The 60,948-nt window shown below is 44.1% G+C and overlaps 1 protein-coding gene across 2 annotated transcripts; it reads left to right on the top strand.

The window, feature by feature from the left end:
* Positions 1–331: 331 nt before the first annotated feature.
* Positions 332–37,175, top strand: LOC137425073 (pro-neuregulin-4, membrane-bound isoform). Of its 2 annotated transcripts, none has more exons than XM_068113088.2 (5): positions 332–407; positions 18,430–18,531; positions 21,894–22,011; positions 24,588–24,731; positions 36,131–37,175. In XM_068113088.2, the coding sequence occupies exons 2-5, from the start codon at positions 18,432–18,434 to the stop codon at positions 36,180–36,182; spliced, it is 414 nt and encodes a 137-aa protein (XP_067969189.1). In that variant the 5' UTR covers positions 332–407; positions 18,430–18,431; the 3' UTR covers positions 36,183–37,175. The 2 variants fall into 2 exon arrangements, with proteins under 2 accessions (XP_067969189.1, XP_067969188.1); XM_068113087.2 differs by lacking the exon at positions 332–407 and adding an exon at positions 17,706–17,979.
* Positions 37,176–60,948: the final 23,773 nt, after the last annotated feature.

Genomic DNA, 60,948 nt, shown 5'->3' with positions numbered 1-60,948 from the left:
CTACTTCCTCAGTTTTGGGGCGAACCCTGTCAAAACTTCTGTGGAACGTTTTGGGGGTACCAGCAAATGTTGTAATTGTAAGGAAAGGAGGTTTCATAAGTTCCTCAATAAAATTGTGATTTTGAAATTGGCTTGACACCGAGCTGCTCCTAAATCCGGAAGTGAACAGATGACGACAATGAGCTGGTTTGATAATATCTCAATGCAATCACGATTTAACACCGTATTTTGTTATAGTATGAATGTAAGTTATGAATGGAATGATGCTGTTTGAAATGAAAATAGAAATATTGAGTTTAAATATGAATGAGGAAATGACGTGAGGGTTTCCACTCTCTAACAGCGACATTTTCGGATTCCCCATATGCATATTGGCCATTGACTGGGGATAGAATCACTCATATGGGGTACGTGTTTTGCCCAAGTCCTTCACGAATCTGCTGTCCATGTCTGACGTTCAACTGAATATGGCACAGGAATGTGGTATTTATTGGGACCAGGGTTTATCATTCACCGTTTCCGCATTGTTTGTTTGCTTCACGGCTTTCCACCCGTGCATACCTCGCTAGTGTATATATATATATATATATATATATATATATATATATATATATATATATATATATATATATATATACATATATATATATATACATACATATATATATATATATATATATACATATATATATATATATATATATATATATATATATATATATATACATACATATATATATATATATATACATACATATATATATATATATATATATATATATATATATACATATATATATATATATATATATATATATATATATATATATATATATATATATATATATATATATATATATATATATATATATATATATACATACATACATACATATATACATACATACATATATATATATATATATATATATATATATATATATGTATATATATACAGTCACGTGAAAAAGTAAGTTCACCCCATGTAAAGTTTTGACTTTTTCAACATATTTCAACATACAGCTATTTGATCTTCATTTCAACAATATTGATAGATAAAGGTGATATAATGTAACAAATATCATGAAACATTTACATTTTGTAGTCCATTGTATCATTTAAATAAACATAAATGCAAATTTCGCATGTGGAAAAAGTAAGTACACCCTTGGCTCCAATAGAGGTGGTATTGCCCCCTTTGGCAGAAACAACCTCAAGTCAGCGTTTCTTATAACTGTCTACCAGTCTCTGACATCGACTGGGAGAAATTTATGCCCACTCCATGCAGAATTATTTCAGCTGTGCGATGTTTGAGGGGTTTCTTGCATGCACAGCTCGTTTCAAATCCCCCCACAACATCTCGATGGGATTTAGATCCGGGCTTTGACAGGGCCATTCCAGAACCCACCATTTCTTTCTTTTCAGCCATTCCTTGGTGGATTTTCTGGTATGTTTAGGGTCATTGTCATGTTGCAAGGTCCACCCTCGGTTGAGCTTCAACTTTCCGACAGATGGCCTCACATTATCCTCAAGCACCCTCTGGTACAATGAAGAATTCATCGTGGATTCTATGATGGTGAGCTGCCCAGGTCCTGTTGCAGCAAAGCTGCCCCAAACCATAATATTTCCACCACCATGCTTTACAGTTGGTATCAGGTTCTTGTGGTCAAATGCTGTGTTTGGTTTTCGCCAAACATGTCTTCTGTTACTGTGGCCAAATAGCTCTACCTTTGACTCATCTGTCCAGAGCACATTGTTCCAGAAGTGCTGGGCTTTGCATAGGTGTTCGTTGGCAAACTTTAGTCTTGCCCTGATGTTCTTTCTGGAGAGCAAAGGTTTCCTCCTGGCACACCTCCCATGTAGATCAAATTTGTGCAGCCTCTTTCTAATGGTAGACTCGTGCACTTTGACATCCACAGTGGCAAGAGCTACCTGTTGGTCCCGTGATGACATTCTGGGTTTCTTAGAGACTTCTTTCAGCATCTTGCGGTCTGCTCTCGGGCTGAACTTGCGAGGGCAGCCTGGCCTCAACAAGTTGGCAGTTGTTGGCAGCCTGGCCTCAACAAGTTGGCAGTTGTTTGGAATCTACTCCACTTGTGGATGATGTTCCGGACAGTAGAATGATTGATTTCAAATTGTTTGGAGATCTTTTTAAATCCCTTCCCAGACTCGTAGGCATCTATAACCTTCTTTCTGAAGGCCTCAGAGACCTATTTTGATCTAGGCATGGTGGCGCCACACACTTCAACAACAAAGAGCAAACCAAACGAAATGTCTGAGGTTTAAATAAGACAGTTTCCTCCAAGATCCTCTCTAACGATGTTCTAATCATTTGCACCTGAGCTGGTGCACCTGATTCTAATTTTAGGTATTTGAAGTAGTGATAAATGTCGGGGTGTACTTACTTTTTCCACATGCGAAATTTGTATTTATGTTTATTTAAATTATATAATGGACGACAAAATGTAAATGTTTCATGATATTTGTTATATTATATCACCTTTATCTTTCAATATTCTTGAAATGAAGATCAAATAGCTGTATGTTGAAATATGTTGAAAAAGTCAAAACTTTACATGGGGTGTACTTACGTTTTCATGTGACTGTATATATATTGTTGCGGTTTTGAGAATAAAGAATGACCCCCCTCGTAGGTAGTTGCACCACAACATGTAGCCTCGCTTTAGTTCAGTTATTTCTTGTTAAATGTAAGCGTAGTCTCCTTTCTTGTGTTAGTATGCATTGAGCAGGCCAGTGAGTTAGGTGTTCTTTGGGCTGGAATGCCACGTGCTAGGCCTGGAGCAAGTCTGGCTGGCCGAAGGGAGGAGCTGCAGGCGAGTGGCCGGTAGGCGGCGACCAGCCAATCGGAGCTCAAGGGGAGTGGCTCACAATGGCAGTGAGAGGAGGGGCTTGGAACATTCGGGTAAGACTCTGTGGCGGGGCCATAAAACCCTGCCCCGGGCTCCCCGGTGACAGTCGGAGAGGGAGTGCCCCAGTGAATGAGTCAGTGATAGCGAGAGAGAGTTGGTTCGTGGTTCGTGAGCATTGTGAGAGAGTGCAACAGTGACCAAGTCCCAGTGAGAAAGAGAAGTCGTAGCCACGAGTGAATTCGGTTGCTTGTTATAAGCCCTCTCTGTACACGAACTCTCCCTGTGCCCTGCACTCTGCGGCTGTGAATAACGCGCTTGCGAAGACGATCCATTCCGGGGCCACGCAGGATCTCCCTGCCTGTACTCCCTGCACACGTGCCGCGAACATCCGAGGGCCACACCCGGCGAGCTGTCCGGAGTGAACGGCGCCAAGGCGTGTTTGGAGCGCGAACTTGTCCTTCCTTCTTTTCCCTGCGTGCGTGAGTGGGCCCTTGTCCGGGGATAAGTTAAGACTGAATAAGTATCAGCTCTGTGTCCCTTCTCTTTATCCTGATCCTTGTATAGTTGTAAATAAACCTGTGTTCTTCCTTCTATTTGATCGTTCCCGTCATTTCACTATTGGCCTAGCATCGCACGAATAAAGCCGCTCAATCTGGTTCAATAAAAGTAACGGCACAAGTCACGTGACATGCAAACTTTCCGGCGTATCCGATTAGCGTGGCTTGTGTGAGGTCCAGTCCCCGGTCTCGTGGCGGCGTGGGTACCGAAGGTACGTGTGGACTCGACCCGATACCCATCCGCACGCTCGCTACGGGAGTGGCGACTCGGCCTCGTGGACTCAAAGACCCGAGGGGGAAAAGGGAATAACCCCCCCTCTGTACGTCGACGGGCTTCGAGAGATCCGCAACAAATTGGTGTCAGGAGTGGGATAATTGGACCTAGAGTGCGCTTCCTGCACTCAAAATTACGAGCGCACGGAATTTAGTTTTTAAAAACCAAATTATATTCGTACGATGGCTGGCCAAGACGGTCAAATGCCGGTGGGAATAATAGAGGAAGAATTAATGGCCCAGGACCAGCAGGAAGGGTTGGTAGAAGAAGGGGAAGCAGATGAGGGTGCGGCAGTAGATGAGGAAAATGGCGGTGCCTCGCATGTGGTGGCGGAAGCCGAGCCCGCGGTGCCAGCGGGTTTGGACATGCCGCTACTCGTGGTGCAAATGATGGCATACATGGACAAGATGAATGACAAATCCACCAGGGAAATGAACAAATTGGGTGGTCAAATGACTAATCAAATGAAAGAATTGGGGGACAAATCCACCCGGGACATGGAAAAATTGAGGGAGGAATCCAGGTGCGATATGCAGAATATGAGGGCAGAGTCGAGAAAGGACATAAAAAATGGGGGAGGACATTGGGCACAGGTTGAGCGGGAAGGTCGCGGTGGTACGTGACGAGGTGAAGCGATACGGGGAATGCGTGGGGAGCGAGCTAGAGCAGAGGACAGCCAAATTGACTGGGGCTATGGGAGTAGCGACGCGAGAGGAAATTGTAGAGCCGACGATCGTCAAATTGGAAAAGAAACTTTTAGGGGCACCGACGATCGTCGTGGTAGAAAAAGAAATGATTGGAATTGAAAAGACGGGAGAGACAGGGAGCAAATCACGGGAGGTGGAAATGGAACACGCGCAAGGTCCGTGTTTGCACCGTGATGCCGTGCTTGCTGACAAAATAAAAAGTTTGCAGGTGCTGGCGGAGAAGGAGAGCCCCGAGGTGAGAAATAATGGCGCGAATGTGTTTGGCGCGAACGGGTGCACGGCGCGCTTGGGAGAGAAGTGAGACCCAGTTGTTCACGGAAGGCTCATTGTGCGGTGTGCGAGGGGTGAGACTGGTATGGAGTGTGAGCGAGAGTGTGCACCAGAGTGTACAACGGAGTGTGTGAGAGACGAGTGTGCACCGGAGTGTGCGAGAACTGAGTGTGTGGAAGAAGAATGCACACCGGAGTGTGTGTGGGAGGAGTGTGCACCGGAGTGTGCGAGAACGAAGTGTGTGAGGGGCGCGTGTGCACCTGGATGTGCGAGTGTGGAGTGGGTCGCGCTTGGTGAGGACACGGCTCATGCATCGACACCGACCGGGGTAGCGCCTAGCGGGACGGGTAGCGTACGCGAGCCCCCGGTGAGTTGTGTGCAGCAGAGACCGGAGGGAATCCGTGCTGCGTCGGTCTCACAAGGACTGGCGTGCATGATTCGTGCCTCGGACCCCCACACTGTATGGTTGGTGCCATATGGCGGCAAGGCCGATTGGCCGGGTTCAAGGGGAGGTAGGAGTTTTCGGAGCCACGCACCCTATCGGGTGCGGTGCTCCGACCGTGGCCGGCTGGGTCATCGTGCGTGGGACCGCGAGGCCCCGCACAGGGATGGAGCCTGGCACCTGGGCCCATCCATCCCTCCCCCCTTGGATCGATAATGCCGGACGGACATCCCATATAGGTGACCAACCACCCGCATGGATCGCTCGGCCCTTCGAGGCCGAGCCGTGACAAAGCACCTCCATAGATGGGGGGCTCGTAGTTTAGAGGACTGCTGAGAGTAGTGTACCCCATGTGGGGGAATGGTAGTGTCACCATTCCTCACACGGCGGGGGGCCCATGAGCATTCGTTTAGGGGGATGGCAGTGTTAGGCCCATGGAGGGGCCAGCAATGGTTGCCTCCATGGGGCATCGAAGCTAGCCGAGGGAGGGCTAGGATAATTGTTAGGGAATTAGAAGACAGTAGAGACTGAGAGTTAAGTAGTGACACCTGAACTATAGAGGGGACGTAGAGAGTTTAGGTGGATGTTAAAGAACAGGGTGTGCTTAGTTTAAAGGGACGACGACGGAAGCACGTGTTTTAGGGGAAATTAGGTAGATAGATGATGCTGAGTGTGTTTGAGGTATTGTGTGGTAGTGTGAATCGAAATAAATGGTGTGCAAAATAAATGGTGTGGAAGTAATTGGTGTGGAATGATTGGTGTGGAGTGCATGGTGCGAAGGAGTGAATGGGGGGAAGTGGAACCCATTCAAGAAAGCCCGGGGTGGGTAGTGTAAATCCAGGTAGAGGGCTTAGGTAAATTGCATGGATATTGACACCTGTGGTGTGGGTAGTGGAAAGCAGTGCTTTGTAGGGTGCATGAGACTGTGGAATGGCTGGGCGTGTGGCTTGATGGGTGAGTGTGGTTATTGGGGCACTCCACCACTGGTAGTTTGTCGGCCAGGTGAGGCCGCAGGTAGGCTCTGGGAGCCGGTTAGGATGGACCATGGAATCTCGGTCCGACAAAACCTCCTCCCCAGAATCGTAAATGCCGGACGGACCCAACCACAGGAGACAGACCAACCATCCTCACGGATAGCCGGCTTTTCGAAGCCGAGCTGGGAAAATGTATTCGCACCGAGAGGCTCAGAATAATGGACTGGATTTGCGGTAGTGATGGCGAATGGTATACGGTGTAGAGGGATGGGAGATCTACCATCCCTCACATCGTATCCTTTGGGCAAAGGAGCTATAGCTTATGGGGTTTGGCGGCGAGAGCTAGCCAGGGAGGGCTAGGTTATTGATAGAAACTAGAGATGACTATAGGTGACCAAGATTTAAGTAGTGACATTTGTACCTGTAGTGGGGACGTAGAGAAGATTAGGTGGTTGATAACGACGTGGGATGTGCAGTAGTATAAGGGATGACGGGAAGCATGAGTCTTAGAAGGGCAATAGATAGCCATATGATGCTGTTTGTGTGTGTATGAGCTTGAAGTTTTGGATGAAATGAGGCATTGTGTATGAATGAGATTCCCAGTAGTGCTGGTGAAATGAGGAATTGAGAGGAATTGCTCGTGAATGATGTGTGTGTGTGTAGAAAGGGTATGAGCAGAGTATTCTGGATGTGTGTCATTGCATATTGAGTGAATGACTTGCATGATGTGCAAGTGAAGTACTGGTGTGTGGAATGAATGGTGTGGAGTGAGTAGTGTGGAATACGTGGAAAGGAGTGTATGGTGCGAAGGAGTGGATGGGGGAAGGATGGACCCCTTCACGAGTACCCAGGGAGGGTAGTTTAAAAGTAGGTAGAGGGAGTAGGTAAATTGTGGTAAGATATTGACATCTGTGGTGCGAGAGTAGCAGAGTACTGCTTGGATTGGTGCATGAGTGAAGTGGAATGGCTGGGCGTGTGGCCTGTTAGTGAGAATGATTAAATGGGCACTTCGCCACTGGTAGTCTGTCGGCCAGGTGAGGCCACAGGTAGGCTCTGGGAGCCGGTTAGTTGTAGTTGTGAGTGGGGCCCGAGGATCCAGAGGAAGGACCCGGGTAGCCCAGTGCCAGAGAGGGCACCGAGGGGGTAAGCACCAGGGAGGGCCTTCCCCAGGTAGGTTAGCGTGAGGAGCAGGTAAGCTCGGGTGGCAACTGCAGTGGCGGAGGTGTGCAGGTGAGCGGACCTGCTGGTGAGCCACACGACCCAGCCCTGAAATTGTGCGAGGGCACAGGTTGAAAAATCGGAGGAGTGAGACCCCAAATTGGTGAGCGCCACAGTATGTTCAATGGGAATTGGTTTTTAGAACCGCATAGTGTAATGATGGCCAATGGATTGGCAGGGTAAGACCCCGGGTAGTTTAACTGTGTTAATGTCATTTAGAGAATAGATAGGAGAAAATCTCTTCGCACCATCCGCATCCACTCACCTGAGGTGATAAAACTCCACACCACATTTTTTGCAAATGTTTGGAGAATGTAAGACGCATCATGATGTGGGGTTGATGCCAAAGCCAAACAGTTCTATCTTGGTTTCATCAGATCACAGAATCTTGTTTCTCACAGTCTGAGAGTTCTTTAGGTGTTTTTTGCAAACTCCAAGCGGGCGGATTGCTCAGTTCATGTGTTTCAGTTCATGTGTCTTTCACTGAGGAGAGGCTTCTGTCTGGCCACTCTGCCATAAAGCCCAGATCGGTGGAGTGTTGCAGTGATGGTTGTCCGTCTGGAAGTTTCTCCCATCTCCACACAGGATCTCTGGAGCTCAGCCAGAATGACCATCGGGTTCTTGGTCACCTTTCTTACCAAGACCCTTCTCCCCCGATTGCTCAGTTTGGCCGGGCGGCCAGCTCTAGGAAGAGTCCTGGTTGCTCCAAACTTCTTCCATTTAAGAATTATGGAGGCCACTGTGCTCTTGGGAACCTTCAATGCAACAGAAATTTTTTTGTGGGCTTCTCCAGATCTGTGCCTCGACACAATCCTGTCTCTGAGCTCTGCAGGCAGTTCCTTCGACCTCATGGCTTGGTTTTTGCTCTGATATGCATTGTCAGCTGTGAGACCTTATATAGACAGGTGTGTGCCTTTCCAAATCATGTTCAATGAATTGAATTTATCACAGGTGGACTCCACTCAAGGTGTAGAAACATCTCAAAGATGATCAACAGAAATGGGAGGCACCTGAGCTAAATTTCAAGTGTCATAGCAAAGGGTCTGAATACTTATGTCAATGTGATATTTCAGTTTTTTCTTTTTAATAAATTTGTAAAACTTTCTAAAATCCTGTTTTCTCTCTGTTATTATGGGGTATTGAGTGTAGATTGATGAGGGGAAAAATGAATTTCAACGATTTCAGCATAAGGCTGCAACATAACAAAATGTGAAAAAAGTGAAGGGGTCTGAATACTTTCTGCACACGTATAAAAATACAATGGCAAACCACCCAGTATAATCCTTGCCAAGAAACTGCTTCTGTAGTACCTACACTCTGTAACAGTGTATGATATATCAAAATCAGTATGTACAATCTATATATATATATATATATATACAGTATATATAAAATTTGTGTAACTATACGCTTGAATATAAATAGATAAATATGCAGTATATATTACGGCTTGTATACTAAACTATACATTATGAGTTTATGAATCAGGACTGTCCCACTTCCGCTCTGAAGGAGAGCATCTAACGTGTTGTAACATGGACCCTGCAACACATCACAAAGTGTCCGGTCATATATATCTGAACCGTCATTCAGGAGCAGTTTGCCTATTTGCTCCAGAGATGGCGTTAGCTGAGCACTATCTGGCTATCGCTTCAACACATCCCTCAACAGAGAATAATGCAATATTTTACAATAAAGGTCCCATTGTTGAATACGTGAACAATGATTTTATTTTTGGGGAAAATAGGAGAAAGTGCTTGAGACCCAGTCGACCCACTCACCGCCACGGAGGTATCTATCTATAATTCCAGTAATCTCTGTGTGTATGTTTGTATGTTTGTATGTTTGTATGTTTGTATGTCTGTATGTCTGTGACCGCTGTTTCTCAACAACCACGGGTCCGATATACTTTAAACTTGCCAGGTATATTGCTGGGGACCCGAGGATGTGCCTTTTCAAGGTTTCATATTAATCGGACAAGTAGTTACCGAGCTATGTCCAAAAAACGATTCAACCAATCAGAGAGCAGCGAGCTATCACGTGTGCCGAACGTGGCGAACAGACTCTGCCTCGGACGGCACATTTGAGAGCGTATTCATTTATTTCCCGTTGGCAAACTATGTTGGCGTTCAACTATGTTTTAAAACTAATTAAAACTAATTTGCGATTCTTTCGCTTTCCTGCGCGTTTGTGCACGCTATGGCGATTTCTTTACCAAACTCCGCAAGCCGTTCGCTTTGGACCAAACCATTTCATGTAAATAGAGGGGGGGGATTGTCACCGTACTCGCAAGCCGTTCGCTTTGGACCAAACCATTTCATGTAAATAGAGGGGGGGGGGGGATTGTCACCGTACTCGCAAGCCGTTCACTTTGGACCAAACCATTTCATGTAAATAGAGGGGGGGATATAATTTTAGATATATATATAGTACGGGCATGCCCTAGTATAATAAACCTGGAGAGCCAATTGGCCACCTCGCAGCATTAGCCGCCGTGAAGCCACCGGAAATAGTCTGGCGGCCATATTGGGAAGCCGATCGTTTTGTAAACAAAGCCTGTCAAAGCAAAGGCGTGGCGCACTGATGATGCAGCTGGAGCGAATTTTAGGATCGCCGACTATTTAATTAATATAGAATACTAATATTTGAACTGATATTCGGGCTCAGAATCCCATTCTTTAAGGAAATGGTGTTCATTAAGTTTGAAGTTGATTCTAGACGCATTTTTCCTGGGGAATCCAATGGTTTAGAGCTTGTTTGAAAAAAAAGTGCCCAAAATTACCGCTCGGTGTTCTTTATCGTTCTTCTCATGACCCAATCACCCACTAGTAGGAATAAGAATCCTGACATGTTACACCCCTGTTTAACTCCTGTCTTCACCTTGAACCATTCTGTTGTTTCACCTTGGTCGACGACCGCACATTGAAAGTCTTGGTAAAGGGCTTTTACAAGGTTCACTAATTTTCCAGGTATGCTGTATTTCTTCATTATGACCCAGACATTCTCTGGGCAAGGAGTCGAAAGCTTTCTAGAAATCTATAAAATTGAGGTACATTGTCGTTTGCCATTCTTTGGCTTGTTCAATAATATTCCTCAATATAAAGATCTGATGTGTTGTCATGTTATATGATGTTACTTAATTCAGTCATTATATTGTAACTAAGATGTGTATGTTTCTATTACCGAGATGTTAGAAACCACGCAGATATAATGATAACCAGAGTTTATTCTACACTGACATGGGTCAGCAACACATCAACAGTGAGTCAGTCACATAAATGACATGAAACGCTGTCATGTAGTTAACCCACACAATTCTTGGGTTTCGGAAGTTTTTGCTATTCATAACATACAAGACTTACATGTTGCAATGGAACGTTCAGCAGGACATGGTAATTGTTACATGAATAATGGAGCGGAGATATAGACATCTCATGCAACACATCTTTTACAGTTTAAATATTTACATGAAGTGTTGGTGAACTCGCCATATCAGACAAAGGGCAACTATCCATTAACCATGGAAAATTAAAGATTTGTGTTCACAGATATACCATCAGATCAGATCTGCTTGCCACTGTTCTATGAACTATCTGTGAACACAAATCTTTAATTTTCCATGGTTAATGGTTGACCAAAGTTCACGAATTTTTGAAAACAATGCAGGACAGTTAATACATGTTTGATCAGTTGTTCTACACAGGCAATTTTGCAGTGAACATAACACCCACAACTTATTCCACATACCTCAAAGCAATTCATCCCATATCAAACAATGATATAAACATGGACATAATGAAAAAGTAATGCCAATTGTACTTAAATACATTGAAAATGCACTTGCATGAACATCATAAATTGCAACCAAAAGTAGGCCTACTGGACCAGGTACTTCATTGCTTTTCAAACAAACGTATCGGTACTCAAGTCACCAAACAAAGTAGAAATACATATTTCTCGAGCTTCCAGCCCGACTTACTCTTCCAGTATTAAAACATAAATCAATAGATATACAGGACTACATCTTCCACAACTAAACACCGATATATATTTATGCACAATTCTGCACAATTCACGCGACTACCATGTAGAGATGAGGTCGCTCTTATATTTCAGCTTGCTCTGGTGTTGCCTCACTGGTGAGCAAACAGGACCAGTTTGCAATATTTTTTCCTGATGCACTCTTCCTTCATGTCATCATCGAGTGTTCTCACAACATGATGGAAACGTATCTTGCTGTATGATTGTGATACAGAATGTATTAAAGCAAACACATGGTTGCTGTCTGCCTCACAGTCAAACATGTGCCGATCCAAGGAAGCAAATGTAGACGGACCGACCTCAGAAAGGACAGAAGTGGAAATTGCCACTCTTATCCCACTTTCACGAGGCATTTTGCCATTGGTTACAGCCAGGAGCCTCTTGACACAGCGTTCAGTCACCTCACAGACACGAACAACACTGTGCGAGGGAACTATGAGGCCACCCCTGTTCTTGGTAACAATCAGGCTGTACATTGGTGTGGTTTGCCGTTCTTCGTTGTTACTGGTCAATGCAGAAAGACATTGGCTACACTTCAGAGTCTTCCTCACCATCCTCACCACATAGCCGGCAATATAGCCAACACATGACTCTGTAAAGATGGAAAGTTGCTCAAAATTTGGAATATCCGCATAGTCGTGGTCCTCTTTTGCCGGCGATCTCAACTCCAGGTCGTATCGTCTGGCCACCAACATGTCGTGACTCTCGTCAGGCACAGCCTGCTTTGCAACGCACTTGAAGGAAGCCGCATTCAGGATTCTGGTTGAGTCCTGTGCAGAACAGTTCCCACTTGCAGACTTGATGTCATGTCGCATCAAGAGGCGCTTATATGCGGCAACAAACTGCCGGCCCGTTGGGTTATTCCCACTTCCACATGCAATGCGGACCGCTCCAAAGAAAAGTTCAATGTGGTATTGGCTCATTTTGTACGTGAGCAGGTATCGCAGGGGAGATGAGGCAGGTTTGACATATGTGAAATACAAAATTGTGACACTCTCTATGCAGATCATGAAACCAATGAAGGGGGTTTTCAAACGCGTATTGGTCATAACTTGACCATTCATGTTTTTGATGTTGGACAAGTAACTGTAGGCAGTATCCAGGAATGGCAGGAAAAGTCCTTCTCGTGATGTCATGAGTGGTGCCTTGTAGTTTCGTGCCAATGGATTGCGAGAATTTAGAATGTCAAACAGTTTGTCCAATGTTTCAATGTATTGGCAGGTAGCCTCACTGCCCTGAAATTCTGATAGTTGCAAAGTGTCCCTGCAAAACCGAATTGCATCTGCCACACTAGTGCTCAATGTCTGAGCGGCTGTGTCCACCTTCATGACATTGCTCTTCCACTCGATGTGTTTCCGGGAGAGCTTATTTCCCAGACGCAAGCCTTCCCTCTTCTGCAGATCAAAGAGTGCCTGGATGTATTTCCACGCGATGACTTTTTTGTTGCCATCCTCCATCATTTTCATGGATCCAAGACAGTTTCTTGCAAGTTTAAGCATGTGACATGCATCGAGTACAACACAAATTTTCTTTTCGGGATTTGCTGGGTGGGGAAATGTTGGTTTCACATTCTGCGGCGTGATGTCGGCACCTAGCTCACGTAACATTGTCAAATGAGCGGACGGTCCATCGCAAGTTAAGGAAACCACCTCTGCACCGATATCATGCAATTTTAGTAGACATTGTGTCACCAAATTCGCCTGTTCCTTCCCCGACAATCCATTTATCATAAAGTATGCTACAGGCACTTTCCAACTGTCATTCAGTGCAACCAGCATGAAAACCAGTGCGTTGCTGGCCTGGGGAGCACTGTCATCTTGGACTCCGTTTCCGATGTCGACGTACCCCAATACCTTGTCCCCTAAAAAGTCAATTGCCTTCATGATGGCCATCTCGTCTAACATCAGGCTACACAGTGTTCTCTTGCCAGTCTCCTTCTCTGCTTTAAACCGGCTCTCTAGTGCTTGGAATACAACTGCACTAAAACCAGGTGAACCATCAATTGCACTGTACCATTTCCGGATTGTGGATGGACTTGGCAGTGCCAAGTCGAATGTCTCTCGAACATAGTCGTATCCTTTAGCAGAATAAAATTGAAGAGTGAGTGCGAAAGCTTTGATGACTGGATCGTATTCATCTCTCGAGCGTTTGCCGCTGCCTTTGTTCTTCAGCATTCTGCTCACAATAGCTTTTGACACACCAGAGAATGTTGTGTTGAGCATTTCAATACAATTGTCGGTGACCATCCCATTCTCCCTCAGGTCTTCCACGATGGTATTCAGGGACTCCACTTTTCTGGCTAACCTTCTGTTGTGTTGCTGACTCACTTTTAATTTTTTTCGAAAGTTGTCCAGCTTGTGGACTGCTTCATCGAGCTTGTGCTTCAATACCAGTGGACTTGTGACGGAGTAGGAGTGATCTGTGGTCTGAAATGAGGGTCCCACCTCAGGTTCAGGATCTTGAGTAGTGGCTTGAGGTTCTGGTGTATCTTCTTGGATGACAGACCTGGCCACTGGCGCTTTCCTCAAAACTGTAACCTATTTGGAAAGAAAAGAAAAGGTGAACCATTAATACTCATTAAGTTGTTTTTAGGGCTGAGCCGAATGCTTAGAAGCTTCGTTCATTAGATTGGGGTTATAATTAGAAATAGATGTGACTGCGTTGGACGTATTGTAACATTGTTTCAAAGACTAAACATTTTGTTAAATATTATTACAACAAAGCTTCGGGGGGGAAATGCCAAGAAAGTGTACAAAATGGGATTCGGCTCAGCTCTAATTCTTTTAAAAAGCAACTGAGTTGTTCTCCATAAAACTATGTCTTAGGAGCTGCATATGAAGCAGCAGACATGGCATGTGATGGGTTACTATCATAACATAGGTGGAATACCAACATAATACAGTGGAGCCCACTTATTATCATACTCCCTGTGCAGGATGAAATTATGGCAATATCCGGGATATTCCAATGGGCAGGATTCAAAATGGCGGCGGCCCTGAGAATGGAAACGATGTTTTCTGTGGGATCAATGTATGCAGAGAATGAATTCAGTGTCTTGTGACTTGTAGGTGTGATAATCAGCCATGCATGACTGCCGCCTAGCCAGATGGCAGAGTTAATGAGCGAGGCCACAGGAAGGTATGATAATAATTGGGAAATAACTATGCTTGGAATCAATTGTGAGCAATTTGACTATGAAATTAAGTGGGATATGACATTATTCTATGACATTACATGGGAAGATTCACTATCGTTTATATAGGAACTGGTTTTGGATTTCACTATTCTAGGACTATAGACGGGATATTCAAATAAGCGGTATGACTTTAAGTGGGCACCACTGTATGGGGAATACCAACCTAACATAGGTGGAATACCAACATAGCATAGTTTACCTTCTTTAAATGTGCTGGGAAGTTGAAACAGCTGGGGACGGACTTCGGCTTCAGTCGGACGGTTTGACCAGTCCTGTCGAAGTCACTCTCATTGAAGTGATCACTGCACAGAACTGTGGTGCCTGGGGTGGGGTAGAAGGACTCCCTTCTCAGGGCAGATGTCCATCGAGAGCACAAGTCCTTATCCTTTGGAAACCTTGAAACAAAATACATTGTGCTCACAAAATGTGGTTGCGGGTCAAAACCTCAGAGGGCAGTCAAAACATCCGAGTCAAAACGACTCCATATCAAAATAATATTTTGAGTTTCATATGTATAGTTAAATACAACTTCATCTGCTAATGTTTGCCATGTGTCAGACTTTCGTACCTTCCACAAGTAACCCCCATTTGCTCTTTCTGCTCACGAGTGACACAGGAGGGCATGGAAACCCTGACAGTAGTAGACTGGACAATTAAGTTAAGCTCATCACAAATTAAATCACTTGACAATGATCACAAGCTGACGAGTCAATCTCGATACTTCAATCTGAATCAATGAATGAGTCAATCAGACATCAGTCTGACATACTCACATAGCCCTAGTGAATACACAATACAGTTATATTTGAGATCTGTGTCGTATTGCACACCCTGCGCGTGGTCTAACATCATCAAATTCAAACACAGTGTTCAAACTTCATTGAAACTTAATTACCTAGCCCCACCACCGTGACCACGCCAAAAACTGAAAAAGCAGAACACCCGCGATCGCGGTTTGTCACTTACTTGTGAAATGTGCATGTGGAGGCCTTCCCTGAGGTATTTGTGCAGTCAAATGCAACACACTGTGGCATTTTGAAACAGCGCGTTCACAAATAAGACTCCTTACAGTCGGTAAGCATCCAAAATGAATCAGAAATTGTGAGATCAGCTGATTGTGAGATCAAACACGGACGCAGACACAATCGGCTTCCCAATATGGCCGCCAAGCAACTTCCGCTAGCTTCAGCCGACAGCCGTCATTGGCTCTCCAGGTTTATTATATACCTCCGTGCTCACCGCCCTTCCTTTCTTTATCGAGAATGTGCACAAATTGCTCAGTCTATATATTACGTCTTGTCGGCTGTACAATTATTATCAGGTGCATGGTTTATAAACTTTTCTCAATTACTTTGTGGCTAATCTATTCACTATTGATTTTTTGCTACTTATCTGCTATCAATTAGTTATTATGCCTCCAGCGACTTTGTCTCCGTTGCTTCTTTTCTTTAAAATTCTTTTTCTCTGCAACCATTGGTCCGATTGACACGAAAGTTTTACCATAGGAGCATAGTTGTAATAACTTGCAATATTCAGTTGCTAAAAGTAAAATATTCGATATAAAATATTTGACAAAGTCGCCGGAGGCATTATGTTTTTGGGTTGTCCGTCTGTCTGTACGTCCGTCCGGGCTAAACCTTGTTTTTCTCAGCAACCATATGTCCGATTGAAACGAAACTTTCAGGGTAGGTGTGACACCCATGCAGAATGTTTTTATGATAATTGTGACGTCATAGGTCACGTGGTATGGCAGCCATCTTGGATTAAAAGCAAATAATGAAAAAATTATTTCTCGGAAACCGCTGAATGGAAAAATTTGAAACTTGGCACATTGTCAAGTACTCCCAATGGGGAAAAAAGGCATGATAATGGTTTCATCATAGGTGAAGTGGTATACCAGCAAAAAATGTTTTAATCGAATTCCTTATCCTAAAAATCTGAAATTGCATGCACATGATCTATGACCCATTTGTATTGAAATATTAAATTCATGACATCATAGGTCACATGGTTTGGCAGCCATATTGGATTGAAGGAAAATATTAAATAATTATATCTCTGAAACTGCTCACTGTATCGATGTGAAATTTTACAAATATCATATAACATCATTGTCGCATATAGTTTGGAAATTATGATGTCATCGGTCACGTGGTTTGGCAGCCATCTTGGATAGAAAAACGAATCCTATCCGATCAACACGAAACTTCACAAACGTGATCCCCTACCCTTGCATAATGCAGAGTGATGGCGTCTACCCGTTGTGGGACTATGCGGAGGCATATTGGCGACACAGTCACATTGTTCTAGTTTTGTAATTAATTTTCATCTTTTTGAAGTATGTAACTATTTATAATCTGATCGGATTATTTTCAAACGATCCTGCTGAAATATTCTCCAATCACAGATTTATCAGGTTGTTCATTCATTTTTTTGCCATGACCTTTTTTGCCACCTTTCTTTTTCAAGAGTGGAATTGTATAAAGTCGATCTGCCCTCCAACAGATAAATCAAATTCCAGAGGGCATGTCTGTCCTGTGAAAGGGCTTGGCGAATAGGGATTCCAGAAGGTATATGGAATTTCCATTGTAAAGAAATAAAATACGTTATTTCACTTTGATTCAACAACTTCCTTTAATACCTGTCCCGTTTAACATACTTTACTCCAAGAATTATGATCTGCTGAATCTGTGCTGCTGCCATGTACTGTATTTAATGATGCTTTTCAGGACCTCCATCCATATTGTTTTACTGAAAACCTATGATTGGGTACTGGGCCTGTTTTTTTTTCCGATGCCTTAAGTACCTTGCGATCATCGGCGACCGCAAAGTATCCCGAGCAAGTTTTTGTGGTTTGCATTCTTTCGTAGAAATAAATAAATAAATAACATTGCGGCAAGCAGATCACAAGTTCGCAAGCATACATGATCGAATGATAACTTATTTGGATTAACCTGTGAAAGTACACCTGCATGGTTTACATCATCGGTCGTTCTATAATAACAATAATGAACCCGATCGGACGTGCCCACATTTTTGCGCATTTGATTGAGCTCGAGATTTGGACGCTTTTTTGGCGTTTAAACACCGAGCACGTGACCTAGGACTCGGCGACCCAAAATAGGTCAAGATGTGGAGGTTGGACTTGGTCCTTCCGGAGTTGGTCCGTCGTCGGTTTGTGGACGCTCCCCGGAAAATTTCCACGTAATTGTCGCGGCAATCCCGGAAGGGTAGGAAAGATAAACGATCGGAGGACACCATGTTAATGTCACACGGTCCGCCCACACGGTGTACCTGTAGCCTATTAAAGCCGAGCTTTGACACGAAGGAAGCTGGTGAGACAAGCTGACAAGTGGGACTCGAGGTAGAGACGCAGTCACAAGCGACTTCAGAACTGCGAGAATATTCCCTCCATCAATGGCTCTTCTCGGTAAGACACCTTTTGTTCTTCCGCAGACCAGGTGCCCGATTTACCTGGACTGTAAATGATCAGAGAATGGGCGAATTACTACTCTTCGTCTAGGTCATTGTGTGTCAGGCATTTATAATGTGACGAGCGACTTGACTCGTCACAAAGGTTCTTGGTGGCGGATTTTATCTCCTCTGCGAATGTGGATATTTGAATTGTGACGGCATTTGTCCCAATGATCAATGTCTTCGATGAGGTTTACAGATTGGCGATATTTACTTATTCATGTCCCAGAGTGTAAGAGTGTCTCCTTTCGCAATATTACTTGTGTCAAAAATGAACTTTATTACTGAGCAGATCGAGGCGGTGCCCACGTGTCCCGAGGTTATGGCGCTCTCCTTATCGGTATCTAGACTATAACACCACGGACAAACAACAAACTGTTTTCTCCTCTCCTTTCTTCCACTGTAGTTATGCGTCTGGTCTGTGCGGTCATGGCTGTGACTGTAACTCTCTGCACCGAAGATCCCCCAGTGACTAACTGCAAACCCGGCACCCCCTGCACATCAACACGTGAGTGTATTGCACCTGTTTACCCACGAGGGTTCAGCAGTAAATGCATGCCTGAAAGAAGCAATGACTGACACTAATAAGGCCTAATGGTGACGCTAGAGCGTCCATTCTGATTCAAACATACCAAACACCTTTAAAAATATGGTACGTGCTCCTAAAAATATGCAATAGTTCTTCAATGCCTCGACCCACCCACCCCCCATTCCGCCCAATTCCTCAACACAACCCACCTCCAAACCCCAAGTCCTCAACCCACCCACCCCCCTTCCAACCCCAATTCCTCAACCCACCCACTCCCCTTCCAACCCCAAGTCCTCAACCCACCACACCTCCAAACCACAAGTCCTCAAACCACCCACCCCCCTTCCAACCCCACGTCCTCAACCCACCCACCCCCCTTCCAACCCAAATTCTTCAACCCACCCCACCTCCAAACCCCAATTCCTCAACCCACCCACCCCCCTTCCAACCCCAAGTCCTCAACCCACCCACCCCCCTTCCAACCACAATTCTTCAACCCACCCCACCTCCCAACTCCAAGTCCTCAAGCCACCCACCCCCCTTCCAACCCCAATTCGTCAACCCACCACACCTCCCAACCCCGAGTCCTCAACCCACCCACCCCTTTCCAACCCAAATTCCTCAACCCACCCCACCTCCCAACTCCAAGTCCTCAACCCACCCACCCCCCTTCCAACCCCAATTCTTCAACCCACCCCACCTCCCAACTCCAAGTCCTCAAGCCACCCACCCTTCTTCCAACCCCAATTCGTCAACCCACCACACCTCCCAACCCCAAGTCCTCAACCCACCCACCCCCTTCCAACCCAAATTCCTCAACCCACCCCACCTCCCAACTCCAAGTCCTCAACCCACCCACACCCCTTCCAACCCCAATTCCTCAACCCACCCCACCTCCCAACCCCAAGTCCTCAACTCACCTCCCCCATCCGCCCAACTCTGTTCCTCCCACTCCAAATCTCGGTCCTCCACTCCCCTTTTCTTCTTCATTTCCCAAACCCCACTCCCAACACCCGGTCCACAGCTCACCTATCTCCTTCAAGTCCTCAAGACATCCTGCCAAACCCAGCTCCCCAAAGTCCTCAACTCCCCTCCCAAACCCACAGCTCCCCCTTTCTTCTTTAAATCCTCTGACCTTCCCCTCCAACCCCAAACCCCAAGTCGTCATCCTCCGCCCAGAGACTCAGCTCCCCTTTCCCAACTCTATCCTTTCGCTAACGCCCTCCTCACTCCATCTCCCTGTCCATTCTCTACCCCCCCCCCCCTACACTCTAACTCTCTGTCCTTCACTCCCGCTTTATTCTTCAAGTCCTGATGCCCCCCCCCCCCTCGCCTTCCGTAACCATTCCTGGTTTGTGGCTTCCCTTTCTTCTTAAAGTACCCCTCCTACCAATCCCACATCCTCAACCACCACCACCACCAAAACCTCAACACCCCTCTCATATTCCCCTCCCCTCCCCCCCCCCCCCCCACTCCAACTCTCTGTCGTCCACTCCCCCTTTCTTCTTCAAGTCCCCAACCCCAGGTCCGCAGCTCGAAGTTAGTGGAAGCATTAGTAAGGAGTCTTGGGTTCCATTTGTAAGGGGATTAGTTTGTAACGGAGTGTTTTTTTTGGTACCGTATACAAAGTCGAGGCTCATGTAAGAGTATGCAATATTTATGGAGTTTGCTAGGAATGTCCTTTGATACCATATTTGTCACTAAGTGTTAAGACTGCTGAGGTTTCTAGGTGAAGTAAATCGACGAAAAGGTAATTATACCTTGACAGAATTAACTGAATAGTGTGTGGTTATAGATTTTTTTTACTTCCAGTAGGTGTGCGAACCAACGACTCTGAACCTACACCACCAGTGTATACAACAAAAATGCACATAACTCGAAATTGCGTGAATGTTGATACTTGTAAACCTCCACATGCACTGTCCGAACCCAGGAGCCCTTAAATGAAGTATCATCTCGCATTATCCATGCACCAAATAAGTGGCAGCATTGGTCTCATAAAGTACATTTAAGAGCTCAAATGAAGTTTTGATCAAACAAGTTTACTCTTGTATGTTTGGTACAAGGAAAGCTAGCTGGACCAGAATGGTGTCAGAAATGTTTTGATGGCATGTGTGTCCTCCGCGTGCTTGCTTCATGGGATTCCACCACATTTACAACAACAACAACAACAGCATGCATTTTAAGGCCATTTTCCTTGCTAGATCGGGGGTTATCCTTGCGGTCCCCATGACAATCTTCTCCATTTTGCCATATTTTCTGCATCTCCCCTTGTTAACCCCCTTGCCTGCATTTCTTCTTCGACCATCTTTAGCCAAGTCTTTCTCGGTCTTCCCCGTCCTCTACTTCCTTCTACATTCACTTCTACAGTCACTTTCATCCTTCCTCAACACATGACCAAACCATCTCAACCTGTTCCTCTTCACAGCATCAATCACAGGCTCCATTCCCATCATCTTTCGCAATTCATCATTTGTCTTCCTCTCTCTCAACGATAATCCGCAAATCCACCGAACCATTCGCATTTCCACCCTTTCCAGCTTGCGTTGCTGCTCTACGTTCATTACCCGTGTCTCGCTCCCATAAACCATAACACTTCTCACACATGCTGCATACACCTTTCCCTTCAGCTTCAACGACACTCCACTCCTCATCAGCACGCCACTCAGTTCCCGAAACTTCTTCCATGCACATCTCACTCTAGCAACCGTTTCCGAGTCTGATCCACCTTCTCCATTCAGCACGTCTCCGAGGTAGCAAAATGTTTTCACACCTTCCAGCTTCACGCCGTCTCCAAGATCCAACTCAACATTTCCTCCATCTGCAGCTCCCTCTGTGCATACCTTACATTTGAATGTAGCTGCCACACTGGTTAATGACCCTCTCAGACCACTACATTTTTGATGAACCCACTCAGCGCACATTGTACATTGAATGGAGTTCACTCCGACACCCTTCCTGCACACAGCACATGGCCACTTCCCAGTTCTTTCCACCTCACCACATGCTTTACCACTTGCCATCACCTTCGTCTTTCCGATATTCACCTTCAGACCTTTTGTCTCCATACATTCCTTCCACTTGTTCATCTTTTCCTTCAGTCCATCCATACTTTCCGCAATCAACACCAGATCATCTGCATACAACAACTCCCACGGTAAACCTCCTTTACGTTCTGAGCCAGCACCTCCATCACAGCTACAAATAGTAGTGGATTCCACCACATGTAATGCAATTAAAGTAAACGCACACAATTGCAAGTGCCGTCAAGAAAGTGATACTGTGCGGAATTCAGGAATTATTCAAAATTGTGGCTTTGAATCTTCCCTCCAATCCCACAGGACAAGTGGTGCAAACGTCTGCAGCGAATACCGAAGAGTGCCCCATTGAGAAAAAGGATTTTTGCCTCAATGGTGGCACGTGTTACTACTACCCTCATTTGGATCACTTAATGTGCTTGTAAGTAATTTCCTACCGAGTGGTTGATTAGTTTGGCTTATTAACTTAACCAGGCTTATTAACCACATTCATTCCAATCACACTCCATTGTTGAGCTTGATGCCCGGTGTTCATGCTCAGGGACATACATTATAAAACATGGCTTAAATTGGCACATTCAGGAACTGTCACAACCTCAACAGAGCATCTACACCAATAGGATAACATTTGTAGGGCAGCATTGATATACATTGAATCCCATGCTTTTATTCATTTGCCTATCTTAGTCGTTTTTTATGGGGTGGTTACAGACTTAAGAGTTAATCTTATGTTCTGCAATTACAACAGAGTGGAAAGAGGTCCTGCTCTGATTTTTTAAATGTGTAATATGAGGTCAAATCAAAGCACATAACCTGATGTAAGGGGTACGTGGTTACAGGTGAAAGCTGAATTGATATGTTCGTTTTACAACTTATTGTAAGCATCGTCGTTGTACTATTAATAGTATTAGGCAACTATTCATGGTATTTCTCAATAGCGGCACTTGTTGGGCCAACGTACTTCGGTAGTTCATCAATTTTGTATTCATTTCGTTCCTAGATGCCTGGTGGTTGCTTGAGGGTTAAGGCGATTGGCTTAGGATATTAGGGTCCGGAGTTCAAACCACAGACCATGCCAAAAGAACACCAGACAGGTCGACTCAGCCTGTGCAACTATCGGGGATGCCTCTTCGCGGTGGTCATACCCCCCAACGCAAGTCAGGGGCCAAATCTTGCCCATTCTTTCCTGCTGCCAATATTTGTCAGGACAGCACGGTCAGAATGCCGATCGGTCCCCATGGACCGGCCCTTTCTCTCTCTCTCTCTCTCTCTCTCTCTCTCTCTCTCTCTCTCTCTCTCTCTAACTTTTTGGGTACAACATTCTGGATGTGGGGGATATCTAGGTTGCTCCTGGGAGATTGATCGGCTGTCTCTCTGACTGTGGCTTGCTGGAGAGAACTATCCGGGGCTATACAACAACAACAACATCTGAGCTACACTAGTCATTAGGAAAAGAAAACCCACTTATTTTATTAGATCAAACAAGTAAAAAACAAAATTATCTTGGTTATACTTAAATATTACACAACGAGTATAAAGCAATTAGTACATCTATATGGACTCTTGTAAGTATTTGTTTGTCGAATTCGAATTTGTCATGGTCAGCCATGTTGTGGTGGTGGAGAATGTGCAATGACATAGCGTGTAGTCTATTGACCCACTATGATAAGTGATTTCACCGAGGCCCGGTGAAATCACAAAGTTTGTGAACCTCTGGAACATCTTCCTTCGGTGACTACACAAATGGTCTCGTGAAGCAGTGTGCACATAACCTCAGATCCAAATGCAAACTTGTGTTATAGACACTGGTTAAATGAGTGTTTAACGCTTTCTCTTCAGTTGCACCACTGCATTGGCCATTAAAGGGACTCCAGGTTCAATTCCATGAATATTATAGTCTGTAGAGTAATCGCCTAATATCACCAATAAAGGTAAGGTGTCGAGCGAAGTCTGAGGCGATCCCAAAGCTCCTCTTTGATTGGCATCTACCACTTCGTTAGGGGCCATAACATTACTATCCCCAGATCAACGGTTGTTGATATCTTACCCTCAGCAAGTTCTAGTACTCGTTTTGCCGACCACAAAAGGATTACAGGCTGAGTTGGTGTTGTTGTATAACCCCAAACAGTTCTCTCGAACAAGCCTGTGCAACAGAGATGGCCGATCCATCTCCCAGGAGTGACATCCAGGATGGTGTACCCCCACTTTCACAAAGTCAGGGCCACAACAGGGTGAGAGAGAGAGAGAGAGAGAAAGAGAAAGAGAAAGAGAAAGAGAAAGAGAAAAAAAGAAAGAAAGAAAGAAAGAAAGGGTCGGTCCATGGGGACCAATCGGCTCTCTGACCGTGACCATGCTGCCCTGAAAAATTCGGGCAGCAGGGAAGAATGGGGAAAATTTGACCCCCGACTTGCATTGGGTGGTACAACCACCGCGAAGAGGCATCCCCGATAGTTGTAGCTCAGATGTGTGGCATCATGGTGACATCGTCTTGCGTGTCTCCCCCTTGTCTTCTATAGTTGTTTTTTTTCATCCCACCTTGCTCCTAATGTGTACATAATATGTAGAGGACTCCAAATTATATATGGACAACATAATCACATTCTATGTTATATATTTTAACCGTAATTATATGTTGAGCATTTATCGGCAATGTTTGTAACCTCATGTACACCACAATGACATCGTTAGAAAAAATAAGAGAAAAAAAAACGCCACAATATCTCTCGGTACCAATTAGCCATTCCACCATGCTCACCTAGGTCACATTCTACTTGTAACTGCATGCTCATCACAGCTATTCAATGAACATAATATGACTCTGCACCTGTAAAAATGGACTGATCATTAACAATTTGATGTCATTCATATGTTACAACAACTTAAAAAAATAAATCATAAATACAAATTAACAGGAATTTTTGAATCAAATGAAACCCGAACCATTCATGATAACCATCACCACATGCTAATTCTATATCCCTGTGGTTATTGGTGCAGGTGTGCATCACATTATTCTGGACAGCGCTGTGGAAAACACATTCTGGAGTTTAACGGCGCGTCTCACCAGAATGTGCTATTAATCGTGGTTCCTGTGACTGCCGTTCTCGTTGCAGCCTTCATAATACTCATCTCCTTCTACAGGTAAGTGCAACGTCACTTCAGCATAGGCCAATGGCTCCACAGCATTTCTATGTATGTTGCTTTAATCGCCTGTTTATCATACTTATCTGGGAGAATCTACTTATACGTATCCTATATGGAAAATGGCAGTTTTTCACTTCCTTACCACCATCACTTCCAGACACATTTCTCTTCCCTACCTTTTTTTCCTTTCCATTTTATTTTTCATATCCACCTGTCTTTCCTTCATGTTTAATTATATAACTTTCATGGCTTTATCTCCCAACTGTGTTTGTAATCCACGAATGGCATTCTACTAAAGCCTCCAACATAAGGTTTGTTTGGCAATTCAAAGCCAAATTGTGATAACTTAATCCCCCTTATTAGTCCCCTACCGGTGTACACCGGAGGGGACTATAGGTTTGCACTCCGTCTCTCTGTCCCTCCGTCTGTCCGTCTGTCCGTCTGTCCATCCGTCACGCAAAGAACAGTTTTCCGGACTTTCTTTTCTAAACTCTTAATGCCAATGATTTCAAACTTGGTACATGGTTTCCACATGATAAGGTACAGATCAAGTTCGAACTTCACGACGTTTCGATCATTTTTGACAAAGTTATGGCACTTTGAACTTTGGGAATTTCTCCAACAGTTTTCCGGACGACAGACTGCCGGTAGGGGACATGTATTGCAGCGCAATACTCAGAATGCTTGTTGATCTGCTATTACACACCACAGGTTTCTACAAAAAGAAGCAGCTATCAAAATCGGCAGAATGGTAATTGTAATTCTATTAACAGAGAGGTGGAACTTCAGATGCTTACAAAAAAGGGTGTGATATTTCGTGAACCAGTAACTTTCCTTTCACTGAGAATATTTGTGCTATTTTTGCCAAATACTTGGCATTCATCAGTCAAGGTGACTCCTAAGACTTGCCTGATACTGTACCTTTCACATGTTTCTGCAGCCTGTAATGTTGATTAATTTTATTGTGTCCTTTCATCGTCGGCATATTCAAAGACTAGGGAACTCCCTTGTGGTAAGGTGATATGTGTGAGAGATTTGAATTCACAGAATACCACGAACGCATACTGTGGATATATATATATATATATATGTATATATATATATATATATATATATATATATATATATATATATATATATATAGTTCCGTACTCCTCCCCAAACCCCGGCCACGGTGTACCTCCGAGCCTCGAAAGGAGTCACGGCAGAAAGATGTGCTATTACACTACCGGTCAAAAGTTTTAGAACACCTCAATTTTTCCAGTTTTTATTGAAATTTAAGCAATTCAAGTCCAGTGAATAACCTGAAATGGTACAAAGGTAAGCAGTAAACTGCTCGAGGTAAAAAAAAAAGTTTAGGTTAGCAAAAACGGGAAAATAATGTAAATTGCACAGTTACATTGTAAAAAAAAAAAAGGCCTTCTTCAAGGAACAAGTAATGGGTTAACAACTTAGAGCTGTTCTGCAGCAATGTAAGTAAATTAACCCTTGAAAGTTGATGCAAACAATTCCTACAGGTGTCCCAACCTCTGCTGATGACTTGATTACAAACCCCCTGTCTGTATAAAAGCAGTTTTGGAACAGACTGTTATTACACCCTCTGAAGCATTATTTGGACAATATTGCACTGCTGGAAGTCGTATATTGGAAACTAGAGGAAACTCTGACAGGAAAAGGTCTGGTAGACCCAAAGCCACAACAGAATCAGAAGATAAGTTTCCTGAGAGTCAACAGCTTGCGTGATAGGCGGCTCACAGGACAACAGCTTCAAGCACAGCGTAACACTGGTCGAAGTAAGCAAGTCTCAGTTTAAACTGTGACGAGAAGACTTCGAGCCGCAGGTTTGACAGGTCGAGTGGCAGTAAGAACGCTATTGCTAAGATGGCAAAATAAGAAAAAGAGGCTTGCCTGGGCCACGAAGCACCGCCAGTGGACTACTGAAGACTGGAAGGTCTTATGGACCGATGAATCAAAATTTGAAATTGGTTCATCATGCAGGATTTTGTATGCCGTCAAGTAGGCAAAAGGATGGTTCCTCAGTGTGTGACACCAACTATCAAACATGGAGGAGGAAGCCTGATGGTTTGGTGCTCTTTTGCTGGATCCAGTGTCGGCGACTTGCACAAAGTGACTGGCACCCTGAACCAAAAGGGCTTCCACAGCATTTTGCAGCGCCATGCAATACCCTCTGGTATATGCCTAGATGGTCAGGGGTTCATCCTACAGCAAGATAATGACCCTAAACACACCTCCAGGCTATGTTAAAACGACCTTCGATGAAAAGAACAAGACGGTCAAGACGGAAAGTGAAGTACATAACATGCCATTTATTTGTGGAAAAGAACATCTAGGAGATGCGCAACATTTCGTCTGACACATTCCTCCAATCTTGGATGCTAATTATTCATGACGTTCTGCAACATGGCCACGTCAATATCATTGATTTAGCATCTGATGTTTTCCTTAAGTTCATGAAGAGTTTGTAGATGGTTAACATACACTTTGTCCTTTAGATATGACCACAATAAATAATCACATGCAGTCAAATCGGGTGACCTCGCTGGCCATGGAATATCGCCGTTTCTGGAAATGACATGCTTTGGAAAGAACGCCCTTGCAGTGGTCATGTACACTGGTGGTGTGGAAAGTTGCACCATCTTGCTGAAACCACGTCATTGGGCTCACTTCTGCAAATCTGTTTACTTCTCTGGAGAGGAAGTTAGAAACCATATCGGTATATCAAGGTGCAGTTACAGTGACGGCATTTCCGTTATCGTTCTCAAAGAAGTAAGGCCCTATGATGCCGAACGACGAAAGTGCACACCACACTGTGACTTTGGGACTGTGTAACGGTTTTGTGTGCATTTCTCTTGGGTTTTTACCTGCCCAAAAACGAGTATTTTGCTTGTTGACATAATCACACAGATGAAAATGGGCTTCATCAGACATGAACAAATTGTTAGCAATGTTTTGGTTTTCATTTCCGTCCATAAATGAAAGCATTCCCTCACAAAAATTGTTGCGGGCAATCTCATCATCTTGGCATAATTCCTGGACAATTTGAATTTTATAGGGATAAAAGTTTAAATCCTTGTGCAATATGCGGCGTAGTGACGTGTGAGAAATTATTAAGGCTGATGCATGCTTTCGGCTGGAGCGACACGGACCTCTCAAAACTCACTCCCTTACACGCTCAATGTTTTGTGCCATTCTTACTGATTTGGGTGCTACATAATAGGTTTCTCTTTTAAAGTTGAACTGGTCCACTCAAACTTCTGAGCCCATAACTTGATAGCACGAACAGACGGCACATTTCCATGACGTTGAACATTGAAATGGAGTTTGAATTGATGTTGTGCAGCAGTTGCACCATGATTACTCTTGTAAAAAGCTTTGATAGCGAAAGCGCGTTCTTCACCTGACCAGTTCCACATGGTCACTCAAGTGTTCTGCCTGCAAAAAAAACACGAAATCAGTAAAAATATAAAAATCCATGTTATGTACTTCAATATCATGAATGAATTTATTTTGAAATACAATTTTTTACACGAAATCAGTAAAAAATAAAAATGCATGTTATGTACTTCAATATCATGAATGAATTTATTTTGGAATATAATTTTTTATTTCCTTCACACGAATTTCAAAAATGACCATATGTCTGGCTCACCCTGTATATACGTATATATATATATATATATGTATATATATTATATATATATATATATATATATATATAATCGGGAGCTTAAATCAGACGCGGATGTAGCTTCAGGACGTCGATCTTTAATTTTCGACAAGCTTTCGACCAACAATACGCTGAACTTGGGGACGACTAAGAAGAAGACCTTTGTTGGTCGAAAGCTTGTCGAAAATTAAAGATCGATGTCCTGAAGCTACATCCGCGTCTGATTTAATCTCCCGATTATTTATTTAATGCAAATGAGACGCCCTGCTCGTACTGTCGAGTTTCCACTATTTCTCACAGTTATATATATATATATATATATATATGTATATATATATATATATATATATATGTATATATATATATATATATATATACATACATATATGTATATATATATATATATATATATATATATATATATGTATATAAATATACATATATGTATATATATATATATATATATATATATATATATATATATATATATATATATATCTATCTATATATATATATATATATATATATATATATATATATATATATATATATATATATATATATATATATATACAGTCATGTGAAAAAGTAAGTACACCGCATGTAAAGTTTTGACTTTTTCAACGTATTTCAACATACAGCTATTTGATCTTCATTTCAACAATATTGATAGATAAAGGTGATATAATATAACAAATATCATGAAACATTTACATTTTGTAGTCCATTGTATAATTTAAATAAACATAAATGGAAATTTCGCATGTGGAAAAAGTAAGTACACCCCGACATTTATCACTACTTCAAATACCTAAAATTAGAATCAGGTGCACTAGCTCAGGTGCAAATGATTAGAACATTGTTGGAGAGGATCTTGGAGGAACCTGTCTTATTTAAACCTCAGAAATTTAGTTTGTTTTGCTCTTTGATGTTGAATTGTGTGGTGTCACCATGCCTAGATCAAAAGAGCTCTCTGAGGCCTTCAGAAAGAAGGTTGTAGATGCCTACGAGTCTGGTAAGGGATTTAAAAAGATCTCCAAACAATCTGAAACCAATCATTCGACTGTCCGGAAGATCATCGACAAGTGGAGAAGATTCCAAACAACTGCCAACTTGTTCAGGCCAGGCCGCCCCAGCAAGTTCAGCCCGAGAGCAGACCGCAAGATGCTGAAAGAAGTCTCTAAGAACCCCAGAATGTCATCACGGGACCTACAGGTAGCTCTTGCCACTGTTGATGTCAAAGTGCACGAGTCTACCATTATAAAGAGGCTGCACAAATTTGATCTACATGGGAGGTGTGCCAGGAGGAAACCTTTGCTGTCCAGAAAGAACATCAGGGCAAGACTAAAGTTTGCCAATGAACACCGAGGCAAAGACCAGCACTTCTGGAACAATGTGCTCTGGACAGATGAGTCAAAGGTAGAGCTATTTGGCCACAGTACCAGAAGACATGTTTGGCGAAAACCAAAGACAGCATTTGACCACATGAACCTGATACCAACTGTAAAGCATGGTGGTGGAAATATTATGGTTTGGGGCAGCTTTGCTGCATCAGGGCCTGGGCAGCTCACCATCATAGAATCCACTATGAATTCTTCATTGTACCAGAGGGTGCCTGAGGATAATGTGAGGCCATCTGTCAGAAAGTTGAAGCTCAACCGAAGGTGGACCTTGCAACATGACAATGACCCTAAATATACCAGTAAATCCACCAAGGAATGGCTGAAAAGAAAGAAATGGAGGGTTCTGGAATGGCCAAGTCAAAGCCCGGATCTAAATCCCATCGAGATGTTGTGGGGGGATTTGAAACGAGCTGTGCATGCAAGAAACCCCTCAAACATCGCACAGCTGAAAGAATTCTGCATGGAGGAGTGGGCAAAAATTTCTCCCAGTCGATGTCAGAGACTGGTAGACACTAGACAGTTAAAAGAAACGCCTACTTGAGGTTGTTTCTGCCAAAGGGGCCAATACCACCTTTTAGAGCCAAGGGTGTACTTACTTTTTCCACATGCGAAATTTGCATTGATGTTTATTTAAATTATACAATGGACTACAAAATGTAAATGTTTCATGATGTTTGTTATATTATATCACCTTTATCTATCAACATTGTTGAAACTAGGGCATGCCCGTACTATATATATATATATCTAAAATTATATCCCCCCCCTCTATTTACATGAAATGGTTTGGTCCAAAGCGAACGGCTTGCGAGTGGTGACAATCCCCCCCCTCTATTTACATGCAATGGTTTGGTCCAAAGCGAACGGCTTCCGGAGTTTGGTAAAGAAATCGCCATCGCGTACACAAACGCGCAGGAAAGCGAATGAATCGCAAATTCGTTTTTATTAGTTGTAAAACATAGTTTAACGCCAACATAGTTTGCAAACGTGAAATAAATGAATACGCTCTCAAATGTGCCATCCGAGGCAGAGTGTGCCCGCCACGTTCGGCACACGCGATCGTTCGCTGCTCTCTGATTGGTTGAATCGTTTTTTGGACATAGCTCGGTAAGTAATTGTCCGATTAATATGAAACCTTGAAAAGGCACATCCTCGGGTCCCCAGCAATATACCTGGCAAGTTAAAAGTATATCGGACCCGTGGTTGTCGAGAAACAGCGGTCACAGACAGACAAACGTACAAACGTACAAACGTACAGAGATTACTGGAATTATAGATAGATGAAGATAAAATAGCTGTATGCTGAAATATGTTGAAAAAGTCAAAACTTTACACGGGGAGTACTTACTTTTTCACGTGACTGTGTATATATATACGTATATCCACAGTATGATAATTCACCTAAAGCTGTTCGTGGTAATCTGTGCATTCACATCAACTACAACTTAGGTGGTGATTTATATATATGGTGGCACAAAAGTAACCACCTGATTTATTTTGCCGATAACTTTTGGAAAATGAAATAAAAACACAAAGATAAAAAGACTCCATCATGCCCTCACAATCCCACTACAACCATTACCCTATCCAACAATACTCATGACCACCCCCACACAATCCCCCAAAAACCATCACCCTCGCTAACAACACTCACGACCAACCCAAACACCCCGCCCCCTCCAACATCCCCAATCATGATCGGAGTCCGAGCTCGGAATGCACTGTCTCTCTGTTCTATGTACTGTCGCCGGCAGGATCACAGCAAGTTCACAATGGGATGTCACTAGCAAACTCGAAAATCGACACTCGAGCATTTTTCGGCACTTTGTGATTCGCAAATAAAATAAAATAAAATTCCCTTCAAATTAGACTGTGATTAATGATTGTCAATGGTTTTTAGAAGAATTTTTTTTGTGTTTGGGTTCCCCTTTAAGGTTCTTTTTGGTCTTCAGTGTCCTTTGGGTCTTTTTGGTCTTCAGGGTATTTTTGGTCTTTTGTGTGTTTTGGTCTTCAGGGTCTTTAAGGGTATTTGGGGTATTTTAGGTTTTCAGGGTATTTTGAGTCTTTGGGGTCCATTGGGTCTCCGGGGTCTTTTTAACTTTTCGGGTCTTTAAAAAGTCTTTGGGTTCTTTTCATATTTTTGGATCTTCAAGGATCTTTTGGGTCTTTTGGGTCTTCAGGGTCTTTTGGTTATCTTGGGTCTTCAGGGTCTTTTTGGTTTTTGAGGTATTTTAGGTCTTTAATGGTCTTTGGAGTATTTTGGGTCTTCACAGTCTTTGGGGTCCATTGGGTCTCCGGGGTCTTTTTAACTTTTCGGGTCTTTAAAAAGTCTTTGGGTTCTTTTCATATTTTTGGATCTTCAAGGATCTTTTGGGTCTTTTGGGTCTTCAGGGTCTTTTGGTTATCTTGGGTCTTCAGGGTCTTTTTGGTTTTTGAGGTATTTTAGGTCTTTAATGGTCTTTGGAGTATTTTGGGTCTTCACAGTCTTTTGGGTCCTCTGGGTCTTTTTGGTCTTCATGGTCTTTAAGGGTCTTTTGATTCTCTTGGGTCTTTAAGGGTCTTTGGGGTCTCTTGGGTCTTTGTGGTTGTGAAGGGTCTTTGGAATATTTTCAGTCTTTGGGGTATTTTCGGTCTTCGGGGGCTTTTGCGTCTTTTGGGGTCTTTGGGGCCCATTGGGTATTTGAGGTCTTTGGGGTCTTTTGGTTCCACTGGGTCCTTTAGGTCCTCGGGGTCTTTTGGGTCCTCTTCGTCTTTTGGGTCCTCTGGGTCTTCTCAGTCTTGTAGGTCCTCAGGGGGGAGAGGGGAGGGTCTTTTGGGTCCTCTGGGTACTTTAGGTTAAGTATTTCAGGTTACATTTGTGGGTGGAGTCAGGTCAGCTGTTCAACCATTGGGTGAAGAGCCGACATACACACACACATACATACATACATACATACATACATACAAACACTTGCTCCATTATATATAGATAATTATGAGAAAAACTATAAAGTCTTTTGGGTCACCGGGGTCATTTGGTTCCTCTGGGTCTTTTCAGTATTGTGGGTCTTTATGGGTCTTCGTGTTTTTTGGGGTCTTCGGGATGTTTTCCAAATTTTGGGTACTTGGGGTCTATAAGGGTCTTCAGAGTCTTTTGGGTCCTCTCGATAATTTGGGTCTTTGGGTCTTTTCGGTCTTCAGGGTCTTTTTGGTCTTCGGGGTCTTTTTGTTCTCTTGGGTCTTCGAGGTCTTTAATGGTATTTTGGATCTTCGGGGTTGTTAAGTGTCTTTGGAATATTTTTAGTCTTTGTGGTCTTTTAGGTCTTCAGGGTCTTTGGGGTCCATTGGGTCTTTTCCTTCTTTTAGGTCTTCAGGGTCTTTTAGGTCTTTGGGTTTTTTATGTCTTTGGAGTATTTTGGGGCTTCAGGGTCTTTTGGGTCCTCTGGGTCTTTAAGGGTCTTCGGGTTATTTTGTGTCTTCAGGGTCTTTTGGGTGTTTGGGGTATTTTGGGTCGTTGGGGTCGATTGGGTCTTTTCAGTCTTTTAGATCTTCGGGGTCTTTTGGGTCCATTGGGTCTTCAGGGTCTTTTCAGTCTTTGGGGTCTTTTGGTTCCTCTGGGTCCTTTGGCATATTTAGTGTCCTGAGGGTATGTAGGGTCCTTGGGGTCCTTTGGGTCGTCTGGGTCTTCTCAGTCTTGTAGGTCCTCGGGGTGTTGAAGGGGGGGGGGGGGGGCTTTTGGGTCCTCTGGGTACTTTAGGTTAAGTATTTCATGATACAATTGTGGGTGGCGTCAAGTTAGCTGACCAGCCAATGGGTGAACAGCGGACATACATACATACATACATACATACATACATACATACATACATACATACATACATACATACATACAAACACTTGCTCCATTATATATAGATTACATTTTTATAAGCAATTTAAGCTTAAAAAGAATTGTTGAAATAATTAAAAATATACCCCTTAGGTTTAAATGCATACAGTGCATTCAGAAAGTATTCAGACCCCTTCACTTTTTTCACATTTTGTTATGTTGCAGCCTTATGCTGAAATCGTTTAAATTCATTTTTTCCCTCATCAATCTACACTCAATACCCCATAATGACAAAGAAAAAACAGGATTTTAGAAAGTTTTGAAAATTTATTAAAAATAAAAAACTGAACTATCACATTGACATAAGTATTCTGACCCTTTGCTATGACACTTGAAATTTAGCTCAGGTGCCTCCCATTTCTCTTGATCATCTTTGAGATGTCTCTACACCTTGATTGGAGTCCACCTGTGGTAAATTCAATTGATTGGACATGATTTGGAAAGGCACACACCTGTCTATATTAGGTCTCACAGCTGGCAATGCATATCAGAGCAAAAACCAAGCCTTGAGGTCGAAGGAACTGCCTGCAGAGCTCAGAGACAGGATTGTGTCGAGGCACAGATCTGGGGATGCCTACAAAAATGTTCTGCTGCATTGAAGGTTCCCAAGAGCACAGTGGCCTCCATAATTCTTAAATGGAAGAAGTTTGGAACAACAGGACTCTTCCTAGAGCTGGCCGTCCGGCCAAACTGAGCAATCGGGGGAGAAGGGCCTTGCTAAGAGAGGTGACCAAGAACCCGATGGTCACTCTGGCTGAGCTCCAGAGATCCTGTGTGGAGATGGGAGAAACTTCCAGAAGGACAACCATCACTGCAACACTCCACTGATCTGGGCTTTATGGCAGAGTGGCCAGACGGAAGCCTCTCCTCTTTTCAGTGAAAGACACATGAAAGCCCACTTGGAGTTTGCAAGAAAGCACCTAAAGGACTCTCAGACTGTGAGAAACAAGCTTCTGTGGTCTGATGAAACCAAGATTGAACTGTTTGGCATCAATCTAAGTGTCATGTCTGGAGGAAACCAGGCACCGCCCATCATCTGCCCAATACCATCCCAACAGTGAAGCATCGTGGTGGCAGCATCATGCTGTGGGGGTGTTTTTCAGCAGCAGGGACTGGGGGACTGGTCAGGGTTGAGGGAACAATGAATGGAGCAAAGTACAGAGATATCCTTAATGAAAACCTGAAACAGAGTGCTCAGGACCTCAGACTGGGCTAAAGGTTCACCTTCCAACAGGATAATGACCCGAAGCACACAGCCAAGGCAACGCAGGAGAGGCTTAGGGACACCTCTGTGAAGGTCCTTGAGTGGCCCAGCCAGAGAACTGACTTGAACCCAATCGAACATCTCTGGAGAGACCTGGAAATGGCTGTCCACCGACGGTCCCCATCCAACCTGACAGAGCTTGAGAGGATCTGCAGAGAAGAATGGAAGAAAATCCCCAAATCCAGGTGTGCAAAGCTTGTCGCGTCATGCCCGAGAAGACTCAAAGCTGTAATCGCTGCCAAAGGTGCTTCAACTAAGTACTGAGTTAAGGGTCTGAATACTTATGTCAATATGATCGTTCAGTTTTTTCTTTTAAATAATTTTTCAAAACTTTCTAAAATCCTGTTTTCTTTGTCATTATGGGGTATTGATTGTAGATTGATGAGGGAAAAAATGAATTTAAACGATTTCAGCAAAAGGCTGCAACATAACAAAATGTGAAAAAAGTGAAGGGGTCTGAATTCTTTCTGAATGCAATGTATATCTGGGGAAGGGTATAAAACAATTTCTAGTGTTGAAAGTTCTCAATAGCAAAGTGAGCTCCATCATTAGGAAATGGAAATAATATGGAACTACCCAGACTCTCTCTAGAGCTGGCCGTCAAACCAAACTGAGCAACCAGGCAAGAAGGACCTTGGTCAGGCAGGTGACCAAGAACCCAAATGACCACTCTGACAGAACTACAGAGTTCCTTGGATGAGATGGGAGAACCTGCTGAAAGGACAAGTCTATGCAGCACTTCACAAATTTAGTTTGATGGGAGAGTTGCCAGATGGAAGCTACTCCTGAGAAAAAGAAGGCACATGACAGCATGCCTGGAGTTTGCAAAAAGGCACATGAGAGACGCTAAGAGCATGAGACAAAAGATGACAAAGATTGAAATCTTTGGTGTGAATGTAAAGCCCTGTGTAAGTGCTTAATTTTTTTATATATTCAAAAAAGTGAACATGTATATATGTATGTATGTATATATATATATATATATATATATATATATATATATATATATATATATATATATATACATATATATATATATATATATACATATATATATATATATATATATATATATATATATATATATATATATACATATATATATATATATATATATATTAGTGTGTGTGTCGTGAGAGTGGTTCTTTGAAAACCGATTTCTCCTTGTCACAGATGCAAAAAACAACAACCAGATGAGACAGAGACGGAGGAGGCACTGGTGTGAGATTGACCAACTGATTCTGTCGGGTTAACATGGTGCATATTTCTCCTCTCTTCAATCCCTTCACCATCACTCCAGCCAACGATGCACAAAGATTAAGAGAACCCCTTTCAAACTCTATAGTGTTATTGCTGAAGGTTTTATTTTTATTAATGCAGAATTATATGCTCTATCGTGTTAATAGGTTAATGATGAAAAAGTGTTAATAAGTTAATGAAACTGTAATATATTTATTTTTGTCTTGCTTTGAAATACCTGTTTGCCCCAAATTTGTTCCATGGTTTCGTTGGCATAATGTCACAGTTTTTCCTTCAATTGGATATAAAGTAGGAACACAGCACTTAAGTTTTATCCAAGGGGGCAACATAACTATTTGACGCTGCCTTATTTATAATCAAACGTCACCTCTGCTTTGTCCTCAGAAGCATGCACGAATTTAACAATACGTCCATGGCGTGACATTTTTGTTTTGCAGGAATTTCACTGAATTTTTTGTGTAGTTAAAAAAATTTTTTTTAACCTTTATACTGAACAATCAAACTTGTTTTATTTTTCTTCTTTTAACTATGCTGGGTCGTTAACTTACTCATCATTCCCTGTATATATTATGTATAGATATTTCAATGCTCCATTGGTGCTGTGCTTGTAACATACATGTTAATAAAAAAAAACCTACCATATTAATTGGATTGGTATAAAAACGCGACATTTGACATGTTATTTCATGCTTGCCTGCAACATCATGTGTTGGTATAGTTTTTACTTCTATCAAAGGTTTGTTGAAAATGGTAGGCCATTGAAAGTACTCATACACTATCCAATTAAGGGACAAAACTTTTACAAACCCTTTTCCTACTTTTTCACTTTTGTAAATATGTACATTGCTTATAAAGATTTATATGTAGTAACATTCACGGTTTCCTCCAAACCCACCTTTCCCTGAAACATGGCAGTAAAAAAATAGAAATAAAAATTCCTTGGATGTAAGACATACTACATGCGAGTCCCATCTTGTGATTTCTTTCTGAAGTTTAAACCGATCCACATTGCTGAAGGTGTGGCCGGAGTGGTGGTTGAGACACTTTCTTAGGCACGCACAATTGTCAAAACAAATGGTGTCAATGATGGTGAGGCTGATCTACCTTAACACCGTTGTGTCTATAACATTGGTGACCTTTTTGATACACTACATATATATTTGTAATGGCCACATAACTTTGCCAGAAATAGTGCACTATTCATCCAGTTTAATGAGAGATACAGTCTGAAGTCCACTAAAAACACTTTTGTAGGCCCACAGATTGGGGTTTTGAGGTGTGAATAAAAAGTATGCCTTGCATATTTGTTTTGATAGAAAAGACAACGAGGGGAAAAGGAACAAAAGAGGAGGCAGGGGCTTGGGTAGTGAAAAATCTAATTAAACAAGCATAAAGCTTGACCCTAAAATGATAAAGGGAAGGGAAAATATAAAAAGAGGGTTGGTCTGGAGGGATGGTTATGGGGCACTAAAGGGCTCCAAATCACGTTGCAGGAGGAGTTATGACTCTTTGTAATCTCACAAGGTATGAATTTCACTCATTTATATATATACGCATCACTGGCTGCAGGTGTGCATCATTCTTGGTTGGGGAAGGTATGCCAATAATTTCAAAATATGTCTGGGACATTGAATAGCTGCCAGAATAACATAAATCAAAGATTTACAGATTACTGAAGCCTGAGGGTGAGGGGGGAAGTGGAAATACACAAGGACAAAACACGAAGAAAAACATCAAACACGGGTCATAATGACGAGGTGAGAAAGAAAATGGAGGAGAATCAGAATGTGTTGAAGAGGTGACGAATGTGCTTAGGGAAATGGATGGTGGATGTGCTTGGGTGAGTGCATGAGGTAGTGATAGGCAACACATTTGACTGGCGTGAAGACGATGAGACGATGGATACATTGAGATAATGCCACAATCAGGATAATAAGGGAACGGTTGAATGCAGGTGGGCAACCAACCTGAACTTGGAGAGGGTGAACAGATGAGGATTTAATGAGGAACAAGCCTGACCTTGGGTGACATGGGGAAAGCAGATGTAGGAGACGTAGGAGGAGAAAGGCCTCTTTATTCCTACAATAACCACAAGGAAGTAGAGAAGCCGATTTCAGATTTTACTTCTGGTATGATATTGTGGCTGCTATCACTAAATAATGGTTGAAATTTACAGGACATCGTTTGATGTACAATAATCGCCGTAGGAAACAAGATTAGAGAAACTGAACTTCACAATGCCAGATTTCAGAAACTCAACGTCACAATTCCAGATTTCAGTAACAACTTCGCAATGTCAGATTTCAGAAACTCAACTTCACAATTCCAGATTTCAGAAACTGAACTTCACAATGCCAGATTTCAGAAACTGAACTTCACAATGTCCGATTTCAGAAACTGAACTTCACAATGCCCGATTTCAGAAACTGAACCCATCTTTTTTGCCTCGTGGAAGAGATCGACCACAGAAGAAGGGAGAGGATAATAATTATTATTTGTTCCTAAGAAACATACTCAATGGCAACTAAATCCACAGGGATACATGGGAACTTAGTTTGAAGATCTGCGTTCCTTGGATATATTCTTTGCGGATTCGTGTTCAACTTGAACTGCTGTCTAAAGGAGGATGGCCAAATTGGCATTTCATCATTTAGAGCCCTGGGTCCTTCAAAAAGCCCTTTAAGCTGGCTGTCCAAAACGGTCCCGTGATAAATTCCAAAAAGTAGTTTTAGCAGACAGAGACAACTTATTCCCTGTTGTCATGAGATTTAATCAATGTTCAGTGTCCTGCATTAGATAATATCACACATTACACCTGGGTTGAACTATTTAACAGTTTCTCAGCTTAATAGCATCTCGTAAATACATAAAGTTTCAGTTTACAAATAGTGAACGCTCGCAACAATAACAGCAACGCTTTTGGCATGTATTTGAAACATACCAAGCAGTTTCACCATTAGCATTCCTTTTCTGCAGTATCTGTTCTATCTTGCCTCTCTTCACGTCAAGCCCATGCTGTACTCATGAACCAAAGAGATTAGGGTGTTACTCTATAACATGATGCGACAACCCATCCCGCATCCTGGCCTAATAATTCTGGTGACCACAGTATGACTGAATACCAGGCTTTAACTGTTCAAAGCCATTCTAAGATTTCCCAGAGGGCTTATGGATTGGCTAAGGTATGTTTAGTGCCCTTAGAAATCTGTCACTAAACGCATTTCCACGTGGATACTTGACAATGCCAGGTATTCACATTAGATATGTCAGATTTACATGTGGTTTATGAAAAAGAAAAATGTTTAGGTGGTTGCATTGGATTGACAGATAATTCTGTAATGTTAGATGGTTTTCAGACGTTGGATGATCTCGGTGCCAGAACTGTCCCGAATTATCAAACAGTTTGAGGGTGAATATCTTCCTGACGATGATCCTGAGAACCAGAACAAATGCAAACATCAAGAACAAGGTCTATTAACATAGAAAACGTTTCAGATGCAGGTTGACAGCCTTTCCAAGACCTTTATAAGAATGGGAAACCCCTTATTGAAGGACTTTCCAGAGCTGGTAACTCTCGGTCTCGGCAGTCAAAACTATGCACAGATCAGTCATTGATGCGCGACGTAACCTATAAGATATTGGCCAGAAGCAACACCAGGATTATGTAAAAAATGTGCTCGAACATCGCACATGATTTATACATGAACCAATCAAAATTATTGTATCCCTGTTCAGTGTTCAGCAATCCCCAACCAAAGGTAACTAACTTCTAAGCAAGGGAAGAAGATCAAAGATCTCCAAGATGATGTTGAACTCTGGCCAGCTGTTCTTCTATCTATCTGGATGCATAACCAGGATGGAGATCTGGAGGAATTTTTCCCATGAGATAAATCTTCGTTTTCAGACTTTGGAAAGCTTAATTTACCAACAAAAAAAGTCTCAATCACTTCAGTGTGTCGATCAGAATGGGGAACTGGAATCACCTGTGATATTTGTCTGCAAAATCATGAATCAGTCTGTCATTGTATGTTGCCTTCACACTGCAGGTGTCAGCATTTTCGAAGAGTATGTAGACAGTGTATTTATAACTTAACAGGTGGGACCAGCAAGCTACTTGCACGGCTTGATGATGGGCGGGATATGTATAGATCAGACAGTCTGAAAGAATCTACCTGTGAAAAGAAAGGGAAGGGTGTACACTGAAATATGTCTTTCCAAACTAAACTGCCAGGAAACTAGATGGACTTCCTCCATGTTGAAGAGAAGGAACGCTGTGCCTGAGAAGAATGAATCTCATATAAAAAGTCACAAATTTTTATCTTCACCCCATCCAAAGCTGTCTACGCTACATCAGGAGAATCTGTGGAATCCATAGGTTCTAACAACTCAATGCCAAACTGCAATCATGAGGAAGCTGATATAAGATTGTTGTCCACATGTTGCATGCTCTGGAGCAGGGAAGAAAGGTAATCCAAGTGCGAACTGTGGTTACGTTGTAACTATCCTTGTTGGTTCATTTTGTGAACTTGCTGAGACTCAGCCTTTGCCAGATATCTGGGTAGCTTTGGGAATGTGAAAACATTACTGATTTTACAGCATCATTGCCATCTGTTCAAGCTTGGTAGAGCAAAGGTCACGTGCTCTACCAGTGTTTCACACGTTCAACCCCAACGGTCAAAAACTCTCAAAATCCCTGAGAAACCCCTGTTAAATCAAAGCTGAAGGATATTCGCATATTATGAAACCAAAGGCAAAATTATGACATTACACTGTGATATCTGCCTTCAAGGGAAAGAGAAAATTGTCAGCATGGCAGGCAGGCTTGGGAGGTGTATGAAGAATTAACAGAGACATTTGTCTACCTGGCCTCAAATCCCTTTTTAACATCTGTATCTGCATTCAGAACACTTCAAGCAGTTTGAGAGACTGACTGTCATCCTTTATGAGAGGACGAGCCCTCTAAGCTCTGTCAACAAACTAATAAAGGAGCTCTTTTGTCTGATGAACTGATGCATCAATTGATTGCCACCAAGACAAGATGCCCTTCTTCAACATTCTCGACAAGCGGCCTACCAAGCTGGAATCTGGACAAATAGCACACAGACACAGCAAGCTTTACCATCGCCTGAAGAATATGGCTGACTCATAACGTCAGGATCCTGGATGCCCGTTACGTTAACAATTCCTGAGGTGTCTGAAGCCTGCAGAGAATTACTTAAATGTTCGTGCAAAGGAGACTGTTCCAAATGCAAATGTGGAAAAGGCAAATCTCAAATGTTCACCACTTTGCAAGTGCAAATGCAATGCTTAGGATATACCAATCAACTGAAATTTTACGCATCTGTGAAAGACACCAGACAGACACATTTACTAAATTGACTTTTTAAAGGATCACTATTTCTGTCTGACTTGATTTCAATATGAAAGAGATGCAACGAGTTTAAGTATCATCTTGAAAAAAACTGTGTATGAATACTTGCATGCCGAAGCAGAAACGTTCGGAAATTGACGATTTTAGCGGCCATTTCGAATCAAGAAGGCAGACATTATTTTTCAATTTTCATTTTCAATCATCGTGATCATTTCTCACAAATATAGGTGTTCATAGGCTATAAAAATTAAAAGGCTGCTTTGGTTAAGTACATTCAGTCGAATATCATGAATATGGTGGCCATCTTGGATTTTGATGGTTTTATGGAATTACTAGTAGTGGGGCGGCTTAGCCCAAATATTCAAAAGAATTGTGCATTTTGTGATACAAGCACCAAATTTGGCACAAATGTACATTAATATGTTGCGAACATTTTCAGATATTGGGCCACTTGAAATTCCGTAATTTTTTTTTTCAAATTTTTTCAAATTTCGTAATTTCAAATTTTTCGGGTGACACCGTCACAATTTCGGTCTTCGAGGCCGGCCGATAGGCAAAGTATGACCGGAAGGGACGAGGTTCTCCTGACCACGTGGCCCTCGATCTGGGAAGCGAGAGGCGTTCCATTAGTGGACGCGCCCCTCACGCCCGACTTTTGGGCGGCCCCGGCAGGCCGTTTGTTTTGACGTTCCGTGACAGGCCCCGCACCCCCACCTCCGGGCCGACCGGAAGCTTGTGCTGAGTACATCATACCTGAACAACTCAGTGAGGCAGAACACAGCAGTGCACACCAGGGTGACCCCTTCAGTGCATAAACCAATTAACCTGTCCACTGCAGGGCATATAGAAATGAAGTTATTTTCTGCATATAATAATAATATAAGTTCAGTTCTATATAACAATTTCTGTTATCACCACTACCACTACAACTACCACTACTACAAGCTTTGTCTGGAATTTTGTGGACTAACAGACAAACAGACATACAGACAAGCTGGGATCAAAACATTACCTCCTTCCACCATTGAGTGTAGAGGTAAACATCATGGAAATTATATCATGCCCTAGATTTAATTCATGCTTACCCGTGTATTTGCTTCACTGGTTCACAAGGTCTTTTGCATACATGTAATTCAGACTCTCGTCTTCATTGCTGACCACACAATGTTCGCAACATATTAATGTACATTTGTGCCAAATTTGGTGCTTGTATCACAAAATGCACAATTCTTTTGAATATTTGGGCTAAGCCGCCCCACTATATCGGCCGGCCTCGAAGACCGAAATTGTGACGGTGTCACCCGAAAAATTTGAAATTACGAAATTTGAAAAAATTTGAAAAAAAAAATTACGGAATTTCAAGTGGCCCAATATCTGAAAATGTTCGCAACATATTAATGTACATTTGTGCCAAATTTGGTGCTTGTATCACAAAATGCACAACAGGTTTGCTATGCTGCTACACTAAGTGGAGTATGCTTACACATTGTGTAAGCAATAATAACAAACTGTGCTTCGTACGTAGGTACATAATAAATAGAAGCTTTATGATTATAGGCAAGCATCACCGACTTCCTGCTAGATATCAATTTAAGGTTTATTAATTTATTTTAATTATTTATTTATTTATTTTAACGAACGCGTTTCCGGTTTTTTTTCCGTACATTTTTATTTACAGGTGCTTTTTATTTCATTTTCATTTTCAGGCATTATTGTCATGTTTATTTCACAGTTCACAGTTCTACAAATTACAATTTTCAAATGCTAGATATTGACTGAGGTTTTTTGGATTTTGAATATTCAGTCGAATATGATGAATATCACTGCCAGGTTTTTATATAAATTTTCATTGAGATTTTTATTTCACAGTTTGCAGTTGTAAAAATTACAATTTTCAAATGCTAGATATGAATTGAGTTTTTTTTTAAATGGATGGGTTTCCGGTTTTTTGCGTTCATTTTTTTTACAGGTGCTTATTATTTCATTTTCATTTTCAGGCATTATTGTCATGTTTATTTCACAGTTCACAGTTCTAGAAATTACAATTTTCAAATGCTGGATATTGACTGAGGTTTTTTGGATTTGGAATACTCAGTCGAATATGATGAATATCACTGCCAGGTTTTTATATAAATTTTCAATGAGATTTTTATTTCACAGTTTACAGTTGTAGAAATTACAATTTTCAAATGCTGGATATGGAATGAGGTTTTTTTTTTAATGGATGGGTTTCCGTTTTTTTGCGTTCATTTTTATTTACAGGTGCTTATTATTTCATTTTCATTTTCAGGCATCATTGTCATGTTTATTTCACAGTACACAGTTCTAGAAATTACAATTTTCAAATGCTAGATATGAATTGAGGTTTTTTTTTTAATGGATGGGTTTCCGGTTTTTTGCGTTCATTTTTATTTACAAGTGCTTATTATTTCATTTTCATTTTCAGGCATTATTGTCATGTTTATTTCACAGTTCACAGTTCTAGAAATTACAATTTTCAAATGCTAGATATGAATTGAGGTTTTTTTTTTAATGGACGCGTTTCCGGTTTTTTTGCGTTCATTTTTATTTATAGGTGATTATTATTTCATTTTCATTTTCAGGCATTAATGTCATGTTTATTTCACAGTTCACAGTTCTAGAAATTACAATTTTCAAATGCTAAATATTGACTGAGGTTTTTTGGATTTGGAATACTCAGTCGAATATGATGAATATCACTGCCAGGTTTTTATATAAATTTTCATTGAGATTTTTATTTCACAGTTTACAGTTGTAGAAATTACAATTTTCAAATGCTAGATATGAATTGAGGTTTTTTTTTAACGAACGCGTTTCCGGTTTTTTGCGTTCATTTTTATTTACAGGTGCTTATTATTTCATTTTAATTTTCAGGCATTATTATCATGTTTATTTCACAGTTCACAGTTCTAGAAATTACAATTTTCAAATGCTGGATATTGACTGAGGTTTTTTGGATTTTGAATACTCAGTCGAATATGATGAATATCACTGCCAGGTTTTTATATAAATTTTCAATGAGATTTTTATTTCACAGTTTACAGTTATAGAAATTACAATTTTCAAATGCTAGATATGAATTGAGATTTTTTTTGAATGGACGCGTTTCCGGTTTTTTTTACGTTCGTTTTTATTTACAGATGCTTTTTATTACTCCCGCCAGGGAGTAATGCATTCGATCGTGTCCGTCCGTGTGTGTGTGTGTGTGTGTGTGTGTGTGTGTCTGCATATGTGTGTTCGTATGTTCGTGTGTTTGTGAACAAGATATCTGGAAAAGTTCTGAACGGATTTGGATGAAAGTTGGTGGGATGATTGCCCTTGGGATAAGGAAGAATTGATTAGTTTTTGGTGAAGCTCAGGATATTATTCCGGATCCAGGAATTATTTTTGGGAATTTTTTTTTTCTGTTTTACTGCATTAAAGCTTTTATTCTTATAATTAAATGATGTTTTTCTCCTCTAATTCCGAGATATATCAAAATAAATTATCTGACAGGACCTACTTTATTTTTCATTTATTGTTTTGGGGAGAGGGGATGTTAAACAAAACGTATTATTCCAACTAAACCCACGGCGGGAGTATGCGCTCTACTGAGTGGCGTTCTAGTTTTTTTTGTTTTTTTTCAGGCATTATTGTCATCTTTATTTCACAGTTCACAGTTCTAGAAATTACAATTTTCAAATGCTCGATATTGACTGAGGTTTAAAAAAATTCTTTCTTTTTTACATGTGTTTATGTTTTTTTTACGTACATTTTCATTTACGGACTATTTCCGATTTTTTTCTGTAATTTTTCCCGGTGTACCGGCTTCGATGTCCGTCGGCCCGCCAAATTTTAGCTTTCTACGACACCCGGAAGGCACCGAACATTAATATCAGTCAGCCAGTAGTTCGAAAGAGCTTTATATATTAGATGAGTAAAATTCAAGAGGGGTCACAGGCCAATAATAATTTGTATAACCTGAGGATGCTTCCTGCCGAATTTGGTGCTTTTATCCGCCAAGTAACGATAAGCATAAAAAATGATGCTAAGCCACCACCCTGCTGTTGTGATGCAACATATCCTACCTGTGAAGCAGCATTGTGACAGCCCAATTATTGTCTGATTGTTAATCAAACCCAGATTAAAGAGTTGAAAGGTAAATGTGCTGGCTCTGCACCATCATTTTCGAGGATATACCAAAAACAAATATAAATTTTATTTTTGGTCAGAATCAATTTTTCGCGATAAGTCGGTCATGATTTTTCTTTTCTTAGATTCACAGATTGTTCAACTTTACTTGTGTAAATTGTAGACACACGCACATTTGCTGTAAAACTATTGCTTATGCACAACATGGAGTCAGGATTTACCTGCACTGAATCAGTGGAAGCTTCTAGAAAACAGCGGAAGCAATCCAGGTCTCGGCTGCACCTCAAATGATGACACTTGTGGCATGTATATTCAAGACAATCTGCATTCGTGTCGCGGTTTTGGCGTGAGTCGCAAACCGCAGGAATCCGAACTGTGCACACGGATCGCGTTGCGCCACTTGTTTCCTAGAAACCTGAACACCTTTCTCAATGTTTTCCACTCTGGGTGTGTGACATGTGGGATCGGGATCGGAGCCAAAGAACACGCGCAGTTCCTTCCTAGGTCAACAAGAGTGCACAGGCCCAGTAAAATATTATGGCGTGATCAAAGATGACCCGATTAGTAATCACAACTTATCCTGAATGTACAATGCTTCTTTATGGGGTTAAATTTATTTTGCGGAGAGAAAATGGTGGAATTTTTCACACTCCCCCCAATCTACACACATTCTTTTAATCCTTTTCCCACTCTTGCACCGAACTTCCGTCTCTCCCTAGCGTACGTAATATTAAATAACCTCCAACACGGTATGGCACATGCAATGCACACTGTATACCTGCAGAAGTCCCAACACCTACGAATGTATTGCGTTGCAGCACGTGTACTTTAGTGGCACATTGAAACACATAACAAAGGTTTGCACTGATCCGCATTCTCCAGTCCCATAGAAGGGAAGCAGATGCCAAAACAAAATTCCTTCCTTATTGCAGCGACAGGTACACATCACCAGACATATCTCGTTGACCACATCCTCCCGCACCAGCCGTGCCCAACCGCATTCCTTCATGAAGCGAATTCCACCCATTCAGGTGGATTTCTCACTGTTTCGCATCTGCCCACAAGTTCCATTTATCGATCTGACTAAGGACAGCTCAACACACTGAGTCCAGGTGCGACGTGGTAATGTGAATCGTTGCAATACTAACTTCATGGCGTACACGGTGCATAATCACATTGAAGACTTAATTATATATATATGTATATATATATATAAACTCCCTCAGTTTTGGGGCTAGTCCCGCCAAACCTTCTGTGGAATGCTTTGGGATCCCAGCGGATGTCATAACGTAGGTTGGTGGTTTTAGAAATGACTCAATAAAATTATGATTTTGAAATACGATTGTTACAGGGCTTCTCCTGAATCCGGAAGTGAACAGATTACGACGATTGGCTGGTTCGAAAACATGATAGTTTGACATTATAGTTTGTCATATTAATACTACAGTATTGATTTGGGATTGCAATTATGCTGCTTGGAATGAATATATATAGATATCGAGTTTAAATGAATGAGGAAATTATGCGTACTGTGAGAACTGTGCGTGGACTTTGGCTCCGATCCCGATCCCACATGTCACGCACCCAGAGTGCCATTTGCTGATTCTCCATTTGCAGATTCGACATTGCCTGGGTATGTTTTTTATGTCCAAGTCATTCACGAACCGGCTGTCAATGCCTGACGTTCGACTGAAGGTGGCACAAGAATGTGGAATTTATTGATTCATGGTGAAGCATTCATCATTTCCACATTGTCTGTTTGTTTCCGGCCTCCCGCCTGTGTGTAGCACGGGTACCTCACTAGTATATATAATTATATATAGGGGGGGGGGGGGGAGGGGGTTGCCTCAATTCCTCCCGAACTACAGGACCTGAGGCCACCAGATATGGATAACTACACAACTTGGTCAGGTTGCTGGTCAACCGTGAATACCAATTAGTCGACCACGTGGCCTGGGGTCCTCTGTCTAATTACCATTTGCTTGGAGGTCAAGTGGTTTCCCAACCAGGGGACGCACCCTCGATTGTTTACTGACCACCACTTTGGTTAATGGGAATCTCCAAACTGAACACCACGACCACACACCAGTCTTGCTGAGATAAGTGCGTATGGTATAGGTGCAGTGGGGATTGTGGTGTGGTGCAGTGAAGTGCAGTGAGGTGCAAGATTAAACTGAAAAGAGGTGCGTATCTGTGGTTCCTGCCCTGAAAAGAACCGGAAGTGGCAATGCCGCTGTCGTTGATGCTCCTGTGCCAAAGGTAGGCAATTCAAGGGAAAGCAAAGAAAAGAATGTGTGACATGACAGACTTACTTAATGTGTAAGATTTATTAATGTGTATGCATGTGGATTAGCTTGGCCCTAAAGAGTGCGCTCTGCATGGCACTTGCTTCGCTCGTTCAGCACTCAGTTCCACCAACAGCAAACTCCGGCTCCTCGCCCCAACTTCACTTCGTTCCAGCTACGTCCCGCCTATTGTGAGAGCCACCGACCAAACCCAGATCATCCACCACACAAAAACCAACCAGCTCAGACGCCAGACAACAGACAGACCAGGCCAAGACGCTGTTCATCTGGAACGAGGCATTTATATTCGCCTGGTGAGGGTGAGGCTTGGACTCAGATCACAGGACGTGCAAGACTTGGCTAACGGTGAACGTACCATTAGTGCATACAGTTTTACAGAGCCCAATTGGTGCCCATTGGCGCATACGGTTTTCCAGAGGACCTGGGTGTGATTCCTGGTCTGGGCATGTAATTTTCCCACATATATCAATTTAGTTAATTCATAGACAGTAAGCAACCGGTGTTCAAACAGTGGGGTATTAATAGACAGTAAGCAACCGGTGTTCAAACAGTGGGGTATTAATAGACACATAATCAAAGCTTGACAACTTCACGGATGGCTTCACTGACGGACAGACATACGGACATGCGTACGGCTTCCCAGACCATGTTTTTCGGTTTTATATATTGTTGCGGATATGAGGACTGTATATTTTTTTGATTGTGTGAATTATTATTATTGTTTATTCTGCGCCTCCTGCCTCCGGAGCTGTGTAAAGGTCAAAGGGCATCCCATAATTAGTCCATAAAGCATCCACACCACAGCCAATCATAGAATACCCCTGTTCAATAGTTATATCTTATTATGTGTTTTTAGGGTAAGGCTGTGTCTCCCATTAATTGAAATACTCCATTGCACCAGTGAAAGAGATAGATTCCCTTCATTCCCACTCCCAACACTTCCATTCCCCCCTTTTCGTCAATTGCAATTCGCATTGCCAACTGCATGTTGGGCGGTTTTCCCTTCATCTGCCATTGGCCACGAGGCAGGGTTGGGGAAGAAAGGCGTGTCTCCACCTCGTCATAGAGGGGAGGAGTGAGCCAGCCCCGAACAACCAACCGAGCACGAGGGGTTTGGTTTGAGAGGGCGGAGGAAGAGCGATCGGGGAGGTTCGCAAAGGTTCAAGGGTGGGGCTATATATAACCCATGAGAGACGCCCCCACGAGAGATGAGCTTTTACAGAGGAGAGACGAGTACAGGGAAAGGAGCTGGGTCGTCAGAGCAAGAGCGCGTGGAGAGGTCCATGACAAGAGCTGAGTTGGTCGTCAGGGGTGGTCAGTGGTTGCGTTGAGTCGTTGCGTTGGAGAAAGAGTGGTTGGACAAACAAAAGAGAGAGGAGAGAACCCGTCACGCGAGAGAACCCGTCACGCCAGACCCCCCACCAGCAGCGTTGGCTTGGCTCCACCAAGCAGCTCCGACCCGCTACCCCGCGCACACGACAGGATCGGTGGCATCGGCGGCCGTCGAGGTCCAGCCCGACGTCCCGTGCGGGATCAAACTCCAGCCAGCTCCGGGCCTTCCTCCAGCCACCCACCTCCTGTCATTCCTGCCTGCAATTTCCATCCATTTGCGTACGTGAGTTTGTTTTGTTCGTGCTGTCCTGGGTAGTAACAATAAGTCTGTATAAGCTAAAGATTGCACTGTGTCACCTGCGTCTCATGTCCCTGTAAATAAACGTGACTGCTTGCTTCCTACTTATATGTGTAAATAATAAATCCAATTACTCTTCTGTCCGTCTTCTCGTCTTATTCCTTTTCCTCTTTGCATTCAGTCGTTTTAGAGTTTTCCAGATTGGGCAGCTGCGGTGCGATACGGCCAAAGTTTGGGGTGAATCGGGTGAGTTGGGGAAGAATCGGGGGAACTGTTAGTGTTAGGTCGCGGTAATACACCACCGCTCGGTCAATATAACATCTTAACCGCGACCCGTAACAATTGGTGTCGAGGAGTGGGATACGAGGCCCGAAGCGCGCTTAACACGCTCAAAATTACGAGCTGCTGAAAAATTGTGTTTTAAAGAAATAAAACCCGAATTTTGAAATCGCGCCATGGCTGGTCAAGGCGATCGGATGCCGGTGGGTGAGCTAGAGATAGACGGGGTGGAATCGACCCAGGACCTCGGGAAATGTATGTGGATGTTGGAGGAAGGAGAGGAGGAGAACATTGGCGATGTGGTTGAGGGTGTGTCAGATGCACAAAATGGCGTCCTCGCACATGTGGTTGTAGCGGCACCAAATTTTGCCGCGCCCGTGACCGTAGCAGCACCAAGTTGCGCTGCGCACGTGGTCGCGGCAGCCGAGCCAGAAATGCCAGAGTACATGCGAGTCTTTATGATTCAAATGATGGCAAAAATGGATGCCCAAAATGATAAGTCCACCCGAGGGCGAAGAGAAATGGGAGAGCGATTAGAGGGCCAAATGGGGGTAATGAGGGACGAAGCGAGGGGTACCGGTGAGAAGTTAGACAATAATTTTGAGGGGTTAGACAACGGGATAAAAGAGGTGAAAAATGGGTTAATGGGGTTAGAAAATAGGATGGAGGACAAATTGCGGGAAATAGGGGAACAATCTGCCAGGGAAATCAAACGAATGGGGAACCAGATAGAGGAGGTGCAAATCGGGTTAGAAAGTAAACTGGATGCTCAGAGGGATGAATTGGGACAGATGAGGGTGGCATCTACAAAAGAGATGGAGGAGATGAAAGAGGGGATACGACGAGGTGTAAGTGAGGTGGTTTCGGGGCTACGCGAGGAGGTAAAGCGAGGTGAGAAGCGTATGGAGAAAGAGGTGAGAAATGGGACGGCAAAGTTACAAGGGGGATTTGAAGATCTGACGGAGGAGGTGGAACAGCTGACGGAGGGACAAAAAGAACTAGTGGAGCAGGTTCAAAAGAACACTGCGGTACTAGGAGGGTTAAAGGCGACACAAAAAGAAATTAAAAACGAATTAATAGCGACACATAAGCAATGTCAGATGGTACGTGAGGGACTGACAATGAGGGTGGACGAGGTGACAGAGATAATGGAGACGAAGGACCGAGAGGTGAGGATGCACATAGAGACGGTCATGGTAGCCTTAGAGGACGAACTTGAGGAGACGCACCGGGGAATAAAAGAGGTGAAGCAAAAATTAGAGGAAGTGGAGGAAGAGGTGAGTGAAATTAAGAAGAGACGGACAGAAACTAAGAGAGAAATAAAGGAGGAGGTAATGGAATTGGTACAAGGTCGGTGCTCAACTCATAATGTGATGCTCATTAACCAAATAAAGAGTTTGCAGGTGGCGAAAGAGGTGCGGAGACGAGGTGCCAAGGTGAGTGGCGAAATATTCGGCAATGTATATGATGTGAGGAAAGCTTCAGTCGGCTTGGGGGTTGCTATGGATCCGGGTGTTCGTGAGAGGCCGTTGGTGAAGTGTGTGACAGGTCAGGTGTGCGAAAAACGAGGTGTGCGAGAATGTCCGACCATGGGGTGTGTGAGGAAAAAGTGCACGCCAAGGAGTGAGTGTGCTGTCGAAAGTGAATCGGTCGTAGCGCGTGTGCGAGGGGGTACATGGAAGCGCGGTGTGGTGAGTGTTACGGAGGAAGTAACGAAAAAGTGTGCGCAAGAGGATGCGCGAGATAGATGTGTAACGGACAGGTGCATGAGGAAAGAGTGCGCTGTCAAGAGTAAGGGGGAATGCACGCCTGTGGTGAGCGTTACAGAGGATGTAACGGGAGAGTGTGTGCAAGAGTGTGCGCGAGAAAGGTGTGTAACGGACGGGTGCATGAGGAAAGAGTGTGCTGTCGAGAGTAAGGGTGAGTGCGCTGTCAAGAATGGAGGTGAAAGTAGTGAGAGTGACAAGGAGCGTGAGTTGGTTGTGACAGGTGAGCGAGGATGTACACCTGGAATGGAAGGATGCACACCTGGAATGGTGGGCGTGTGTGGGAATGCACACTTGAGTTGGTCGTGAGGCACGTGGTTGGGTGTGCGAGTAAGAGCACACCTGTGATTGTCACAGAGGAGGTGACCGAGGAAGGGGCGCGAAGAGGTGTGTTGGTGAGGTGTGCGAACAACGAATGTGTGCCAAGGTGTTCGGTGGTCAGGTGTGTGACCAGGTCTGTGAGCGGAATGAGTGTACCGAGGTGTGTAAGGAAAGGTACGAGGAGCATGGGAACAGCTGGAGGTATGAGCAAGAAAGGGGTAGCGTATGCATGTAAGCATGCAGGTGAGGCATCGACGGTAACCGGGTTAGCGGTTAGAGCGACTTTTAGCCGAATCGGGCCTCGGTGCGTGCCGGGCTTCGCGTGCCGCGAGAACCAGCGGGGATCCGAGCCACGGCGGGTTCGAAAGGACCGCCGTACGCGATCCACGCTGGGCCTCGCTTGGAACGGCCGCGTCCGTGCTCCACTAGGCGGAGCGGGCAGCTCGATAGGAAGGGTCGTCATGGCGACCACTTCTTGTTGAGACCTGCCGGCAGGTCGAGATCGGGACATTGGATGGCTCCACGCCGAGGTGGTGCGTGGGATCTCGGCCCGGGTAAGCCCCCGTCCCTGCCCCGAATGCGGGACGTATCCAGCCGCTGGCACAAAACAACCCGCATTCATTGCTCGGCTGTACGAAGCTGAGCTTTAGAAGGGAATTGGTGCACCGAGAGGATCTAATAAGTAGACGGGTGATGAGGATAGTGTTTTGGACCCAAAATTAGAAAAAGGCAAAATTTGATGATTGGTACGGTGATTAGCAGTAAATGACAAATTTTTGATTTGTTGGATTTGGACGAGCGAAATTGATAGTGGGAACGCCCCCCATGTGGTGGGATGGCAACTCTGTCATCCCTCACAGGGGGGGGGGGGGGGGGGCAAAGGAGCACTAGGTTATGGGGTTGATGGCAGTGAAAACTAGCCCGGGTGGGTTAGGATATTGTGTGTAGGGATCTAGCGAAGATGACATTAGGTGACGTTAAGGTTAGTTAGTGACAAGGATACCTGTAGTGGGGACGCAGGTAGATTAGCGTGGATGATAATGATGTGGGAGCGCAATAGTTTAAAGGGGCGACTGGGAAGCGCAAGTTTCAGAGGGGAGTAGTTAGATGAGATGATGCCGTGTGTTTGAGGATTGAACAGGTGTGATTGCACAGGTGTGCAACTGAACAGGTGGATGGAGCAGTGTATGAGTGAGTGAAGGTGATTGTGTATTGTGCTGACCAAATGGTCTAGGAAGAGGAGGAGGGTGCAGGTGGCACCAGGTATGATTGCACAGGTGTGCAACGACAGGTGAATGGAGGACAGGTGTATGGAATAAATGGTATGGAGTATTGGAATGGATGGTCGTGGAGTGAGCATGGTGGAAAACAATGGAGTGGAGTGGATGGTGCGAAGGTGTGAATGGGGGAAGAGTGGACCCCCATCACGAATACCCGGGGCGGGTAGTGTAAGTGTTAGGTAGAGGGTATAGGTAAATTGTGGTTGGATATTGGCATCTGTGGTGCGGGTGGAAGAATGGTGATTGGATGGGTGCATTAGTGTTGTGGAAATGGCTGGGCGTGTAGCCTGTTAGTGTGTGTAGTTGGTTTGGGCACTCCACCACTGTGAGGATGTCGGCCAGGTGAGGCCGCAGGTGGGCTCTGGGAGCCGGTAGTACTTGTTGTGGATGGGGCCCGAGGATCCGGAGGACGGACCCGGGTAGCCCAGTTCCAGAGGGCACCGAGTGGGGTGACAGAGCTAGGAGGGGCCTTCCCCAGTTAGTTAGGTTAGGGTGAGGAGCTAGGTAAGCTCGGGTGGCAACTACAGTGGTGGAGGTGTGCAGGTGGGTAGACCTGCTGGGAGAGCTACACGTCACAGCCCAGAAATTGTGCAATGGCACCGGGAGATGAATCGGGGGAGTGAGACCCCAAATTGAGAAGCACCACAGTTTGGTCAATGGGAATTGGTTTTTAGAACCCATAGTGTAAGATGGCCAATGGATTGGCAGGGAGAGACCCCGGGTAGTGTAAAGTGTGTTAATGTCATTTAGAAAGTAGTTAGGATGAAGTCTCCTCGCACCATCTGCATCCACTCACCTGAGGTGACAGGTACTCTACACCATGCCATGTTTAATTATTTTTGATGCAAATGTTTTGGATTGTGAGACGCATCATGACGTGGGTGTGACATTGTGCTTGATGTTCCATCTCTTCCTCCTTATGAGGATTGATGATGAATTGGGTGATGGCAAATTTTGGTTAGAGGGATTGTGGTGACGAATTTGGTATAGAGGAAATATGGGGAGACGTGACAGTAGCGACGGATTGGTAATGTGGAGATTTTGTACATATGGGGTAAGGGCAAGGGTAGTGTAGGTGACAGGGGGGTGACGTACGGTAGGGACGAGCTTTCTCACTTCGCCCTCCGTACGCATTTCTCCTTGCATTGCCTTGTTTGATGTGTACCCTTGTGACCTTACCCCTCGCTCATTTCTCTTGTCCCCCTTTTGTCTCCCACATGACCTGTGCGCTATGGGGCGCCGAGGGGAGCGTGCGTGAGTCGGCCATTGTGCGCCCGGAACTCTCAGAACCAGCTGTCTGCATCGATGCACCACATTATGGACCACATGTCTGTGGCCGAGCACCACTTATGGACCCCATGGGTTGGGGCATGGCCCCTCTGCTGGAACCGGCCATGAGGGCCCGAAATCTTGCTGGCGGACCTTGGCTACAGGGCACCGATGCCCCACAGGTGAACCACACGTAGTCGGCCCTGTGGGCCATAAATAAAATAAATAAAATGGACACGTTGGGCACACTTTATTGCAAATAGGCCGCCAGTAAGAAAATGAGAGAGAATGACAACAACTGGAAGAACAAATAATAATAACCAGCAGAGGGAGCCGAAGAGCAAGAGATCACCTGCAGGGTTAGGGGTTGTTGATTTATTTTTTTTATTGTTGAACATTCTTGAACAATGGTGACTGTACCGATTGGTGCTTGGGTGTGTATTGGTGCGTTTTTGGGTGCTTTCATGGTGCATTGATGCAGAGCAGACTGACTCCCCCCCAGAAAGAACAATCACAGGTCCTGGGTTAGTCTTGTAAATAAAAGCAGAGTCATTGTAAATAATGCTCCCCACCGTAAATGTATAGTTTGAGAACAATTCCGTAATTCGGTTAACTGTGGGTGTAAGTCTGTTAGGCAGGGTGCAATGGAGCAGCGGGACACATTTATTTATGTTTTAAAACTGTCGCACTCAGTGTCAGGTTAAAAGTAGAGGGAACTACACCTACGTGTCACACTAAATAAAAGTTGTAGGCCCGGGACGTGCTTAAGAGGAGGAGGGTGCAGTGTTGCGGATATGAGGACTGTATATTTTTTTGATTGTGTGAATTATTATTATTGTTTATTCTGCGCCTCTTGCCTCCGGAGCTGTGTAAAGGTCAAAGGGCATCCCATAATTAGTCCATAAAGCATCCACACCACAGCCAATCATAGAATACCCCTGTTCAATAGTTATATCTTATTATGTGTTTTTAGGGTAAGGCTGTGTCTCCCATTAATTGAAATACTCCATTGCACCAGTGAAAGAGATAGATTCCCTTCATTCCCACTCCCAACACTTCCATTCCCCCCTTTTCGTCAATTGCAATTCGCATTGCCAACTGCATGTTGGGCGGTTTTCCCTTCATCCGCCATTGGCCACGAGGCAGGGTTGGGGAAGAAAGGCGTGTCTCCACCTCGTCATAGAGGGGAGGAGTGAGCCAGCCCCGAACAACCAACCGAGCATGAGGGGTTTGGTTTGAGAGGGCGGAGGAAGAGCGATCGGGGAGGTTCGCAAAGGTTCAAGGGTGGGGCTATATATAACCCATGAGAGACGCCCCCACGAGAGATGAGCTTTTACAGAGGAGAGACGAGTACAGGGAAAGGAGCTGGGTCGTCAGAGCAAGAGCGCGTGGAGAGGTCCATGACAAGAGCTGAGTTGGTCGTCAGGGGTGGTCAGTGGTTGCGTTGAGTCGTTGCGTTGGAGAAAGAGTGGTTGGACAAACAAAAGAGAGAGGAGAGAACCCGTCACGCGAGAGAACCCGTCACGCCAGACCCCCCACCAGCAGCGTTGGCTTGGCTCCACCAAGCAGCTCCGACCCGCTACCCTGCGCACACGACAGGATCGGTGGCATCGGCGGCCGTCGAGGTCCAGCCCGACTTCCCTGCGGGATCAAACTCCAGCCAGCTCCGGGCCTTCCTCCAGCCACCCACCTCCTGTCATTCCTGCCTGCAATTTCCATCCATTTGCGTACGTGAGTTTGTTTTGTTCGTGCTGTCCTGGGTAGTAACAATAAGTCTGTATAAGCTAAAGATTGCACTGTGTCACCTGCGTCTCATGTCCCTGTAAATAAACATGACTGCTTGCTTCCTACTTATATGTGTAAATAATAAATCCAATTACTCTTCTGTCCGTCTTCTCATCTTATTCCTTTTCCTCTTTGCATTCGGATCGTTTTAGAGTTTTCCAGATTGGGCAGCTGCGGTGCGATACGGCCAAAGTTTGGGGTGAATCGGGTGAGTTGGGGAAGAATCGGGGGAACTGTTAGTGTTAGGTCGTGGTAATACACCACCGCTCGGTCAATATAACATCTTAACGCGACCCGTAACAATATATATATATTATATATATGTATATATATATATATATATATATATAAATATATATATATATATATATATATATATATATATATATATATATATATATATAAGGAGGAGTGTCTGTGTGTGTGTGTGTGTGTATATGTGTGTCTGTCTGGATGTCCGCTTATAACTCAAGAACTACACATCGGAGAAAAGTTTTAGATACAGATTCGGAATCAGCATAAAAATCCTGGTGGTTATAGGCTACGTTTATTTTAATATCAATGGTTTAAAAAACCGCGCCACCTGCAATTCCATGGTGGTTTGTGGCGGCGCTAGACGTTCGGGGTGTATTGCAATGGTTTGTCGGGTTTGGCTGTGGGTCCAGAATAGCTCCCATTTCCTCATGTTCTTCCACTTTTATTTTGATTCTTCTGTTACAACGCCTTCTTTATGTACCTTATATCCCCCCGACGAGGCCTCTACATAATTTCATGCGGCAGAATTTCGTACTTTGAGTGAAAGAAGTGAGACGAAGTTGTAGAAGGAAGAAGAGGCGCGGCCACTGTGGAGGGCCTCGATCGTGAGTGGAAATGGCGGGAATTGCGTTTGTATCGCAAAGTAAAGGATCTGCATTCATTTCTGAACTTGCATTGGTGGTTTGTTATACATCTGCATTATTTTTCATTAAAAAACTTTATGTTGAACTTGAAGGCTCCAAGCACGGACTATATATATAGCCCTCATTGAGGTAAAAATAAAAGTACAAATCCTGCTATCGCTTGCCAAGCTAGCCGTCCCCCCCCCCCCTCTCCCCCCCTCCGCCTCTCCCCCCCTCCGCCTCTCCCCCCCTCTGCCTCCCCCCCTTCTCCTCCCCCCCTTCTCCTCCCCCCTTCCTCCTCCCCCTCCTCCTCCCCCCTCCTCCCCCCTCCTCCTCCCCCTCTCCTCCTCCTCCTCCCTCCTCTTCTCCCCTCTCCTCCTCCCCCTCCCTCCTCTTCTCCCCTCCCCCCCTCTTCTCCCCCCCCCCCTCTTCTCCCCTCCCCCCCTCTTCTCCCCTCCCCCCCTCTTCTCCCCTCCCCCCCTCTTCTCCCCTCCCCCCCTCTTCTCCCCTCCCCATCCTCTCCTCCCCTCCCCATCCTCTCCTCCGCTCCCCATCCTCTCCTCCCCTCCCCCCCGTTCCCCTCCCCTCCCCCCCCCTGTTCCCCTCCCCTCCCCTTCCTCCTCCCCACCCCTCCCCTTCCTCCTCCCCCTCCCCCACCCGGCAATGCCGGGTACTTCCCGTGGCCAGCTGTACGTGGCTGCCTCGAGGGTTGGAAAACCAAGCAATCTTTATGTCTTGGCACCAAGTAAGAAAACCAGAAATGTTGTATACCAAGAGGTTTTGAGAAATTGAAAATTGACAAAACGCCATGTAGGAAATGTGCTGTGATATTGCTCTAAAATATACATGTTCTTTTCATCATATATTTGTATTATTCTTATTTAACGCGGGCGAAGCCCCCCTCCCCCCTCTTCCTCCCCTCCCCCCTCTTCCTCCCCTCCGCCCTCCCACTCCCCTCCCCCTCCCCCCTTACCCCCCTCCCCCCTCCCCTCTCCTCCTCCCCCTCCCTCCTCTTCTCCCCTCTCCTCCTCCCCCTCCCTCCTCTTCTCCCCTCCCCTCCTCTTCTCCCCTCCCCTCCTCTTCTCCCCTCCCCCCTCTCCTCCCCTCCCCCCTCTCCTCCCCTCCCCCCCCGTTCCCCTCGCCTCCCCTTCCTCCTCCCCTCCCTTGCCCCGTCCGGCAATGCCGGGTACTTCCCATGGCCAGCTGTACGTGGGCTGCTCGAGGGTTGGAAAACCAAGCAATCTTTATGTCTTGGCACCAAGTAAGAAAACCAGAAATGTTGTATACCCAGAGGTTTTGAGAAATTGAAAATAGACAAAACGTCATGTAGGAAATGTACTGTGATATTGCTCTAAAATATACATGTTCTTTTCATCATATATTTGTATTATTCTTATTCAACCCGGGCGAAGCCCCCCCTCCCCCCTCCCTTCCCCCTCCCCCTCTCCTCCCCTCACCCCCCCTCCCACTCCCCCCTCCCCCTCCCCCTCCCCCTCCCTCCCCCTCCCCCCTCACCCCTCCCCCTCCCTCCCCCTCCCCTCCTCCCTCCCCCTCCCCCTCCCTCCCCCTCCCCCTCCACCTTCCCCTCCCCCTCCACTCCCCCCTCCACTCCCCCCTCCCCTCACCTCCCCCTCCCCTCCCCCTACCTCCTCCCCCCTCCCCTCCGCTCCCCCCCTCCCCCTCTCTCCTCCCCCCCTCCCCCCTCCCCCTCCCCTCTCCTCCTCCCCCCTCCCCTCTCCTCCTCCCCCTCCCTCCTCTCCTCTCCTCCTCCCCCTCCCTCCTCTCTCCTCTTCTCCCTCCCCCCCTCTTCTCCCCTTCCCCCCTCTTCTCCCCTCCCCACCCTCTCCTCCCCTCCCCCCCTCCTCTCCCCTCCCCTCCCCCCCTCTTCTCCCCTCCCCACCCTCTCCTCCCCTCCCCCCCCCCGTTCCCCTCCCCACCCCTTCCTCCTCCCCACCCTTCCCCCGCCCGGCAATGCCGGGTACTTCCCATGGCCAGCTGTACGTGGGCTGCTCGAGGGTTGGAAAACCAAGCAATCTTTATGTCTTGGCACCAAGTAAGAAAACCAGAAATGTTGTATACCAAGAGGTTTTGAGAAATTGAAAATTGACAAAACGTCATGTAGGAAATGTACTGTGATATTGCTCTAAAATATACATGTTCTTTTCATCATATATTTGTATTATTCTTATTCAACCCGGGCGAAGCCGGGTACCTCAGCTCGTATATATATATATATATATATATATATATATATATAATATATATATATATATATATGTATATTGTTGCGGTTTGAGAATAAAGGATGACCCCCCCTCGTATGTAGTTGCACCACAACATGTAGCCTTGCTTTAGTTGTTATTTCTTATTAAATGTAAGCGTAGTCTCCTTTCCTGTGTTAGTATGCGTTGAGCAGGCCATTCACATCGTTATCACCAATCAATTGTGGCCCCGACAGGTCTTTATCGATACACACCCGGTCTGGTTCCATTACACGGACCTCCAATATTCTTACCCCCTGTTGCTCTGCACTACCCGCCCTGGTGCTGCACAAGTCCCAATTCCTCCCTCTGCTGGTGCATTGTGACATCCACACAAGCCCTACAACCCTCCAGGTCTTTTTCAGCCAAACATTCACCATTTAAATTTGAGTTTCCCCATTTACCTCTTGACACTCCCCATTTACCTTCAAACATGCCGTCCTCCTGTGCCCCCAAATGTATCAGCTTGGGTTGCACACTCTTCTATTCCCAATGCCCGTACCTTCTCCTGTGCCCCAAATTTCGTCTCTACTTTGACCTCGAATTCACCCAGCCTGTCCGTAATTTGACTATCCATTTTCCCTTCCATTTTATCAATTAGTTCCCTCAGTTGTTGTGTTATTTCCTCCATTTTTTCCTCCAATTCATCAAATTGCTTTCCATTCCCTCCATTTGTTCTTCAATTCCCCCTTCAATCCATCAATTTGCCCCTCCAATTCTCCCTTCAATCCATCAATTTTTCTCACTCTGGGCATTCAATTCTCCGTTCAATCCATCAATTCGTTTACTGCGCTCATTCTGAGCATTAATTTTCTCACTCATTCCATTAATTTGGCCATTAATTTCTCCCATCTGTTCCCCATTTTTATTAATATCCCCTTTTATTTCCCTCATATTATTTCCCAATCGTTCACTCTGGGCCTTCATTTCATTCATTGTATTCAATATTTGCAACAAGACCGGGTCCAGACATCGCAGCCATTCCCGGCGTCCCAGGCCCGGACATTACGGGGGAAGGGGTTCGAACGCTCGGGACGGGGGGGGGGGGGGGGGAAGTTTCAATCCTATCCTCTAATCCCTCTATCTTCGGCTCACTTCCATACTCTTCGGGACCCCCCACCCGCTCGGCCATCTCACTCTCTTCCGCCATCCCCAGTGAGAAATCAGTTCTCCCACGCGCGTATTTTTACCGCAGAAAAAAAATTGCAATTTTCATTTTTCGAAAAACGCGACGTTGCGCCTTGTACACCAATTGACTAAAACAAAATTTGACACCCCGGTATGATGATAATTTTTTATTCCGAATGCTGGGTGCAATTTGCGGGTGTCGAACTCACAACCTTCAGACACCGAGTGTCCGAGGTTCGAATCCCAAACTCCTGAAACCAGTTGTCGTGTGCCTGCCCTGTGGTTAACACCGCAGGGTGACACGG

This window comes from Myxine glutinosa, chromosome 4 (genome assembly GCF_964187855.1).
Source record: "Myxine glutinosa chromosome 4, kmMyxGlut1.1, whole genome shotgun sequence".
Taxonomy (NCBI): Eukaryota; Metazoa; Chordata; class Myxini; order Myxiniformes; family Myxinidae; genus Myxine; species Myxine glutinosa.
This window is presented reverse-complemented; position numbering and strand designations above follow the sequence as displayed.

Excerpts from the sequence above, each read along its gene's own strand:
- LOC137425073 (XM_068113087.2), top strand. Across the intron at positions 18,532-21,893 it reads CACCCCCTGCACATCAACAC|GACAAGTGGTGCAAACGTCT; the intron begins GTGAGTGTATTG and ends CCAATCCCACAG. Across the intron at positions 24,732-36,130 it reads ATACTCATCTCCTTCTACAG|ATGCAAAAAACAACAACCAG; the intron begins GTAAGTGCAACG and ends TCCTTGTCACAG.